General features: G+C 43.6%; 1 protein-coding gene across 8 annotated transcripts; it reads left to right on the top strand.

Moving 5' to 3' along the window:
* The first annotated feature begins 13,413 nt into the window (after positions 1–13,413).
* BCL2L11 (BCL2 like 11) lies at positions 13,414–59,979 on the top strand. Of its 8 annotated transcripts, none has more exons than XM_067533039.1 (4): positions 13,414–13,544; positions 14,860–15,279; positions 40,684–40,796; positions 54,744–59,979. In XM_067533039.1, exons 2-4 carry the CDS (start codon positions 14,874–14,876, stop codon positions 54,828–54,830), a joined length of 606 nt encoding a protein of 201 aa, XP_067389140.1. In that variant the 5' UTR covers positions 13,414–13,544; positions 14,860–14,873; the 3' UTR covers positions 54,831–59,979. The 8 variants fall into 8 exon arrangements, with proteins under 8 accessions (XP_067389140.1, XP_067389144.1, XP_067389143.1 ...); XM_067533043.1 differs by lacking the exon at positions 54,744–59,979 and having other exon boundaries at positions 14,860–15,006; positions 15,175–15,264; positions 40,684–41,144; XM_067533042.1 differs by lacking the exon at positions 54,744–59,979 and having other exon boundaries at positions 14,860–15,006; positions 15,175–15,279; positions 40,684–41,144.
* The last annotated feature ends 12,110 nt before the right edge of the window (positions 59,980–72,089 follow it).

Here is a 72,089-nt window from a genome sequence, read left to right as displayed (position 1 = left end):
TTGCCCCTGCCCTGATAGCTTGGAATGGAATATCCCATTGCCATTCAACTGGCTGTATTTTAAAGAAACCTTGTTGAGGGTGCAGGAACAAACCATCCCGATGTGCAGAAAGAATAGCAAATATGGCAGACAACCAGCTTGGCTTAACAAAGAAGTCTTCTGTGACCTTAAAAACAAAAAGGAAGATTACAAGAAGTGAAAGCTCGGTCAGATGACTAGGGGGGAGTATAAAAATACTGCTTGAGCATGCAGGAGAGAAATCAGGAAGGCCAAAACACAACTGGAGTTGCAGCTAGCAAGGGCTGTGAAGGGTAGCAAGAAGGGTTTCTACAGGTTTGTTAAACAAGAAGAAGGTCTGGGAAAGTATGGGCCTCTTATTGAATGGGGGAGGCAACCTAGTGATAGATGATGTGGAAAAAGCTGAAGTACTCAATGCTTTTTTTGCCTCTGTCTTAACAGACAAGGTCAGCTCCCAGACTACTGCACTGAGCAGCATAGAATGGGGAGGAGGTGTGCAGCCCTCAATGCTGAAAGAACAGATTCAGGACTATTTAGAAAGGCTGGACATACACAAGTCCATGGAGCCAGATGCAATGCATCCGAGGGTGCTGAGGGAGTTGGCTGATGTGATTGCAGAGCCATTGGCCATTACCTTTAAAAATTCGTGGTGATTAGGGAAGGTCCTGGATGATTGGAAAAAAGGAAAATATAGCATCCATCTTCAAAAAAGGGAAGAAGGAGGATCCAGGGAACTATAGACCAGTCAGCCTCACCTCAGTCCCCAGAAAATCCTGGAGCAGGTTTTCAATTAATCCATTTTGAGGCACTTGGAAGAGAGGAAGGTGTTCAGGAACAGTCAGCATGGATTCAGCAAGGGCAAGTCATGTCTGACGAACTTGATTGTCTTCTATGATGAGATGACTGGCTCTGTGGATGTGAAGAAAGTGGTGGACATGATATACCTTGACTTTAGCAAAGTTTTTAATACAGTCTCCCACAATATCCTTATTGGTAAGTTAAAAAAGTATGGGTTGGATGAATGGACTATAAGGTGGATAGAAAACTGGCTAGATCATTGGGCTCAATGGGTAGTGATCAATGGCTCAATGTCTAGTTGGCAGCCAGTAAAAAGTAGAGTGCCGCAAGGGTCAGTGTTGGGGCCGGTTTTGTTCAACATCTTCATTATTCTCTGGAGGATGGGGTGGATTGCACCCTCAGCAAGTTTGCAGATGACACTACGTTGGAGGAAGTGGAAGATACGCTGGAAGGCAGGGATAGGATACATAGTGACCTAGACCAGCGGTTCTCAACCGGTGGTATGCCGAAGAAGGCTGGGTGGTACGCGCGCCGCCGGCAGGGCCCTCCCACCCACCCTCGTGAAAGTGTGCCACCCAAAAGGGGAAACGGCGGAAGGGTTTCAGTGGAGGGAACTGTTCCTGCCATGGAGCCCGCTGCGAAACCCTGCTGCCGCCAAAAGTCTCGGTCCACCGCCGCTGCGAAACCCCGCCGCCGCTGCAAGCCCCTCCCCCTTTTTTTTCCCGAGTGGTACTCGGGTCAGGTATAGTCAAGTACCACTTGACCTGACTACCTGACCCGAGTGTACTCAGGAAAAAAAGGTTGAGAACCGCTGACCTAGACAAATTGGAGGATTGGGCCAAAAGAAATCTGATGAGGTTCAACAAGGACAAGTGCAGAGTCCTGCACTTAGGATGGAAGAATCCCATGCACTGCTATAGATTGGGGACCGACTGGCTAGGCAGCAGTTTGGCAGAAAAGGACCTGGGGGTTACAGTGGACAAGAATCTAGATATGAGTCAACAGTGTGCCCTTATTGCAAGAAGGCTAATGGCATATTGGGCTGCATTAGTAGGAGTATTGCCAGCAGATCAAGGAAAGTGATTATTCCCCTCTATTCAGCACTGGTGAGGCCTCATTTGGAGTACTGTGTCCAGTTTTGGGCCCCCCACTACAGAAAGAATGTGGACAAATTGGAAAGAGTCCAGCAGAGGGCAACAAAAATGATTAGGGGGCTGGAACACATGATTTATGAGGAGAGGCTGAGGGAACTAGACTTGTATAGCCTGCAGAAGAGAAGAATGAGGGGGGATTTGATAGCAGCCTTTAACTACCTGAAAGGAGATTCCAGGGACGACGGAGCTAGGCTGTTCTCAGTGGTAGCAGATGGCAGAACTAGGAGCAATGGTCTCAAGTTGCAGTGGGGAAGATTTAGGTTGGATATTAGGAAAAGCTTTTTCACTAGGAGGGTGGTGAAGCACAGGAATGGGTTACCTAGGGAGGTGGTGGAATTTCCATCCTTAGAGGTTTTTAAGGCCCATCTTGACAAAGCCCTGGCTGGGATAATTTAGAATCTTAGAAGATTAGGGTTGGAGGGGACCTCAGGAGGTTATCTAGTCCAACCCCTGCTCAAAGCAGGAGCAACCTCAACTAAATCATAAGGTTTCTAAGGCAGTCCATCAATACATGGCTGTCCTGACTCCACTCCGGACAAAACGGATCACCTTTGGCTTTACAAACATTGTGAAGAGTGCAGCAGGTCACAATAATGTGGGTAGCATTCCTAATGCTGGAATCCAAAGGGTTCTGAAACTTTCACAAGTGGGATTTCAATCTGCCTAACAGACATTAGATTATTATTCTACACCTACTGAGAGTGTATTTGAACCTTCTTTTGCCAGGGCTCTGTGAGCAGGGTACGGTTTCATAATGTAAGGCAAAAGGGGGTATGAGAGTGGAGACAGTTACTCCATTTATGAGATCCATTTAGTGAGAATAGTGTCCTGGCCTGTCCATGAAGGTAAACTCCTGACCTGGCGTCATGCACTCTTCCAGTACAGCCCAAACTGGCATCAGTCGTCCTCTCTGCTCAACAACGGCCTGCATGCCAATGGAGTAGTATCCTTTGTGGTCTATGTATTCTTGTGCTCCTTGAAGTGGGCAAACTATGGACATGAGTCCCATCAATGGCCCTGACGCCATTTGGAAAACCCATTCTCTCAAAAGTGGCAGTTATTTCTAGGACATTGTCAATGCCCATCACTTTTGGGTAAACCCATGACTGATTGCCTCGGAAGCATCCGTCACCACATCCCCCACCTTTGATTTGCCAACACCAAACTAGCGATCAACAGATCTGTAGCAGTCAGGAGTAGTCAGCTTCCAGATGGCTATAGCAACTACTTCTGAATCACCATGGCCTCGCTCATGTGTGTGTCCTGACGCCAAAAGGTTGAGGCAGGTTGCTCACAAAGCTCCAGGAACATGCACATCTTCCTGCAAAAATTGTAGCTAGGTCTGCATGACGATGTGATCCCACAGTCTGTGCTTGTGGCTCTGCTCCAGAAGCTCCTGTCTACATACTGAGCATTAGCAGCTATAGTGAAAATTGGGAGCTGGAGTCTGTCATGTCTGTGTCCTCCTCCTCTGCCAGGTGCCATAGGAAGGTCCAAAAATGCCGCCAAAGTGTTCACCCGTGTCTCTTGGATGCTCTGTCTGTTTCCTGAAACAGGAATGAGAATGCAAGCAGGACAAAATCATCAAATGATGCCTCATCCATGTTGCTGGCTCCAGTTTCTGGGAGTGTGCAGACCCAAAAGCTGGCTCAGCTGGATATGTTGGCAGGCTGAGACCATTGCCAGCAAAGTGCTGTGGGATGGACAGTCAAGTTTTACCACCATGCACTGTGAACCAAGGGTTAGCAGCTACAGCCAGGAAGGGTTCTAGGAAGCCTGGGGTAGGCTGGTTTGACATGCGTTTGTGTAGTGTAGTATGAGCAGGATGGGAGACCCGGGTCCAGAAACTGTAAATCCTGGGTCACTAATCAGTGTGGATGCTAAAGTGTGCGCTAATAAACACGGAGTCTGTGGACGCAAGTCCCACAAACCCTGGGTTTCCATTGTGGAGTAGACATACCCGGAGGCAACTGTCCATGCTGCTGTCCAAATTAACCCAGCACAGGTTGTCTGCATAGTGGGGAGATGCTACCCATAATAAACTCCAGATGCTTCCCCTCTGTAATATGCTCACTATCCATTAGCCAGGAAACAGGGGGTGTACCCCCAGGCTCAAGGCCGTTAGGCAATAAGGTAACCCAATAATAAAGCCAGCAACAGGTCATTCTGAAATGGTGCTTAAAATGGCTTGACTCACTTGAATGGCTGGGACTTTAGACTTTATGCTTGTTGGGGCAAAGACTGTCTTTCTGTGTGTTTGTACAGCACCTAGCACAATGTGGCTTTGATTTCATTGGAGCCTCTGGGGACCTAGGATCCCCGTAAATGCTGACTGGCAAAGGGTTCAGTGTTTGTCAGCAGCTCCTATCAGGCCTGATAATCTTATTACATTGTTTCCACAGTGTTTGCCCAAAAAATGAAAGCCAGGGCACATCGCCATTAATGTCATAGTGAAATGTATGTATCAGCACTGAACGAGGAGCTATGGGTACTCACTGATCTTATGCAGTAAAGACTGTAACAAGGCACAGTGGACAAACAGGTCTTCTGCTAGACAAAAAGCCCGTCTGTGCAACTGACCTTGTCTCTAATGGAAATTAGGCGTTGTGAAGCCAAATGGAACGGGGCCTCCATTTGCAAGTAGAGTAAAGAGAAAAAACAAGCTAAGAGGGGGATGTAAAAGCAGCATGACACCGGCACACTGGAGAGCTCGTGATGGAGAAGGAGAATCTTATCTGGGGGCACACTTCAAAAGGATACATTTCAAAGATTTGCTAGACCATAAGGAGATGGAAGAAGAACCCCTGGGTTGCCATTTAGCTGAGGAACACCTTGGCGGAGGGTGATGGGTCAGGAAATCTGTATCCTGATTTGACTGACAGTTAGCAAGCTTTGCAAGAGGACTTTGAGGGTGAGCAACTATTTTAAACGAAGTATTGCCTGTCAACATTCTCATCGGTCTCTCAGAAGCATGTTATGCTTTTGTTTTATTTGTAGCCATTTCTGCTTCCATCATTGTTACGCAGTACTCGCTTGGATCAAAGAATCTCTGTTCTTTGTTAATGAGCAGACATTTGTTTTCATTATGAACAGATCACAGTGCGATGTTATAAAGGACCTGACCTGCAACTGTCCAGCTATGTGTACACTGTCTCCTTTTAGACAGTGGGCTTGGTAATTACTATGAGTGTCCAATGACAGGTACTAGACACTACAGGGACACTACGTTTCAGAGGTATTGGGGGCTGGATTATAGCAAGTATTACCTGCAAGGTGATGTAAAGGCTGGCCTAGCGACTGGGGAGATTGTTGGGGGTGACAAGGAGCTGACACCCAGGTTAGCACCACTCTCTGAGAGAAGGGAGTAACATGGGAACCCACAGCCCTGAGTGCCCTGAGAAAGTGTCCTAGCATTAAATAAACCACTTTTAGCACTGTGGAGACTTAAGTCCGAAGGATGCTTTTTACAACAGGACTGTTTGGTCCCGTTAATGCTAGCAGCAGAATAATTTTCAGCCCTGAGTCGGTGGGACTCTTTGGGTCATTCATGTGGCACCTTGGCAGACAAACACCCAAAGAAGTCACAGTTTCAGTATCATGACAATTTTAACTCTTTAACACACTCAGAACTCTCTCATGTGTATATATTCGGGTGTGCATGTATTTAATCTGGTGCCTTCTTAATCCCTGTTTTTTCCTTAGTGGACTCTTAACATCAGTTAACTCTGTTTTCTATCCTCATGTTGCTGACATGCAGTTTTGCAGTGTATCACCCTTACTAAGTTGCTATGAAGCAGCACAGGATGAACTTAGTGGAAAGCCTCTCATTGACTTCTGTGACCTTTTGATTGGATGTAGGCCTTCTAATAAGCACAGGATCAGTAACTATCCAGTTACTATCAAGTGTAGCAGCTCAATATGTTGCCAACAGACCACAAGACTATTAGTTCTTGAGTGCTTGGTATGGTTTCTTCATTAGATGAAATTACTATACGGAGGGTTACAACTGGTTGAAAAACTGTACTCAAAGAGTAGTTGCCAATGATTCACTGTCAGACTGGGAGGCGTATCCAGTGGGGTCCTGAAACAGTCAGTCCTGGGTCCAGTACTAATCAGTATTTTTATTGGGTAATGGAGTGGAAACTATTCTCATAAAACTGCAGATGACACCAAGCTGGCAGGGGTTGCAAGCACTTTGGAGCACAGGATCAGTAATCGAAACTATCTTGTCAAATTGGAGAATTGGTCTGAATTCAACAAGCTGAAATTCAATAAAGACAACTGCAGGGTACTATGCTTAGGAAGGAAAACAAATCAAATGCACAGCTACAAAATGGGGAATAACTGGCTAGATGGTAGTACTGCCATAAAGGATCTGGGGGCTATAGTGGATCACAAATTGAATATGGGTCCATATGATGCAGCTGCAAAAAAGGCTAATATTCTGGAGTGTATTAACAGGAGCGTCATATGTAAGATGCAGGAAATAACTGTCCCACTCTACTCAGCACTGGGGAGGCCTCAGCTGGAATACTGTATCCAATGCTGGCCGCACGTTAGGAAAGATGTGGGCAATGGAAGAGAGTCAAATGGAGAGCAACAAAAATGATACAAGGTTTAGAAAACCTGACCTGAGAGGAACGGTTACAAAACCTGGGAAGGTTTAGTCATAAGGAAAGAAGACAGAGGGGGGACCTGACAACAGTCTCAAATATGTTAAGGGCTGCTATAAAGAGGATGGTGATCAATTGATCTCTGTATCCTCTGAAGGTAGGACAACACATAATGGGCTTAATCCACAGCAAAGGAGATTTAGATAAGATATTAGGAAAACTTCCTAACTCTAAGGATAATTAAGCTTTGGAATAGGCTTTAAAGGAGGTTGCAGAATCCCCACCATTGGATGCTTTTAAAAACAGGTTCAACACCTGGCAGGGATGGTCTAGGTTTATTTGGTCCTGCTACAGCGCAGGGGGCTGGATTTAATGAGTTCTTGAGGTCCCTTCCAGCCCTATATTTCTATGAATCTATTAATTAACATTTTAAAACACCATTATTAAAATTTCAATGTAGTATTTGATTGTACTTTCCTCAAACATTCTTAAATCCAAAACCAGAAAGAAAAGTATATATTACACGACTCTCTTTTTAACGTGCCTTGATCTTAACTGACTTAGAAGTCAGCTAATTCAATGAAGCTTTCTTTTTTCCCTCTCCCTGTTTTGCATAAGAAGCATCAATTTCTTTATTCTCACATTAAATAGTTTGTCAGCTATTGTTGCCTCATTGACAATACCTGACTTTATCCATAGGATCACTCTCAAAATGTGCTGACCTGAGGGTTGTTTGCTGGAACATAGTGGTACTGTCCCAGGAGACATGAAGAGAAATCTGCAAATCGAACAGAGCTTATGTAGCTGATACCTTGGAGGCTTGTTCTCATCTCATGAGCTCTCTTGGGGATTATGAAAACAAAGCAGTATGCAGAATAGGCATCTGTGTGTGAATTTTCTCAGTGTACCCACAGTCCATTGCTGTCACATTTCCATTGTTTAATGCCCATTTCTCTTTTCAGTTGTCAATATTAGCTCCAGAAGTGACTTCTGACCTCATGCAAACCAAGAAAGGAGCGGATGAGTCACCAGTTAAACCCGTAAGTGCTGTGATGACAGTGCTTTTAGAGTCAACACAGTGTTTCTGGGTTCAATCTTGCAAGGTACCACTCATCCTCGATTTCTGTTGACATCTGTAAGAGCTGAGAATTTAGCCATCTCAGGGGATGCTCAGTACATTGTAGGATCAGGGCCAGAGTAAAATGTTTGCCCAATTTGCAGATGAAAGAAATGCAAACCAGGAGTGAATTTACCCTAATGGTTTTGAGTCTCGGAAACTGGCTTGTTTTGATACATGCTTTTTAATTTCTAAAATACTTAATCTCCTTAGAGAATAATAGAATCATAGGGTTAGAAGGGACCACAAGGGTCATCTGGTCTAACCCCCTGCCAAGATTATCTGGCCACACAACTGGACTAGTGTCTGGTGTCCCTGGGCTACTTCCCACACTCCCCTCAGTGTGTATCAGTGTCCTGGGATTGTCCTCCATCTTCCCAGGGTACACTGCTGACCGCAATTCCAGTAGCACCTCAGCACGGTGGTCAACTGGCAGCTCTGGTGAGTCCTCAGTGCCATAGAGGTCCTCTTCAGGATCCTGCTCTCACAGCAGGTAGGAGACATTTGTCACCTTCAGTGGCTCCAGACAAACTGAGCTGCAGGAGTCGACCTGCCTTTTATACTTCCTGTCCCGCCCCTCTGCCTCCAGCGGGACTGGTGGGGCATCCTGTTTCTGCCCACCAGAGGGCAGGCGGTGGTCTCTCCTCATGGATCTGGGAGGGAGACCACACCCCTTGCTACATGGGGCAAGATACAGCTATACTTGAACTCTTAATTTGTACTGTAGATGTCCCTCCAATCCACCCTGAATGTCATGAGCCAGCAGTTCTGATTAAATCATTTATGATAACAAAAGTCATAACACCAGGTTTGTTTAAGACAGGAATAAATTATGGTCTAAAACAGTGTTTCTCAATTAAATTTGGCCACGGAACCCTTTTGAACTCGATAAATAATTGCGGAACCTCCCCAAACTCTTAACAGTATTTTTACATATGGGGCCAAAAAAAATGTCAAAATAAGCAAATTATATACAAACAACTAGGTCAGCGTTTCTCAATTAAATTTCCCCGCGGAACTCTTTAGGCTCCGCGGGGAAATTACACTCATACCCGATACTCTCCACCGAAAAATCTGGGACATCTTCCCTTTTTCGGCAGAATGGAGAACAGCTGCTCTCGGCGGCACGATGTCACTTTCTCGCGGAACCCTAACAGTGTTCCCGTGGAACCCCAGAGTTCTGCGGAACACCAATTGAGAAACGCCGGTCTAAAACAAGCACAGCTCATGCAGTGGGGGATGATTAGGAGATATGTATATAAGTGGGGGGGGGGGTTATGCTCTTGTAGCTGAGAGCAAAGGCTCAGCATCCAGCATGTGCTTGGAAGGCTTCCTTGTAGGGCTGAATTGCTCTCTTTCCCCCCCTTGTAGCCCCACTAAAGTGGCGCTAAGTGCAGATGAGCTATTTAATCTCAAGTATACAGTTGGTTTGATTATAAATCCCTTTCACTCAGGAAAACTCCTAGTTACTTGAAGTAACTGGTTGATTGCATAAAGAATGTTGAATATGGCGCAATATTCTTGAAAGCTTGGGGGAAACGTTCCAGTTTAGCATTTTCTAACAAGGAGATGACAAATAAATCAAGCTTCACAGCCCCTAAGTAAAGTGTAACTATTTATTAATAGGGAAGCAGTATGCATCATCTCGATTCTGCAAACTGAGGTATGGAGACGTGACTTACATAGTATGGTCACACAGGAAGTCTGTGGCAGAACTTGGAATAAAATTTTCGGGTGAAATACTTGGAAGTCAGTGGGAATTTTGCCACTGACTTTTATGTGGCAGGATTTCATCCAATTGTCCTGACCTCCATTCTTGTGCTTTAACCAAAATACTATCCTTCTCTTCTTTTTCTCCCCTCATCCCCCCAAATTTAATGTGATCATAAATAGTATAATCATGGAAAATTAGACAAAGCAATTGCATTTTTTTCTAAAATGTACACAGAACCACATGTAGGAGTCAACATCTGTAACATACACATTGTATCCCTATGCCTTGCAAATTAATGTTAACAATAATACTGAACACTTAATGCATTTGATTTACTGCTAAGAAATGATTGGCATTTAAAAAGTTGAATGCTATAAGTCTAGGGATAATAAGCAAAGGGATTTAATAATGATTTGATCTTTCACCACTCTGAATAATTTCGCTTTGCAATAAGTAATATATACAGCATCAAAAATATATATTCCTTTTTTAATTATTATTATTTTACATGTATTTTTCTCAAGTGAGATATTTTGATTTTTCTTTACCTTCGTGCTAGTGCATGAAAAACGTTTGGCAAAGGAAGCTGTGGTCTTCAGTCATCAGCTGAAAAAGTTCTGTTCTGAGATGCTTACCACAAAATAACATTATGATTGTACATGCAAATCATATTGTAAATGAAGATGTTTATGGTTAAATAAAAACTGTGTAAATCTGAAAGGTTTTTTTAAATTTTATTAATATTTGAGCTGTCAGATAAAACACTAACTCCAAAATTAAGTCTCATTAAAGACCACAGTGTGCACATTATTGTATCTGTGTGTGGGAGGCGGTTGGGGGGGGAAGGAATACTACAAAAAGGCTGAACAAATATTTAATTGTTTTCAAATATATAATATGCATCTGATAAGGTTTCTATAGGGGAAATCAAGAATCCCAGTGAAGTGAAATAGGGAATCTCTGCAGAAATTGTCAAGGTAGAAAGCAGCGTTAATAGGAGTCACTGGATTCCCAGTACTGAAATGTGTGTTATGACCACCCATCCGTTCTCTATATTCTCTCTGAGTATTGAGAAAGTGAAGCATTTGAGTGAATTGTGATTTACTCCAAACTTAAGTCACAAAGGGATTGTGGTAACGACTGAAAGCTGACAGAAGTCTGAATTCAAGCTTTCGATTTGATCTTCCTTTGCATTTAAACCGAAATATCTTTGGATCTTGTTTACAAAAGTGTTTGAAGTTTTGGGGCTTTTTAAAAAATGTATATTTTTAGAACTGCAATATGCAGAATAATCAAGCAAGGCAATTTACCATCATTCCCCCCGTCCCAGATAAGTTTCCTCAAATAAATATAGATCGCTGAATTTTTAAAGGCTGCTCCATACAGATCGATTTCTGGAGGTTTTTTAGTTAAAAAGAGTAACCTTATTTAAGAAGAAAATTTCATGGACAAAGCGAAAGTTCACTTAAACACACGTACACGCATCTTGTGGCTGCTGCGGTGCCTACAAACGTATTTTATTTAGTTAGGCACGCTAGATCCGCGGAAGGAATGACGCTGACTTGTAGCTAGATCGGCTTTTAGAAAAGACCGCACGCAGCGGCGGGGTTGGTGGGGCTCTGAAAGGAGAACGCTTGGCCGTAAGGTTTTGAGGGCGAGTTCGGCTGTTCACAGGTCCCACCGCTTTTCCCCGGCTCCCATGGCCGGGCGGCACCTGGATGCCGAAGGAGAGCGTAGAGGGGTCGCCAAATTCTAACCTTTGCTCTTGCCCATGATTCGTTGTGGGTTGAGGAAAACGTGCCCACGGGACTTGACTTGTGAAAAGGAATCCTTGCCCGTCAGAGGAGGAGCCGATCATCGCATCTTTCGGGCCACACGGGTCCCTGAAATGAGTCAGTCCCATGGTATCAGATCCTAGCCCTTTTCCGGAAGTGCGCTGAAGATGAAAGGCATCTGGAGTTTACTCAGCGAAGAACTCGCCAGCAGACACCAAGTCAACTCAGGAAACCTAGAGAGATCACGAGAGCCAACATCTGGGAGCGGCGGGGACGCGGCTGCGCTCCTAAGGTTGCAGGCTGCCTAGAGGTCAGCTCCTGTGGCAGGAGGTTTGTTACCGAAACACAGCGCGTAACTGGCCGCTGGTGTTTTTCCCCTGGCTCACATTTGTGGGAGGAGACATGAGGAGACGCAGCAATGCTGCCGAGGTGAGAAAAAAAACCAGTTTCAGCCCCTGAAACATACACACGTGAGAAGCCCGGGCGCGATCGCTGCATGGCAGAGTGAGCCGTGTGGCGCGTCTGCACCGTAACAAGGCAAGCCCTAGTGGATGCAACCGACACGTTGCGACTGGGTTTGGCCAGGGGCGGGAGCTCGGCTTGGTCGCTGTGCGGGTCTGGGCTCTCTGTGCACAGTGCCGGGATAAACAGACAGGCGCTGGCGCTCTGCTGCGGGCTGCCTGTGGCTAGCCTCCTCCCCCCACCCCGGGCCATTTTCTGGGCTGGCGGAGATTTCGAAGGCATGTGACGCCTGTCAGAGGGCAGGTGAGTGGCAGATTGCTCCGGCGGACCTGGAGGGCGCAGCGCTGGGCGGGAAGCGGGCGAGGCCGGCTGGGTCAGGTTAGTTCACGGCTTACGGTGTGTACGGCCCGCAGGGACGCCTCAGGTCCAACTGCACCTTCCGGAGCGAGCGGCCGGGAGCTCGCTAGCCACGGCGCTCAGCAATTCGGAGCAGCGGGGCCCTCCACCGGTTCTATACCGCACACTTCGGGGCGTGGGGGCTCCTTCCTTCCCTCCCCGGGCTCGCCTGTCTCGCGCGACCGGGGGCACGGCGATTTCTGACACGCACTCCGGGGAGCCCCGGCGCGCTGCTTTCGCCAGCTCCTGGCCCGGCTGTGCTCTGCGCTCGGGCAGGACGCAGTTGCCTCTGGGCCGGAGCGGTGTCACCGCGCCCCTTGGATTTGCCTCTTTCACGCCGCGCGCTGCCCGGCTCTCCGCGCCCGGCCAGCATTTCCCCGCGCCCGGCCCTAGATCGCTTCGCTTCACAGCGTCTGCCCGGATCTCCGGCGTTGTTATTAAGCCGAGCGCGCTCTCCGCGGTGCACGCCCGACGCCCTCCCTCTGGGGGCAGGCAGGGACGCGAGCGCTCCCTGCACCGAGGCAAGCCGGGGTCGCTGCCCGGGCTGCAGCTAGCCTGCCGGGCTCCCTCAGCGCGCTGATCCGCCCGGCCGCTCTCTGCAGCACCGGCTGGAGGCTGGTTCTGGACAGTCCGTGTGCACACGGCGGCGGCGACCTAGCCTGGCCGGGCGAGCAGCTCCCAGCCCGCAGGTCCCGCTCGCCTGTAGGGGGCTCGCCGGCTGCAGCCGGACTCCGCCATGCCGGCTGGGCAGCTCTGCGGGGCGCCGGGTCGGGCCGAGCCGGGCTCGCGTCCCAGCGGTCTGCCCCGCTCCCCAGGGCGGCTCCGGCTCTGAGCGGTCTCTGCTGCCCGCCGCCGAGCCGCCTGGGAGCGGTGCAGTGGCCGGACCGCTCTCGGAGGGAGCAGCGCGGTGGGTTCGGGCCCCGCCGGGCAAGTGGGTCCTGAGGGAGCCCGGCCCGGACAGGCCCCGGTGTCCGAGAGCGGCTCTGCCCGGCGGACACCCACGGTCACCCCCCAGCGGGGCCGGTGAGTGCGGCCGGGGGGCCGCGGGTCTCTGGGCGCGTGGGGGAGGGGGTCTCCCGGCGGGAGGCGCTGGCTGTGAGCGAGGGTCTCTGAGGGGACCCCGGGCGGCGCGGCTCGGGCCCGCCCCCGAGGGGAGGGGGCGCTGGCAGCGCGGGCCGGGCCTGGCTTGTAAACAGAGCCGTGCGCCGGGCTGGGCTGGGCTGGGCGGAGCTGGGCCGCGCGCGGATTGGAGGCCGCGGCGGCCGCGGGCCGTGCGTGTGGGGCGGGGCGGGGCGCGGCCTCCCCCCCCCCCGGCGGGCGGGCGGGGGCAGTGGCACGGGGCGGGCAGTCTGTTGTGGCGCGGAGCGGAGCCCGGCAGCGGGCGCACGGCCGGGGTCCCGCGGCGGCGGGGGCGTGTGTTGTGGCGGGCGGCCCCCGGGGCGCTGGTTCCGTTTCGTTTCGTTTCGTTTCTCGGGCGAGGAGGCAGGAGCCGCGAAGGTGAGCACGGCCGCCGGGCCGGGCCGGGCCGGGCCGGGGTCTCTGGAGCCGCCCCCTCTTTGTGCGGCTGCCGTGCCCCGGCTGCCTCGCTCGCCGCCTTTGTTGGGCCGTGCGGGGCACCCCGGCTCCGAGCGGGCGAGTGCGGGGACCCGGGGGCCGGCCGGCGTCCGGCCAGGGGCGGGACTGGCACGGCTCGGCTCGGCGTGGCTGTGTCAGGTCAGACGCTGCGAGCCGGTGGGGGCAGCGGTGGTAGTGGCCCGGGGTTCTGCTCTGCCCCGCCCCGGTTCGGTTCGGTTCCAGTTCGGGCTCGCTGGCGCGCGGCTCCGCTCCGCTTTGTCAGGAAGCGAAGTGGAGCGGAGCGGAGCGTTTTCCCTAGCCACGGTTGCGGGGCGATAATGTGCAGAGACCCCCCTCCCATCCCCCCAGATGAGTTTGGAGGCTCTTGTCGTAAGTGCGGCGCTGGGTTAATGTACAGATTGTGCACACACGGCTGTCGTTGTGGGTTTGGGCTGGGGGGGGCTGGTTTGGGCTATTTTTCACCAAACGACGCGTCTTTGTTTGTTTGGGTGGGGAAGTTGCACTGCTTCTGAAGCTGACGTTTTACTACTCTCCTCTCCCTCCAAGTGTGTAGTAGGAAGGAGGATTTGTTGAGTTAGCATTAAAAGGGCGAGGAGGGGGGTGAACCAGAGCCAGCCCCGTACAATCCACAAACTCTATTGTGACGCACTTACTACAACTGATTGCCGCTGCCAAACCTCCACCAGACTTGCTGTGATCAGCACATTAGGAAGAACAATGGGGCTGGAACAGGGAACAGGGCCAGGACCTGCACAATCACTGCAAATACTCCTTACTCCTGCATTTCAACACAGTGTCCTGTCCTTTGGTTTAATGACTTGGGGAAATCAGCGCTTATTGCTCCCTTTTTAAATTAACTAAATCAGAACTTCATATACCCCTAGATTTGGAGCATAACAGCCTTGCTAATAAGTTCCCCTTTAAAACTAAATTGCTTTTGTTTGGACAAAGGCTTTTCACTAGTGATACTTCTCATGCAGGTATCCTAGGAGGGGTGGAAACAGTGGACAGGAAACTATCTCTAGATCTGATAGCACTTGATTGTGTTTGGGGTGTGAGAAAAAGTGAATGCTCAAAAAGCTATTAAGAATATAAATTGAAAGTCATAAGTGGTGTTACTAGAATGTTAACAATACAAACAAAAACATTGCAAATTTATTGCAAAATATATTAGATCTTAAAGTATTGTAATAAAGCCTGGAGCACTTACTTATTATGTCTTCCTCTTTCTCTGCAGGAAAAAAAGACCAAATGGCAAAGCAACCTTCTGATCTAAATTCAGAGTGCGACAGAGAAGGGGGACAGTTTCAATCAGTTGAAAGGCCAAGTCAGCCTCAGCATCTTAGGCCTGGGGCCCCTACCTCTATACAAACACAGTATCAAGGTAATCATTCAGGTGAGGGGGACAGCTCTTCACCCAGCAGCCCTCAGGGACCATTTGCACCACCCACTAGCCCCAGTCCTTTTGCTACCAGATCCCCACTTTTCATCTTTGTAAGAAGATCCTCACTGCTGTCTAGATCCTCCAGTGGGTATTTCTCTTTCGACACAGACAGGAGTCCTGCACCCATGAGTTGTGACAAGTCCACGCAGACTCCAAGTCCCCCTTGTCAAGCCTTTAATCATTATCTAAGTGCAATGGGTAAGCAAGATCATGGTAAGAAACTTTTTAGCTCATGGTTTATATTTTCAGTAGGTTCTGAATACCCCTGTGGACATTGTATTTCTTTCAAAATCTCAATGTTAGTCTTGAGGCAGTCAACAAATGTTTCAATAAGAACAAAATTCTGTATATTATACAGTGACAACGGTCTGAGCTTTTGAACAACAAAAGACAAATTGAAGACTGCCTTATGTTTTATGAATAGCAGGAACTGATTGAGTGGGATTTAAATTTAGTAAACACTTTTCTAAAGAATTGGAAAGTGGTCCATGTATCCCACCTGCCTTTGGTTTTCACAGCACATGGAATGTGTTCTGGTGAACTAAGTATTTTGGATATTTTATGTCTGATACAAAGTCTATGAGGGGTTAGTTCTTATTTGTAATAATTTGTGAACTTACCATGGAGATTTGTCTGTCCAACTAAGGAAGTTGCAATGAGGGTAAGGGATAAAATGTAGAGGCCATATTGCTTAATATAATAAGCATAATCTTGATAGTAAACACAGTGCTAAGATTGGAGAGATGTTTTCATTACTACAGGTTCTTAGATATTTCCTGAAGATCCCACTAATCAGAATATTGGGGGGAAAAGATGTCTACAAACCAACTCTTTTCAGTTTCTATTCTCTTATTTTTTCTGGAGTTTTGAAGTTTTCTGTAGATACCTATTTTGGGCTGAAATTTGCTGGTCTGAACTGGCTTTTTTTTTTTTTTAACGTTATGGAGTGAATCTGTACAGATTTTAAAAATAGGAGGAAAATATATTGTAAGTTTTCTGATTTCAAACAAGTTTCTGAAATGTTATTTTGGTATACACTGAAACATCATGCTTAAGTAATACTTTGCTATACCCCCTCTTCCCAAAAACATGTAAAATTAGTAATTATGAAATATTTGACTAAAATTTTCAGATTTTTAATTGTAATGTACATGGATGCATCTGGAGGCTTAAAGGATCTTTGTGTAACCTGTTGGTAAGGTGCCTGTCAATATGACGTCTGAGCCTTGTGTCCCATTTGGCTGAGTTTTCTTAGAAGACACTTCGCTACATTTCCTGGGTAGATAGTGAATTTGACGTTGGCCACAGGGGTCTGAAAGGGGGGTGGGTAGGGTGTGAGACTCTGAGTTATCTATGGTTAGAGTGGAGAGAAGACTACTAGATGTGTGTGTTTTCCCAAGCGAGGGAATGCCTTTGTAGGAGTCCAGAGAACCATCTCTCTTCCCCCTCATCTTTTGAAGCTTATTTCTAGAGTCTTCTTTCTGGTTAGGAAAGAGTGGTTGGACTACTTTGGATCCTGTTGGTATTACTCCTTAATCCACTGCAGGGATTGGTCTTGACTGCCTGTTACTTATAATGGATCATATGGGGTGAGATTTTTTTTTTCAAAGCCAACTAGAGGATTTAGGTGCAAGCTTCCCATAAAAATTAATTGGAGTTTTGTAACTACATGTATTAGACAGTTTTGAAAATCTCACCTGTAGTGTGTTTGGTTTTGTTTTGTTTTTAAAAATGTATCCCAGCTTGAGATTGCTTAAAAAAACCCCAAAACCTCTTGTAACTTTAGATAAGGTTTGAATCCACATATCCAGGGATGGAAAAAAAAAGATTACTGTAGTAAGCCATTTGCAGCATCTGTCCCACTTTCCCGCTAAATTGAGTTAAGTTTTCTAAGGAACAAATACTAATGTTCAAATCACAGTGGAAAATGGGCAATGTCTAGTCATGACAATGGTTTAACCATATTCATATTGACAATGCTCTTTGGTGAATAACAAACACCAACTTAAGCTTTACATGATGAAAACATTTTGATAGGTAGTTGTGGTTAAAGCTACAAAGTATTTTCTGTTATGTTCTCTTAGGAAAGATTTTCTGGCATTATTGAAGTAACCGCAGCTTAATGCAAGTTTCACAGTCTTATTGAGAGAACATACATGGTATTGCTAGACAAAATATAGTGGGGTTCTTGAAATAAACATTGCTTATAGGCTAGCCACATGTAAAACTATAGTTTAGCAGTGAACAACATTTTTTGCGTTCAAGAAATAAACTCAAATCCTGTCTGTAATTTCAGAAAAGTAATTTTTTTCACCCATATAAAATGTGCTTTGAAATCTGTGTAAATGATTATTTTACTTAATTCTTTCTTCTACTATTGTTGCTATGGTCACTATCCTAAACATTAAATGGTCAGAAACTGAGTAGAAACTAGTAAGGGAATTTAAACATGACTAGAATAGAAATGTGAAGTAATAAAGACATTTTATTGTAGGCCAAGGACTGTGCTTTCCAAGGAGGTACTTACTGGTTGGTTTTACAGTTTGTAGTGAGACTTGTTAGAGAGAGAAGAGATCATCATTTCTGAAATGTTGTCATGAGGGCCTGAACCTGCAGTCCCTGTAAAGACAAAAATCCCATTGGACTCAATGGGAATTTTTCTGATCCAGGAACTATAGAATTGAGCCCTTAAAATATGGGTGCCTGACTTTTATGAAACTTTGAAAATGAACTGAAATTAATACAGCGGAATCCAGGGGAAAGTGGGGTGGAGTGATTTAAATCAAGGCAGTTTAAATCAATATTGAAATCATGATTTAATTCACCAAGTGGAAAGCCTCACTTTAAATCATCAATTTAATCAACTTTTCCATTTGTACTTCAGTTACCTCTAAAGAAAGGTGCATTTTAATTGGTTGATATAACCATTAAAACATGTTGATATACAACCAAGTAGAGCCTTTACGCTAGATTTGGTACAATATTTTAATTCATAGGAGAGTATGCTCCAACTCAACAACTATATATATATATATATAGATAGATAGATAGATATAATTGCATAGCTTAATAGTTTCAGATTCTTATTATTTGTACATTTTTAGTATATAAAATGGTGAATGATAGTGCTTATTTATTATGACATTGTGCCTTATTTATAAAGCTTGATCTCAGAAGTTGGAAGTTTTCCCCTTGATTTTAAAATGTTTTAAGAGATAACATTTTGTGTTAAATTCAGATTTCATTATAAACAAGTTTCTATTTAAAAAGAAAAAATTAATATAATTATATAACAACATCTTTAAAAATCTGGGTTTTTTAATACTCTCCTCCCTCCCCCCTCCCAATCATTGATTTTATCCATGCTGGAGGAAAATCGTTTAATAGATTCCAAGGCCAGAAGGGACTTGTAATTATCTATCCTGTATAACTCAGGCCATTGAACTTCTTCAAAATAATTCCTGGAGCAAATCTTTTAGAAAAACATCCAATCTTGATTTAAATATAGTCAGTGGTGGAGAATCCACCATGACCCTTGGTAAATTGTTCCAATGGTTAATTACTCAGTGTTATAAATCTTACAACTTATTTCTAGTCTGAATTTATGTAGCTTGAACTTCATTGGGTCATGATCTACCTTTCTTGGCTAGACTGAAATGTCTACTATTAAATATTTTTGTTCCCAGTGATTATCACCTCTTAAGCTTCTTTTTGTTAAACTAAATAGATTGAGCTCCTTGAATCTATAGTCTGTAAGGCATGTTTTATAATTCTTTAATCATTCTGATGGCTCTTTTCTGAACCCTCTCCAATTTATCAATCTCCTTCTTGAATTGAATATATACTTGAATATCAGGCCAGTGGCCAGAATCAGGAATACTTTATAAATGTAAAACTTTATTATAAACTATTTTTTTTATAAAGTAACTTCATATTTCTGTAATGTTATAAAATGGATTTTATGAAAGAGGAAATTAAATAATGGTTAAGGGTCCAACTGAACAGCTATAACAGTATGGATCAGACCTTGGTAATTTGTCCTATGTATATATTCACAAATAAAAAAACATTAAACTGGAAAGTGAGTTTCAGTGGAGTCTAGCTAGCACACCAAAACAGTACTTCTTTTTTTATATCAATTAGCTCCTTTTAAAAACAATCTCAAGGACTCCAAATGATAGGAATAGCTGTGAGCAGTTAAAGGAACCAGGCAGATAATCCTTCATTGCTCACTGTTGCTGCATACCTTCCTAACTTCAGCTTTGCTCTGTTGCCTTGGCAATGTGCTGTTGGATGTGTCTTGTTGGTTTTATATATTGTATGTAGTAAGGATTCTGAAAGGAATATTCAGGGTCCTTTAGGGTACATTACATGGTGTTAGCATTCTAGAAGTTCTCAGTGAAAAAATATTTGTATGAATGATCTTTTTTGGTGTTTATAAAATGTCCTGATTATATACTGCAGGTTTCTGTAAGTCATAAACTTTGTAAGGCACCAGTCCTGCAAAGACATAAACATGTGTTTTTAATTTTGAATTCAGTGGGATTACTCATTGTGAGTAAAATTGAGCATATGCATAAGTCTTGGAGGACTGTGACCTAAGATTATATTTTTCACTACAGTGCATATCACCAACGTTCTTATCTTTGTGAGCTGTGTTGTACATGTTGGTGTCAACAGCATGTTGGGCGTTGATCCCTGAAATAGGAAAGAGAATGTAACAACTCCTAGTAATTTGTTTTGAAGTTTTTGTATATTTTAGGGGACACCTTTAAGGTTAGGTATGCCTTTTTCCTGTATATTTCAATGTAGGGTTTATGTTATAAAGCTGTTTGTTGTGTAATTCTTCCACCAAAATATAAATACCCAAAACAGCAACAAATGAAATAGTACCACACTAGAAGGTGCTTCTACTCTTCAGCAAGGCCAATAAAACCAATTAGGAATTTTTAGGCTAACCCGGTTTGGAGATGTGCGTTGAAGGAAAGTAAGCTTTTCCTAACATTGACTTACTTAAGATATTTTCAACATCAAGGATGAGATGCTGAGGTATGTCTCTTAGAGGCACGATACAGATCTTGCATCCTGGGGGGAGTGTAGGGCTAAGGTGGCTTAGGGCCAATTCTATGCTTCTGTATGCTGGGCTTCTGCAGAGACTGCAATGACTTTGAGGGGCAGGTCTGAGAGTAGCTCTGATTTTCAGCGCACGCCGCACAGGCTACTAATGTTCTGCTCCACAGATCTTGACACCTGAAGGTCCCCATACTTATTGCAAGCTCCAGGGACTGTTCTCCCACTCCTAGTATGTCCCTTCCTGACCCAACGCACCTCCTGTGCTGGAGCTTGCTGGGGGTCCTCAGAAAACAATTTATAGCTGTCTTCCTCAGTTCATGCACCTGGGAAATTCTCCACCAGCCAGTTCTGGCACACCTGCAGAGCCCCTTTACCTGGTAAGCAGGGTCCGGAGCCCGGATGAGGTTCGCATCCTGTTTTATTTTTTTTTTCTGTTGATTTCACCTCTCCCCCCCCAGATGTTCTTACAGGTAGCTAAGAGACAATCATATAAGTAAGAATGACACATAGTGAATGGTTATGCTAGATACCTGCATTTCTCAGGTGGCTTTAGGCATTACGTTTTAAGCCCAGTGTGTCAGTAATTTATAAGGAAGAGCCATGTGTCTGACCGTAATAGATACTGTCTCACTTTTCATATTTTTTGTTCAGATCTTTTTTGAGGGATAATAAACTTACAGACAGGGTGTGATGTAGAAAGCCAACTAATTCAGAAGATGATTTCATGAGTAATATTGCTTTCAGTTCTTTTCATTGTTGGACATTCTCTATAATGGCAAACACTAAGTACAATTCTAATACAGACTGACAGTGTTCCAGTGATACAGACTGGGTCTGCTCCACCAGTTACAGCCAGAATGGGCTAAACATGTTGAAAGTCCTACACTTAGCCAATTACCCAGGCAATGAAACAAAATTTCATGATTCACAGTTGAAAGCTGCCGTTAAATCTAATAGCAGCAAGGTTGTGTTAAACAGATTTTTTTCATGCCTGCCAAGGGTGCAATTTGGTATAACACATACTTGTATCCACGCTGAATTATTACACAGCAGCAATCCCTGTTTGCTGCTACAATACTCTATTTTTACGATTGAAGAAATGTTTAGAAGTGGTATAGGGCAGTCTAAAATGTTCCTTACCTTGATTTGCTCTGAATGGTGAAAGGAGGCTAGACAGGCTGTTATTCCAAATGAACAGACCTTCCGAATCGTGGGTTAAGTGTAAACCAGGGCCTAAAGAGTATGATTGGAGCAGAGAAGCTGGGCATAAAATGCAAAGGGGATTTCAAATTCCCCACCCTCACAGGGAAGAAATTATGAGGGTTATGTCTGCAACCTTAAATGTAAGATGAGTAGAATTGCCATTAGGTCCTTGTATAAAGAGGAATATAAACCCTTAAAATTGTAAAACAGACCAAGAAATTATTTTGCATTTAAAATTTACAAAAATGTTTCTGAAACGAGATTTATAATGGCCTTTAGGCAGCAAAAGACTTTCCTGAGTGAAAATAGTTGTGAGGTTACAAGATGTAATCAAGTTGTGGCACAAGGATAGTTAATAAGGATTTTCTGCAAAAAGGTGGTGTATGCCAGAGAGCAAATAATGAAGATACAGCCATGACTTTAGCTGTGTCAGGACAATGAAAAAATTCTGTGAAGATGATCAAAGATTGGAGTGGGTGGGGAAAAGAATACTAGGAGCATAAAACTTAATAAGGCGTCTAAGTAATGGGGCAAGGAGGAAAACCAGGTTCTGTGTATTTGGACTTCACAGATGTGAAATTAAATCTTTTTTGTAAATTACTCATTCAGATGAAAGGAGTCATCCACTGTACTCTTCATTCCCTCTTAAACATCTGACATTGGCTGCTGTTGGAAAACAGAATATTGGGCTAGATGGACCATTGGTCTGACCCAGTATGGCCGTTCTTATGCTCACTATTTTGGGGCTATATTTTCCATGGTTCCATGCACTTTCTCTGACAAAATGGCACTCGTATGGATAGTACTGTCTTGACATGCTATCAGAGACCAGGGTTATTGTATAGGTAATCCTGTGGTAATATTCTGTACTTTAAATCTTAGAGACAGCTTTTGCTGTTTTACTTTTTATGTCCTCTTACAGCCTATGCTTTATGATACTTTTATTTTTCTCATGATGTGAATGCATTTTTTGCTTTTATGTAATTTAAACTGGACTGGGTTTTTGACTAAGATCTGGGAAAGGTTCCATGCTGGTGATCTTGAAGGAAGTGGCACTTTTGAAGTTGAAGTAAAGTAACTATGTACAGGGTCAAAAGCATGGAGAAGGCTGTGACCTTATTCCAAAATAAGGAAAGAGAAAGGCTAGTGGGTTCCATGTGAGAGAACACAGGATAAAATGACCTGAGAGAACAAAACATCACAAAAAGTTGTTGTGCTCACATGTATTTTAAACCAGTTTTCAGGTCATTAGTTCCTAATATGTGTAATCATTCTACTTATCTTTTAAATGAAGAATTATCTTGTTTTTGAAAAACAAATTACTGCATAAGCAAGGGAACCTTTGATTAGCTACAGGGTTTGTGGTGTGTTTTGTAAAAGCATATGGATTATGTAAATGTGAGTGTTGCGCATTGTCATTTGAAATTAGTTTCTCCTATGTTATTTCAAATTTGGCATGTTTTCCTCCCAACCAGAGGAGGATATAGAAGAGGTATAGAATTTTGATAACTTCTGAATTAAATAGTTCTGCTCACTCTCTAGCAAAGGAAGCTGCAATCTGTATGTGAAAATAAGAAAAACAGATACTGTAAACACTTGCATAACCACCAGATTTGTTTGTTGTTGGGAGGGGGAGGTGACAAGGAGTTATGTATAAAGGCCAACATGGGGGGCAGGGAGGACTCAAGCTGTTATAGAAAACTATTAAAGCAAAAAAGGCCAGTTTAATGGTGAAACAAACATCTGCTCCTTCCCTAATTAAATCAAAGGGTTGACGGTTGTGAAAAATATTTATGCATGGGAGGATTGAGATGTTTTCTGGGTATTTATCTCATTCTTTATGGTTGTATAGAGTGTGGGGTACTAAGTCATTGCAAAACAGCATAGTTATAGGGTGTTCTGATTCAGGGTATGTTTTCCAGTAGAGAGAGAGAGTAGAGAGGAGCAGTCCAGTTAGCATAAATAGTTGGGTTTAGTGGTTTATGGGGCTGGAGGAGGAATGCTGTGTGCTCCTGGCCTCCAGTGATCCACAATTCTCCCTCTTCTCCATCCTCTGAATCCCCCTCCTTGACTATGCCATCACACATGGCCTGGCTCCCTGCAACTCTCTCTTTCAGTATTTCACCTACTAGGCGCTCCCTTAGCTCACTCTCCATCTTTCTTTAAATACGTTGGGTTCCCCCCACATTTTTGTAAAACTGTGGCTGCTCTCCTCTGCATCAGCCTCTCCGCCCCATTATGGACTTTTGCATACTCCCCTCCCCAGCTCCTACCCACATTTCTCTCTTCTGCCTCCTTTTCCTATTTTTTCCCCAGCATCCCTCCTCCCCCCTGGTTCCTCATCCCTTTGCATTTGAGTCAGGCAGCTTCTTTTTTGCTGCTTGGGTACCAGCACCTTGGGGAGCATTACAAGTGTATGAGAGAGAGTCTACCTGCACTTAGTTCTAGTGCCACTGTGCACCCCAGCGGCCAGAAAAGTCCTGGTCAGCCCTTACATCCATGGCAAGGAGCATGCTTCGTTGTTCTGTGTGGGTGGCACACGGGCAGTCCATGTGCCTTATAGGAGCTGGGATGGGCTCAAGCATGCTCAGTGCAGATGGCATCTTTGGAGAATTTAGCTGCCAACTAACAAGTCTCTGCTAGGCATTGACAGAACTAGGAGCAACGGTCTCAAGTTGCAGTGGAGGAGGTCTAGGTTGGATATTAGGAAAACTTTTTCCCTAGGAGGGTGGTGAAGCACTGGAATGGGTTACCTAGGTAGGTGGTAGAATCTCCATCCTTAGAGTATTTAAGGCCCGGCTTGACAAAGCCCTGGTTGGGATGGTTTAGTTGGGGTTGGCCCTGCTTTGGGCAGGGGGTTGGACTAGTGACCTCCTGAGATCCCTTCCAATCCTAATTGAGATTTGTCAGAACTTTATTTTGGCCAAATTTGGGCTGTATTTCATGGGGCTGGCAGAAGGCCCCAGGGCACCCTTTCCGCATACCAAATGTAAATTCCCTCCTACAAAGTATCACAGTGCTAGAGTTTCTCAGCGAAAAAGTTGTAAGAATTATTTTAACATGAGCAAAATGGCATATATTTCCCTAATCTCATTCTTAGAATTAGCAGAGTCACTTAGCTGAAACTTTATTTTAAAAAAAATAAAGGTTGGCCGGGGCAGATGCAGCATGAAATATGTCAGCCTGATCAGTTAGACTAGCAAAGCTATAAGCAACTGAAAACAGGGTCCTATAATGGAAAGTGTTGGGCATCCTTAACTAAAGGCATTGTTACCTATGCTGCCTTATAATACATAATGGATGTGCTCTTCATAGAGCCCTTACGGTTCCCTTTATAATTGTGCTGTACAGAACCTAATGTTTCATGGGAATGAGCTGTTGCTGTGAAACTTTTTCTGTCTGTGTATATATATTTAGATTATTCAGAAGTAGTGGACAAAAGCTTCTGGAACGGCAAGCCATTCAAAAGACCCTCCTGGAAAATAGAAAAATGTTAATTTTTTATTCACTGCAAACATCGAAGTGCCATATTCTCTCAACTCAAAATTCAGGCATACAGTAGGTTGCTACTGGTTGCTTTTGACATTTAGAATTCATATTTTGGTTTTGAAATAAAAATTAACTATCTTTGATTAGACTGCATTTCCTCCAGCTTCATAGCAATTAAATGTTAAATTATGAAGCAGTTAGTTTGTGCTGAGTGCTTACCAGAGTTCCAGAGGTGAGGGGTAGATTTGGGTATCTGTCTACTTACAGAGTCTCTATTACCATAGTATCTGAGCACCTCCCAACTACCTAAAATTAGGAACACGATATCTCCTCTTTCCCGTCTGTAGGAGGAGTAGCTTGACTAGTTTTATAGGGTCTGTGTGTGTGTGTGTGTGTGAGTGACAGAGGGGGGGGGGGGAAGTCTGGCTGTGTTTGACTGACTATCTGAAGAAGTGACTGAGGAAAAGCAAGTTAAAAGTTAATTTTCTCATATATGATCAGTTCACTTGCCATAAGCAGGAATGGGCTATTGGACTGACTGGCAATTCAGGACTATGGAGGCAGCTGCTTGGTCATAATCGTTGGTGCTGGAAGAACCATGTACAAGTCTGTCGACTGCTTAACAGCTCCACCCTGCTGCTCTGTTACCAAGTAGCAGCATTTTATGAGCTCCCTATTCTGCAGCTGATCCTGGGTCAGTTTCTCACCCTTAGTCTTCATGGAGGTCACTCCAAAGACTCAGCACTGTCCTTAGAACTGAGCCTGTGGTACTCTCCTGTCAGTTCTGGAAGTAGAATTGTCATGGGTCTATTTTATAGTATAGCTTAAAACTTGACACCTCTTAAAGAGTGTCAGATTTTCATGTAATTCATGGCACTTGCTTTAATCTAATCTGTACATACAGAGCCACAGTGATTATCCTTTCACTTTAAAGGGCAATTGTTTCAATATGCGGTATGTTTTTAAACCAAGAAAAGAGCGTTCAGTACCCTGTGAAGTGTTGTAGATATGAATGATTAGATATGTAATGCTTTGATCAGCACCTTCTTGTTGCAGTAATAGTTTGTCAGCATTTCCTTGGCGTGAGCTCTCTTTCCAGAGTGGATCGTGTCGTATGCTATCCCTTTGTGAGAACAGCCTGTGTTTGGCTCATTAGTTCAGCTGGAATTCAGGGTTCCTTGGGGTTTAACGCATTCCCAAAGACGAGAGAGAGAGAGGAGTTCATGCACCTGTTTAAGGAAATCTAAGAGACACTTAAGCATTCCCACAGGGCATCCTTGGCTGTCTCAGATTCATAGCCAAGACCTGGCAAAGTCTTTCTCATTTTGGAGACATTCCTGTTTGTGTAACTCTAGTGTCTTGTTGGGGGATAGAACTATGGACCTGCCCTTTGAGATGTGTATCTCGGAGTTGCAGGCACTAATACCTTCTTTTTCTCTCTCCCCCCACCCCACCCCTAAAGACAAGAGGCTTTTTGGTTAAATCCCAGTTTTCTGACCAGTATTAATTTGGACCTTCGCTACTGTTTGTCTTTTTGTCTGCAGCTCTACTGGGGAACTTAAATTGTATGGCCCTGTATGTGGAAAGAGCTGTTCGTTACTAGTTAGGCTAAACTAGACCATTCAGAAAATCAAGCAAATTGGAGAGAGGAGAGTCATGCTACCTGGGCCACAGGCTATTCAGTCATTTTGGCTGGGAATCCAGTCTGGTTCTGAATATTAGCTAATTTGTAACATTTTAAGATTTGCCCTGCTACAGGATTTTCAGCCTCTATGGTTCATATCTGCAGTGTGGCACTATCAGAACTTTGTAGGGCTGTTATGGGATGACTGGTTCACATCCCATGAGTTGTTATTCACTTGAAATGGTATCAAGAGCAGTTGCGGGTTTCAGGAGGGCAGTGCTTTGCTCACTGTTTAACTAGCAGGGTTCTTTAGCTTGCAAGGACCTCATTATGAACTACTTTTCTACAGTGGGGACTTCAAGAATCGGATAAGGGGGTTACTTATCCCCCAGCCTCACTATCGCTTCCTACTGCCTACTGCTTTGGAGCCCAGTTGCATATTGGGCTCCTGGAGATAATGATCTGAAGGACAGTTAGATGCTGGGTGAATTATTTATCCCTTCAGTCTGTGGGATGTCTGGCTCTAAAGACTCTTGTGTAAGCCTGACCTGCCAGTTGTTGATTCAGAAAACTTTCCAATGCTGCATGGCTAAGAACACAACTCAAACACTGCTGTTTTGTGGAGGGAATGGGTTTGGGAAACAGGAGTTACTGAGGATAGGTAACTCCTTGTTAGCAGATTTAAAAACCCTTCTCGGTTCCACACTCATTTAACCATAGGCCAGGCTAACTCTCCATTCACTGCATATGCCCAAGTGGGAGGAGGACAGATGGGAGGGTGGGAGAAGTTTTACATGGGTGTTTGTGAATGCCCTTAATGGGGATGTGGTTCCTCTTTTTGTTTGTGTTTGTACATGCATCTCATGCTTCAGATTGATTCGTTTATTAAATGTGTTGAAATAAATACACTTCGGTTAACAAGCAGGGGGCCATACCTTTACAGGTTCAAAAGAGCTTCCTATTCTATAAATTGCATGTGTAACACAGGCTAGTGTCATACTGATATTTGTGTTTTGCAAACACCACTACAAGACCAAAACCAAAAACGAACAACAAAAAAAATAAGAGTAGGGACCCTGATGTTTCCTAGACTACAGATATGTTTTCTAAGTATTCGTTTATCTGTCTGAGAGTTTTCAAAGGGCTAAGTTAGCAAGTTGATGGAAGTAGTTTGTTATAGCTTTGTTGCCTGGCTTCTAATAAAATGCAAATGGACAATATACTCTGACAGCACAAAGCATCCAGGCACCAGCTGCATTTCATAAGATGCATTATTAGTGTTGTTATAGTCTCACAGCTGATTTTAAGCCCTGTCCCTAAATTAATGTGACTGCTTGGGATTGTCATACACACGTGGCATCAAGCAAAGGGAATCTTAACAGATTTCCCAAAATGTTTACGGCAAAACTTTTATCTCCTTTGCTCAGTAGCTTTCATTTCCTTTCCCAGAGGCTGGAGTAGTGGTATCAAACCTCTTCAGCCCGAAGGCCAAATACATTATTTCAAAACGGTCCAGGGGCCATAATTAATACGTTGTGGCATGTTCTTCTCCCTCTGTACTGCTCGTGCCCCTATACGTTCCCCTGCTGGGGATTATCTCCATCTGTGGAAAGTCTCCAGCGACGGTAGAGCTGGGATACCCGGTTCCTACGTCTCTCTTGGTGGGAGCACATTACATTCTAGCTGTCTGTATGTAGCTGGTGTCCATCCCTTAGTAGATCACTGAGCTGGCACCATTTAGAGCAGCCCTTAATTTGGGCTTGGGCAGAAATTGGGAACTGTCCCAGATCCACAGGATCTGGGCTGTGCCCTCGTCTGACCCCTTTCGTGTGCTGGACCCCAAGGAACCACACATTTCCATAGCTGCAGGCCAGTGGCCTGTCTGACCCCAAAACTGGGCGTTTGGGCCCAAGCTGTCCCTGTTTCTCTCTGTGACTCTCGGCAGCCTGCCTAGCCCAGCCAGACTCCTGCATGAGACTTGGTCTACCCCTTCAGGGCACAATGCTGCAGTAAGTATTTGCAGCCTTCTCAAACCAAGGTAATAATGTATTAGTCCCCTGGCATAGAGAATCAGAAAGTGCCTAGGCTAGCATAGAGACGCAAAGGCTAAGCCAGAGATCAGACTGGCTAAAGTCAGAGCTCCCTTAAGCCTTGCTGCTGTAGGAACCATCTTTGATTCCTTTCTCTGTCTCCATTTCTTTGTTTTAGTGCTGGGTGAGAGCCCCCCTCTGTTCTGAGAGCTCAGCTCTAAACACAGCCACACCACATGACACCTTTGTCCTTTGTTCTCCAGCTCAGGGCTTTCCTCTGTTCTGCCTTGGCCTTTGGGGTTTCCATTGCCTCGTCTGGATACTCCATTCACATATGTTGACTTTATTCAGTTTGGTTGGAGATGAGTTATTAACAGTCTTCTACGGGAGTCAAACACCCTCATCTCTTCCCTTTACACTTCGGGTATGTCTGCAGGCCGCTGTTGTATTTTAAGAGTATTCACTGTCTGTACCAGTGGGAGGGTTTCTCCCGTCAGTATAGTTAATCCACCTCCCCGAGAGGCGGTAGCTACATTGATGGAAGAATTCTTCTGTCAACATAGCACTGTCAACACTAGAGTAGGTCGGTGTAGCTATGTGTCTCGGGTGTGGATTTTTCACACCCCTGGGAAACATAGCTATACCGATGAAGTTCGTTTTTTGGAACAGCCCTCAGTACATAGTAATGCAAAGTCCTGAGGGAACCAGAGATGTGTGTTAAATCATAAAAATACCCAAATTCCCACATTCATTGCAATGATTTAGAGCTGTGAGGGCCACAAGTTGGACATCACTGGACAAGTAGCCTGCATTCATGGGCTGAAAGAGCGGCGGTTAGAAGAAAACCCTACTATGTGGTTTTTTTTTTTTTACTTAGCTGAGGTTCCTTCTTAACCTCAGTGCTTATTTAAAAACTGCAAAAATAAATATCTATAAAGTATGTTGGGTAATAAACTTTAACAGTTGCCCACTGAATTGAAAATAGACTGTATCTGTATAACTGCTTATGCGAGTTAAGTAAAAACAAAACAAAAACCCTAAGATTGAGGAAGAAGAGCCTGAAAACGGCATGCATTTCTTGGGGGAAGAACGGAAGGCAAACTGTAAACAAATGCGAGATGGTACAGGGCATATTGTTTCATCTGTGCCTTCTAAAAAAAGAAGCTGATGCCTTATGGAAAACTGAAAAACACTGTGTGTTTTGTGTCTCCTTTTGCTTAGGGACACTTCGTAATAAACAATGATGTTTCTCTCGGGTTGTGCTCGTGCTGCTTTTTCCTTCCCTGAAGTCATAGCCACTTTCTGATCTGATACCTTCTCATCACAGCAATGATTGTTCATGTCAGGAATCACTTAAGTGCTGAATAAGTGCAGAAGAAGCATATGAATTCTTAAGCGACTGTATTGTTTCCATACAGTTGTTTGCATTTGTCCTCATGAAGGTTGTTTGGTTTGGTTTTTTTTAAAAAAGGCACTAAAAAGAGAAGACATAAAAGTAAGCGTGAACAGTGTTCCTCAGAGTTTCTCCATAAGTTGTCTGTTGACTTTAGATCTGTTGGAAAACAAGGATTGTTATCCAAATCCTGGGTTAGTGTTTACATGGCAGTAACGGACCCAATAGCTTTACAGCTAAGGGCCGGCTATTGGCCTTAGGAACTGTCTAAGCAGGGAAGCTATCCCAGCATGAAGTAAGGTGTGAATTTAAATGATGTAGTTATACCGGTATAATTCCCCCGAGGACATTGTTGTTCCAGTATAACAGTGTCTGTCTTGGGGGGAGGGGGGTTATGTTGCTTTGGAAGCAGTTTCAGCTAAGCCAAAGGAGCTACTCTTACCCTGGAATAAGAGTACCCATACAATTGAGTTATATCAGTATAACTGGAAAAATCTCCTGTGTAGACAGGTGCTCAGAGTAGAAGTGCTCAATACCAGCTTTTGAAAGTTGCATAGGTCATGATTTAATTTGCAGAAAACAGAATATATTATACCTATCGGTGGGTGATCAGACAAAAAAGCAGTTTCTTGAGGAATAGGTTACTTTTTCTCCCCACCCCCCACAACAATAGATACACTCTGTGTTTTGAAGTGTGTCATGATATGACTCGTACAGCTCCTGTGCGATGATGGTGAAAGTTATTTGGTGGCTAGCAAGTGTTAAATTAATGTTGAGAGTTGATCTCTGCCTGCTTGCAGGGCTAATTATGACTTGACACTTCTGATTTTGTGATTTGGCAGCACCACAGAAAGTCCTTTCTGAAAACCTCAGTTTGATTTCACTCTCAGCCACCTAACCATGATACTAATTTCTTGAATTGCTGAGCTTTTATCATTGGAAGCCTATATAAATAAAGGCTCCCAACACATCCTCTGGGGGAAGGGTGTTGGAACAGAGAGATGTATATCCTCTTCTCCCATTAGGTTTTTTACTATCCCATTGATGTCCCTTTTAAAGTGGTCCTAGGAATACAGCATTTTTCTTGCTTTTTCTTTTCCTGAACCCTCCTTTCTCCCACCATAGTTTCTTTTAATGTGGTAGCTATGTAGCTGGTTAAAAACTGTTAAATTATGGTATCTGATCTGCATGTTTTAACATGGGGCTGAAAAGCTGATTTTTCTTTAGCATTGAGGAACTACATCTTCTGGGAAAGACAATTGCTTAGGTCAGTTGTGCTCATGTTGGTTGGTGTTTATTCTGCACATCCTCCCTTGAGTTGTTTTCCTGGTTCCAAAATGTTCCCAACAAACATCATGAGGACTTTGCTGAATGAAATTCAGCAGCTAACAAAATAAATAAAATTGGGCCTAATAAGACTTTCACAATGAAGGTTGATTGGTACTAGTCTTTCACTACTGCAACTCGAAAACAAAATATTTATCTGAGCCAAGCAAATACTAGATTGGCTCAAAAATAAATTTTCCAGCAAGACTGGAGCCAGATACTTACTTAGATTTTTTGTTTTTTTTGCTTTTACTGCCTTACTAATCCTTTGAATGTTTTGAGATTGGAAGCTATGTGTATTCCCTTGTGATTCCTTTTAGGTTTTTTAGCCAAGTTCGTGTAATGCTCTTTTAAAAAAGTTTTATCATGCTTGCTTAAATTCTGAGCGTATGTTTCCAGTTAATACATACTATCTCAGTGTGATGCTCTTCTCAGGGCACTCAAAACTCTCTCTGCCTCAGCAAGGGAGAGCTGTCCGGGAGTTTAGACTGTGTTCACTCCCTGCCATACCAGTCTGTCTGCCTCACCAGCCGCCTCAAGTGCCAGAGTTCCCCAGAGACGTCTCTGTGCAGCATCCAGTCCCTCTCACTGGACACTCACAGAAATTAAAAGCGTGCTGCCTTCAAAGAGAGAATGTACAGACCAGCCTGGCTCTCTGTGGGTACACTCTTCACCTTTAAACATAGCACTGAGGTAAAACTAAGAGTAAGTTTATTAATAAAGAACATATATTTAAGTGGTACTAAGCAGAAAGAATAGAAACAAAAAATGGTTAAAAATGAAACAAAATAAAACATGCTTTCTAGTGCCTAAAACTTAATTCCAGCAAGCTATTAGCACCTCCAGCCCTTCAGGAGGCTAGAGGATCCAGCACTCACAGAATCAAAGGTTGCTGAAGAACTAGAATGTCTTTTTGCTCCCCTTATATCTCGCAAAGTCCATTGTCTTTGTCTCAGGGGCCAGGAAAATCACGAGGGTTCAGATTCCAGAGTGCTCCCCAGTGAGCTCACCAAGCTGTTTCCTTCATTGCTTGATTGCTTCAGTTACCTCATATGTATATGGTGCTTTCTTTGACTCTGGCTTACAAAGCCCAGATAGGTAAATGCACAGTCCTTTGTCCAAGGCAGCCTTGTCTCCTCTCTGCCTCCAAAACATATTTTAAGAACATATTTCCAATATATATCATAACTCTTTACACACATCCCGTACGTGCATCACTCAGTGATATTCATGACCAGTGTCACCAGTTTTTGTATAATCTTACTCAATATGCTTTTATAGTACAATAATATAGTATACAATCAGTTGATTCAGATGCTTATTCTTTGGGGTTCAGATCCCCTGTTCTCTATCCTGGGGTGTCTAGACCCAGATTGTGACAGTCAGCATCAGTTATGTTGTCCAGTGTGACATGCACAGACTTGTCTATGTTAAAAGCTGTTACTTTCTCTCACTAAAGTGTTTCAGAATTGTGATGGTTTTATGTTCACATTAAATTGTTTCTTAAAATGAGTAACACAGTTGTCAATTAAATTTAAAAAAAAATATATATATATATATGTTATGTATTAGCATCCTTTTAGGGGCAGTGCTTTATTCTAGGATCTAGTTTTTATGTTAAAATGCTTGATAAAAGCAACACATTAAAATTCTGTAACTAAGAGGAATGAATAGTTCTTCAGTTTGTGAAATATTTATATATATGTCCAGATAGAAATAAATAACCCCTTCCCCCTCAAACCCCTCCCAACTTACTTTAACTTCTAGGTTGACAAAAATGAGACTTTTCTTTATTATCGGACATTTCAGTACTATTTGACCAAAGCTTTGTCTATACTACAGAGTTTTGTCGACAAAAGTCAGCTTTCATTGACAAAACTGGAGAGGTGTATATGCTACAATGCTCCTTCCACCAACAAAATTCTCCTTCTCCGCCAACAAAATAAAGCCACCTTGATGAGAGGCGTAGAGCTTTTTGCGGCAAAGTTATATCGACAAAGTGTCAGTGTAGACATTGTGCTCGGTTATGTCATCGTAAATGGCCTCCAACAGGTGTCTCTCAATGCCCATCCTGACCTCTCTGGTCAGCAGTTCAAACTCCGCTGCCCTGCACCCAGGTACACAGGCATCCACCCCATCCCCTTTAAGGCCTGGGAATTTTTGAAATTCCACTTTGTTTGCTCGGCACAGAGAGCTCACGTCACATCTTCCCAGCTGACCTGGGTGGCTCCACGCAGCAAACGCACTCTGGCTTGGAGCACACTGGATCTGTTGCATCTTCTGAGTATATGGGGGGTGGAGGCTGTGCAGTCTCAGCGCCGCTCCAGCCATAGGAACTTTGATACCTACGGTCAGATATTTTGTGGCATGTTGGAGAAGGAATATGAATGGGACACGCATCAGTGCCATGTGAAGATAAAGGAGCTGAGGCAGGTGTACCAGAAGGCAAGGGAGTCAAACCATTGCTCTGGCGCTGCGCTGAAGACCTGCTGCTTCTATAAGGAGCTGGACGCCATGCTTGGCGGTGATCCAAACTCCACCATCAAGAGCCCCATGGATAATTTGGCAGAGCTGGAGACAACAGACAGTGGGCCTAACCCTGAGGATAGAAGGCATGGATGAGGAGGTCGAGTTGGAGAACAAGATGGGATAGGCGACTTGGTTGTCTGGTACCGTGGGGAGCCAGGACCTCTTGAGCCCAGGGGGTTTGAGCCAGTCCCAGCACTCCGTCTCTGGCGCACCTGATGCAGGTGAGGAGAGCTCTGGTAAGTGATCTTGAGTTGATGCTGTTCAGTCGTATAAGGTAGAGCTGTTCTTTGCTTTGTTACATTCTAGAACTGGGTGAAGGGATAGAAATATACAAGACTAGCTGTGTTTGAGTATGCATCACGTTCCCCTGAGCAGCTAAGCAGTGTGGTAGAAAAGTGTGTTTAATGGACAACGAGATTTCATGGGAAGCCTTCAGAGAGACCTCTTGGAAACATTCCTGGAGGTATTCTCCAATTCTCTGCTGAAGGTTCTTTGGCAGAGCTGCTTTGTTCATTTCCCCTATTGTAGGAATCTTTCCAGAACCAATTAACAATCACCTGTGCAGGGACCAAAGCGGCACACAGATGGGCAGCATAGGAACCTGGCCTGAAGCCTCACACATGCAGGAAATGCATCCTTGCTTACCCAGTCAGGAGTGAGATATCGGCTATAATAACCCCTCTCTCCCCCCATGGAAAATGGTGACACAATTTACAATTTTGTCCCTAGTTGCCTGCAGTGACCCCTTAAAAAATCCACCTAGACCCTTTGCCCCCATCTTGAGCTGTATGCTCGCCAAGGGACAGTGAGAAACTGATTCGTATTTTAAAAGAGGTGTATTTTACTATAATGATTTGATGCTGTGAGTGCACCAACAATCATGCTTCTGTTTGTTTCTTTGATTCTGCAGATGTGATCTTCAGGAGAACCCCCTACACATAAGGAAGCAACCGAGGGAGGGGTAAGGAGGACACGTTTCGAGAGGTGCTCCAATCTGCAGAAGCCGAAAAGCAACACAAGACATGGAGAGAGATTTCAAATGAAAATTATAAAATTGGCAGGACAGAAGAGAGAGCCAGGAGTGAATTTTAATGGGCCAAGAGTGAATGATAAAAGTGATGGAGGACAAAACAGATGTTGAAGCCCCTAATCATGCTTCAGGCAGAATTCATGCATGCTTGCCACCACGTTGCAGCAGATACATAATTGGCCATGCCACCCCCAAACTCTTCCCACACATTGCTTCCAACCTCCTGGCCCGTCTCGGTACCCCATTCATTCCAGCCCTTCAGGCAGTTTCCAAAATATTAGCTGGACTTACACACAGCTAAAAGAGCTTACACTGCCCTTCATTGTTATTTCTCTTTCCAATAAGTGTTTTGTGTGTGGTGTTAATTGGTATTTAATAAAAACATACTTTATGAAAGGTACTCAATCTTTGTCTTGTACACACAGTGGTTGCTGCTGAAATTAATACACAGTGGCAATTGGATCATTTGAAGACTGCAAATCATGGTCCAGAATCATCGAAATTTTCATGCCAGGCGGCAAATTAACAATGCTTGGCAGAGTGCAGTATAGAAAGACACATTACTGGTGCTCATTGTCAAAATGGTGCCTCAAGGCCTACCTGATTCGATTAGCCCCCCATTGTGCCCTTCTAATAGCCCTGGCATCTGACTGCTCAAAATCAGCGACCAAGCGATCCACCTCAACATGCCAGTCTGGGGAAACTTTTCACCCTTAGCCTTGCAAATATTATGGAGCACACAGCAGGCTGCTATGATCATGGGAATATTTTCCTCATTTAGGTCTAACTTGCCATAAAGGCAGCGCCAGTGAGCTTTCAATCTGCCAAACGTACATTCTACGGTCATTCTGCACCTGCTAAGCTTATTGTTGAAGTGCTCCTTGCTGCTGTCCAGGTTTCCCATATAAGGCTTCATGAGTCATGGCAATAAGGGTAGACTGGGTCTCCCAGGATCACTCTGGGCATTTAAACTTCCCCCATTGGAATCTTTTGGTCTTGGAAAAAAAAAGTTCCTGCTTGCATCTTTCTATACAGGCCGGTATTCCTGAAGATGCATGCATCATGCACCTTCCCTGACCACCCCACGTTGATGTCAGTGATATGCCCACAGCGATCCACAAGCACGTGCAGTACCAAAGAAAAGTACTCCTTTCTATTGACGTACTCTGTCACAAGATGGTCCAGGGCCAAAATTGGGATGTGTGTGCCATCTATCGCTCTGCTGCAGTTAGGGAATCCCATTGCCGCAAAGCCATCCACCATCATGCACATTTCCAAGGGTCGCAGTCCTTTGTAGCAGAATGTGAGTAATGGCCCTTCACAGTTGTGTTAATGCAGCTCTAACAATGGACTTCCCGACTCCAAACCGATTCACCACTAACTGGTAGCAATCTGGAGTTGGCCAGCTTTCACTCGGCAATCATCAGGTGCTTCTCCACCAAGCTCTCATTTTGGTGTCCTTGAGCCACAGTGCTGGGGTGAGCTCCTCCCACAGTTCCAGGAAGGTGGCTTTCCACATCCAAAAATTCTGCAGTGCCTGCTTTTCATCCCAGACCTGCATAACCATGTGATCCCACCACAGTGCTTCTTTCTTGCTCCCAAAAGTGACGATCTACCTTGTGCAGCTGCTCTGTGAATGCCAAAAGTAATCTGGGGGTGTTCCTTTCCATGGTGCACAACAGGTCAGGCACCTCTGATTCCTGTTCAGCTTGGGAGTTCATGATATGCTGCATAACAATCTGTTGTGTTCACAACAGTGACCACAACATTGGAGAGCAGTGCATGATCCATCCTTTCAGACAGAGATGGCAGGTGCACAGTAAACAGGGGCGGTTGAAAAACGCTACAAATGCAGTCAGAGACCCAGGGAATGATGGGATGGAAAAAACTGCATCATAGGACGTTGAGCCTGCACCCATGATGCACTGCGATCCACTCCACCTTCCCACAACTCCAAGCTGCAGAATGAGGTGAGATGCACAGTTGGGATAGCTACCCACAATGCATTGCTCTCACTGTTGATGCTAGAGCACCAACTGTGGATGCATTCCGCCGACGGCAGGAGTGTTGTGTGAACACTCACAGGCGATGTAGTTATAGCGCTTTGTGATCTTCAGCATAACTTGCGTAGACAAAACTCTGTGGTACAGACAAAGCCTCAGAAACCTAAAAGCCTAAAACTGTTGTCTTGATGGAAAAGGTTGTAGTTGTGTCCTGACACAGGTAGAGAAACTAATTAAATGTGGTTCTACTCAAAGTGATGGGGAAAACTGGCACCTTAATCAGTAGGTCATCACCCTGCATGCATTGAGTTCCTAGTGCTTACTTGAGTGGTGCTATATGTTTTTGCTGCTTCATAGTATCGATTGGCTTTTGTAGAGAATAGAGCTTTGGGAGAGTGAGCTGGTTTTTGTTCTGGCTCCCACACCATCCACAGAACTGCTAGCAAATTGCAAGATCCAACTCTGCCCCTGGTACACCTTGATTCTGCTCCCAGAAAACAGGGTTGCATAGGTGTGTCAGAAAACAAAATTTGGCCTGTGCCATCTTTTACTAGTGTCTAATGGTTGAGCCAGAAATAACCCAACTTGACTTTGAGATTCCATTTAAATTTTTAGGACTCATCAGTAAGTGAAATGTTGGTTTTTTCCTTGTAAGCAAAGCACATTTGAATTGGGAATCATTAAAATACTAAAAATCATAATCCTGTGAGGCTGTTTTCACAGTATCCCTTTGTCAGATTTGAACTGCATTTTTAGTATTTAAGAGAAAAGTGCTCTCTGAGCAATGGAAGATTTTTCTTCATTGCTTACATATTTGGGCTGTTGGAAATAATTGGATTTTATTTGAGCAGACCTTCCCTATTATTGCATAACTGCTTATTTTGCTGAAGAGCCTTGGGTGAGGGACCTTGTCAAAGGCTTTTTGAAAGTCCAAGTACACTATATCCACTGGATCACCCTGGTCCACATGTTTATTGACCCCTTCAAAGAATTCAATAGATTAGTGAGGCAGATTTCCCTTTACACAAACCAGGTTGACTTTTTCCCAACATATTGTCTTTATCTAATAATTCTGTACTTTACTATAGTTTCAACCAGTTTGCTTGGTACTTCTGTAATTGCCAGGATCACCTCTGGAGCCTTTTTTAAAAATCTGCATCACATTAGCTATCTTCCAGTCATCTGGTACAGAGGTTCATTTAAGCAATAGGTTACATAGCACAGTTAGTAGTTCTGCAGTTTCATATGAGTTCCTTCAGAACTCTTGGGTGAAAACTTTGGTCCTGGTGACTTCTTACTGTTTAATTTATCAATTTGTTCCAAATCCTCATCTATTGACATTTCAATCTGGACAGTTCCTCAGATTTGTTCCCCAAAAGAATGGCTCAAGTGTGGGAATCTCCCTTGCATCTGCTGCAGTGAAGACTGATGAAAGAATTTATTTAGCTTATCTGTCTTCCTTGACTGCCCGTTAGCACCTCAGTCATCCAGTAGGCCCACTGATAATTTGGTGCACATCCTGCTTCCGATGTATTTAAAACATTTTACTCTTAGTTTTTGTTTCTCTTGCTAGTTGCTCTTCAAATTCTTTTTTTGATCTGCTTAATTATACTTTTACACTTGACTTGCCAGAGTTTGTTTCTGTTTTCCTCGGGAGGATTTGACTTCCAGATTTTAAAAGATGCCTTTTGGTCTCTACTAGCCTCTTTTACTCTGTTTAGCATATTATAGTCCTCTTACAGTTTTTGTTTTTTTGGGGGTGTGTGTGTATATATATATATATATATAGAGAGAGAGAGAGAGAGAGAGAGAGAGTTTGAGCCTCTGTTGGGGTGTTTTGAAATAGTTTACATGCACCTTGCAGACATTTCACTCTTGTTCCATGTAACTCGCCTCTTTGTTTTTGTGTAATTCCCCTTTTTGAAGTTAAATGCTACTGTGGTGGGTTATTGGTATTTTTCCCCAGTATAGGGAGGTTAAATGTAATTACATTATGTTCACTGTTACCAAGCGGTTCAGCTGTACTATCAGTTGAACCAGATCCTGTGCGCCACTTTTGACTAAATCAAGAATTGCCTCTCTCCTGTTGGGTTCCAGGATTAGCTGCTCCAAGAAGCAGTCATTAATGGTGTCCAGAAATTTTATCTCTTCATCCCATCCTGAGGTGACATGTTCCAGTCAATATGGGAATAGTTGAAAATCCTCTCATTATCGGATTTTCGGTTTTTTGTAGTTTCTTTAATCTCCCTGAGCTTTTCACAGTCTCTGTCACCATCCTGGTCAGGTGGTCAGTCAGTAGAATAGTCCTGTGTCAAGACTCTGTTTAATTCAAGGAATGGCTGGCATCGCTATCTGCAACATAGATGTGTGTAGTGCAAACTTCTGTACAGTAGCTATGTGGTCTTCTCTCCACACAATAACACACGTTCACTATGATTGGATTCGGCCTCCTGTAGAGGGTGCCATTTCTGACTCTCTCTCTCTCTCTCTCTGCTCCAGACTTGTCCCCAAATTTAAAAGATAAAGCCCTGAAAATCTGTAGATATTCTCTTTATATCTACAGACCATGTTTGCGGATCACGAATGGATGCAGATCCAAATTTTATATCTAGAGCCCTGCAGATCTGCAGATATCAGATGCAGATATCCACAGACCATATTTGCAGATTGCGGATTGGTTGCAGATACAAAATTTGTATCCACTCAAGGCTCTATTAATGGAAACCACCCTACTTCCTCCCAAGAGATTTTCATTTCTTGACCCTTCTTTTCAGTTGCTCTTTCTTCTTTGAAATCTTTTCTTGCTAATTCTATACTTTCTATTGTAGACATGAGTGTTGCTGGTCTGCCAGGACATTCAAGAAGGATGAAGACTTCATTTCTATTGAAATGGATACTTATTAAAATATTAGGAACAATAAATCTTTCTCTCTTCATTGACGCTAGCTTTGTTGCTGCTTGTCGCAAAGCTACTTGCTTTTTCTCTTGAGACATACTTCAGGCTGCTTACTCTCCAAGGGTGAGAATCTTGGCAGATGCTTATCTTTAGAGAAGGGAGTTACTTGCTTGTAATTCTGCTTCTCTGGAGATATCATTCCTCCAGTAGTCTCGCCCACTTCTCCTAAGTATTTGGTGATTATCTGTTAAATGTCCATGAGCTTACATCTAGCTTGTCTTTTTTCTTTCATTCTCTTTAATTGACTTAGTTTGTGGGCTTCACTTTCTGTTCAACTAAAGGAACTGACTGAAATGTTTTGAGGGCAGTAGTTACACCTTTGTAGGGGCAGGTCTACACAGCCGGCAAAATTTGGCGGCAGTCGAGGAGAGTTTTATGCAAGCTATGCAGAGTAGCTTGCATAACTCCCATCAAATTTTGTAACTTCCCTTTAGCGGGCCATCTCCACTGCACTGCGCCGATGGGAAATGCGTTCCCGTCGATGCAGCACTACGCTTTTTGGGGAGGTGGTTTTATTAGACCGACTTCCGGATCAATTGAGCATGTCTTCACTGCCACTCAGTTGAATCAGATAAATCGATCTGACATAGCCTGGGTGGGATGCAAGGGTTAGTATGAGTCTGGCTCATGCTCTACATTACTACTGCTGCCCTCAGATCAAAATAATAAGAACTGCGGCAGATCCAGCAATATCATGCTAGAAAGCTAAGACCCAAGAGTGAGAATTCTGATTGCCTGGTATCTTCAGAGAAGCAGAATTGCAGGTAAATAATTTTCCCTTGCCGCCTTATGCAGCTTCCAGTGATTGTACTCTTAAGTTGTTAAGAATTGACATTCACAAAAATTTAGTTCACAAACTTTTGACAGAATAAGTTTTTAATAGATTTTTTTTCCTGTTGTACTTTAATTTCAAAAGTAACTTTTGGAAATTTCAAAGTACTCTATTTTTGTTCTGATGCAGCTTCCAGGTGGGAGTCTCCCTCAATACGTGAAGACATGCAGCCAGAAATATGGATTGCACAGGAATTGCGGCGTATTGGAGATGAGTTTAATGCTTCCTATTGCCCAAGAAGGGTAACTTTATTTTATTTTATTTCATTTTCCATTTCCTTACATGCAAACTTTGAAAGGGAAAAGTTTATAATAATTTCTGAAAATGTTTTATTGCAAATGTTTCATGTATGTACCCAAATGCACAGAGATGTGCATAACATAAATGTTAGTGTATAGGTGTGTGATACTTACCTGAGGGAGCCAATGATTATGACTCCACAGTGAAGGTTATTTTGAGTGTTTCACTTAAAACTTCAATTCAGCCTCTTTTATGTGAAGTATATAGCATATCTTTGCCTAATTTAGAGTACCGAGATCCAACAAAATACTTTCAAACATACTTAAGTGCCTTGTAGGATCAAGGCCATAATCTGTGAAAAAAAAATCATGGTTTTTTTGAGACTTTTCAGGTAAAACTGTTAATTTAGTTTGAGTTAAAACTAATTAAAACTCGGCCTTTTAAGAAACTTGCTTTGGTGACCATTGCCTTTCTTGTACTCATTTATCTAAAATACCACTGCTCCCACAAACCCCAGACTATGCACACACCCACAGGCTGAGAAACTCTAAGACAGAGGCTGCTTTTCATATTTTTAAAATAAATAATTTAACAGTTTGTTTCTATGTTGTGATGTTGATCAACAGATATTTTAGATGCCGAATGGATGATGCAGCACCATCAGCTTAAATTTAAAAATATGTCTCGCTGCTTCTCTTGCATGTCCCCATCTCACAGCTAGTTGCCCCCAAGGTCGCCCCAAATGTGGCTTTTCATTCCTCAGACACGTTCCTGCTCTTCTTCTGATTTTATGAGGGTTGGGCAGCCATATGTGGGATGCCTGTGGGGCAAACAGCCAGGTTGTGTGGACACAAGCAGTGAGTGGAGATGTAGGGATGGTATAGTTTTGTAGAGTCCATTACCTCAATGTTGAGGTGACAGCCCTTGGCTTTCACCACTGCTCCCTTGGCCCTCCAGCACAGCCCTGCTTGACGGACATGTGCTTCCCTGCACACAGCTCTGCCCCCCTCCTGCAGTATGTTTGAAACTTTTTTTGTTCTCTTATTTTTCATTAAAGAATATACTGGTACCATTCTTAAAAATAGCACATACAACTGTAATGTTGTAAAATTCTGCCTTTCTGAATGTGAGGCAAAGCGGATAAAATTAGAATTACAAATCAACTCTAAAAATAAGGTAACAATTTTTTTTTAGAAGGCATTGTCAGTGATCTACATGACTACAATATTAATTCTATACTGCTTGCATGTTTATACGTGTGATTTCTAGTCATTAACTTGTCCTTTCACTCTCCTGAGGTGAGAACTACATTAAGCACAAATGTCACTAGACCATAATCATAGAGTTTAAGGCCAGAAGACACCAATAGATCTTTAGTCTGAACTTATTTCACAGGCCAGCTACTCCCACGCTAAACCCAACAGGCGTAGTTAGACCAAAGAGCCCTCGGCAGACTTACCTGCCGTACATCGCAGGCATCTTGTTATCTGGATGATCCTATTTCGATTGGGGAGGGAGGTTCCCTTCCCCAGGTCCATTTTACTCTGCCATGGCAACATAAAAGAGCTGGTAAAGTCATAGATCCACCCAGGGGAGAATTCTGCTTGGCGCATTTGCGCAAGGGATGTTACATATGATATTCTATGATGTGTTGTCTGGTATTCTCATTCCTTTGAGATTTTATGCACTGGTGGAATGTGTTTTGAAGTGATTGCTGTTGACTTCTTTTTACTGTCGGCTTCCTACATCTCACTGGGTATAGTGCTACATCATACAATAGTTCTCCTGTGATTGTGGTTAGAATCAGATCTCGTACAAGAACGTTCACAGATGCATTCATGCTATGTTGTTTGTCACCCTATCTTCTGTCTCCCCATAAAACCCATTCTGTAGTCTTTACAGTATGGATTCAACACTTGTTATGAAAATTCAGCCTAGACAGTTCAATAGAAATATTGTTCAAGGTTGATATCCTAATTATGCATGGTAAATACATTCTGTTCAGGGCCTACCAAATTCATGGTCCATTCTAGTCAATTTCATGGCCATAGAATTTGAAACTTAGTCATTTTCACATACTTAGATGTTTTCATCTGAAATTTCATAGTGGTGTAACCCTGGAGGTCCCCACCCAAAATTGGGTTGTGAGGGGATCGCAAACTAGAGGATTGCCACCCTCACTTCTGTGCTGCCTTCAAACCTAGCTGAAGCTAGCTGATTAAACTAAGTATTATCTGTGGTGAGTGAATTGAACTGATAGTTTCTGGTTACCACATCCTTTGAGGTTTTTAGAACTAGTAGATCTTACCCTCTCACATCTTGTTCTTACTCAGAGATTTGAAGAGGAAAATAAGCTTTCCTGGTTTTTCAATTCCAGTTGGCTTCTCAGTTTTGAACTAGTCATTGAACTGGTCATTGAACTGAAGTAGGAGAATAGAATGAAATGATGAAAATAGTCTCTGTCAAAAGTTAGTTTAACACTACAACAAACTCTGGCTTAGCACTTGAAACAAACTGCTTAGCCAGTGGTTTCTGCTAGTTCAGTAGTTTGACTTTCTTTAAAACTTTGGCAGATATGTAATGCTTGAATGTTACTTTAAAAGATATAGGTTGTCATCATTGCAAATTTAATTTGAAATAGTTTTCAAATGAAGAAAAAGGGGGGGGGGGAGGCAGTCTGCCACCTGCTTTTAATCATTATTAGATGGATTTCCATATGTATCAAGGAAGCATGAGTTGGGGAGTGTTTCATGCCCTATATTCATATAGACTTCGCTCCCTGTATTGTGAACATCACCTGAGCACAGAGAAAATCTGCCTCAGTAGAGAATGATCTTTTGGTGATGTATACAAATCTTCATAAGCCATTCTTGAGTGGATGTCAGAACGTCCTCAAATCCAACTCTCAAGCACAGGGTCTTGAGTGCTGTAGTACAGAGATCTTCTGTCTAGTCCTGTAATTAGCTTGGCCTTGGTGTTGGGTATTGCTAGGCAATATCTAGTTTTTAGATTGCTAAAGGTTTCCTGGGATCCTATTTTCTGCATTGTTCTCATTTTTGATGGATTAGGAGTTTGAGTCCTGCAAGGGAAGTTGACTGGTTAGCAAAGATGGGTTGCTAACTGAAGCGAGTGATGTAGAAGTCTGCTATGGCAGTGGAGGAGGAGAAACCCAGAATCAGAAGTGTTTGCAACCCTTCTTAGAAGGAAAATTTATAGGCAAGGCCAAAATTCCCATTTTATCAACCCTCACCACTGAACAGGAGTTTTCAGAGCATAGAAAAGACTAGTGTCTAGTTATTTTCACACTGCAGCTGTTGGTTCTCATGCATTTTTTTTTTCTATTAAAACTTTTAATATTTCTTTTAAAACTTCCGTGTTTTGGTTTTCCACCTTGTCAGAGTTGATTATAGTTGCCAGCTTTAATGCTTTATACAAGTTAAAGAAAATTTAAGACCTTGGGTGTAAACTTTGTGAGTATATGTGGGTAGAGCCCTGCAAATCTTGTGGATCACGGATGGATATGCATCCAAATTTTATATATAAAGCCCTGCAAATCTGCAGATATCCACTGCTCATTTTTGCGGTTCGGATGCGGATACAAATTTTGTATTCATGCAGGGCTCTGTGTGGATGTAAGCAGCGATGTATCATTCTGGTCTCAGGATTTTAGAGAAACAAGATGGGTAAGGTGTAGTATCTCTTATCGGACTGAACTTTTTTGTTGGTGAAAGAGGCAAGCTTTCAAACTACACAGGTTTTCAGGTTTGCGTGGATGTAGTCACTAGTAATTTTTCTTGGTCCATTTTTTAAATGGAGATGAGTAAAATTTGGTGCATGTTTTTCATTTCTTTAGTTTATTTAAAGTGTGGTCTGCATGTGCCTAGAATATGGCATGTAGTGCACTCTGCATAAACCCTAGTGCTATGTCTAATCAAATTTGGGGCTTTCAGAGCATGAATGTGTTTGCTCATAGTTCCCTAAATTTATTAGCCCTGACATCAGTGGATTATCTCCTCCTAAATATTGTCACGGTTGTTGTTTTGCATGTTGCAATCTTTTTTGTTACTGTAGGAAGAAATGTAATTGTTTTTCAGTGGTTGAGTCATTAAGCCCTTTGTTTTCTTTAAGGAGAAGTATCTGGAAAATTACAACTTAAACATGCAGTTTTATGCATAAAGTTATTGCTTAACTCAGTTTATATTGCCAATTGAAAGCAAGTGTAGAATGTTGTATAGATATCAAAGTTTATATATATTCTAATAACATAGCAAAAAATTGAGTCTGAAATTGAGAATAACCATTAAACAGTGCTGATTGCAATGTTGCCTTTCACATAAAAAAAAATCTGTGTGCTTTTTGTTGCTTCAGGGAGGGGGACAAAACCACCACCACCAGACATGGCAATACCACAGATTTCTACTGCAGTTTAATTTGTGGTTGAATGGTTTTGTGGGGGGTGATCAAATGTTTTTATTCTGCATAAAACTTGGAAGTCTATTGAGGGATATTAAAAATTCTTAAGGATACAAAAAAGTATGAAGCTATGTAGTAAGGTTAGAAACAGAGGACTGAGTGAACTATTAATGCACAAATAGCACTCGCTTGGACAAGTTTAAATTGTCAGACAGGCCAGTGCAGCAATGTGCAATGGCTCAGCACTTTATTTCTTGTATTTTCTGTAGGGCAGAATGCTGTTCACATTGTCTGTAGTCGTATAGTGGACAAAAGGAACTGACCCTGTGATTGACATCTGCCAGTATGCGGCAGGGAGTGGAGTAGGAAAGTACAGGACCCTCTTCCCCAGTTGTTGGGTGATGGGTGGGTGGGTGGGTGAGATTACTGTCCTGCATTGCTTGGTGGGGGAAGGGCAGCAAGAGTGAATGCCCCCTTCTGTGAGGATAGAGCAAAAGTTGGAGAGAGGAAGAGAAATGGGGAGTTCCCCTTCTAAGTAGTTATATTGTAGTGAAGCTTCAAAAGATACTAAAAATAAATATTTAACTATAACATTTTAGCTGCCATTTCTAGATAGCTATATAAGAAAGATATTAAATCTAACATTAGCAAGTTTTTACCAATTTGATCCAGCATTATTTTTATGCAGTTCCCCAGAAATTAATAATCTAGATCGTGCAATATTAAAATGATGGGACAGACTGCCATTTTATAACTTGTTATCCAAAAACTCTTGCTTCAGAGGCATCACATTTTGTAACAAAGGCCTCGTAATCTACCATTAGTAATTAGTAAGCAAAACCTACATAAAAAATTTAGTTTTCCCTTTCACACAAAATTATTTTAATATTAAAAATCAGATCCTGTGTAAAGAGAACAAGACCCCAAACAAGTGCCCTGATCTTGCAAACTAAAGATGTTTGGTGTTTTTTTTAAATGTAAAATATAGATATCCTAAAATACTGTATGCCCATGACTGATGTGAAGAAAGGTAGTGTGCACGACCCTTGTCACCTCTGGTCTTCACAGGCATGCCAGTTATCTGGGGGGGGGGGAAGCTGGAGCTTCAAATGTACCATGTAATCCATTTGTTTCCTTCTTATCTTCTGTCCGTAGCTTCATTTCAGGCTATTCTTTTATACTTTGTAGCTTGGGGTGGGGGTGGAAAGGGGACAGGATAACCAGGGATCTGCTAGCCAAGGTCATATGAAAGACTTCACCCTGATGGGAAACCCTGAACTTCTCTGGGTGGGGTCAAGTGGGATGTGTTTAGTATTTTGCTGCTAGCTAATAGTTTTCAGTTCTCTGGCAAGTGTTCAGAGTCATAGTCCAGGTCTCTTTTGGGTCTGACATGCTGCACTGAAAACCTAGCAGGTTTTTTGTTCTCTTTGGAACTTGCTCTTCCCAAACCTAAAACATTCTGGATGCGTTGACCATCAGTGTGCTCTGGGACACTTATCCATTTACTGGGGCTTGAATGGGACTGGGGCGTGGGGGCAAGGAGGAGTTGTGTTGCAGGTTAAGTGTTTTGTTGCGGACTGTTGGTGAGGTCTGTTCGTTTCAGGTGAAAGGTGATGACTGTGATGTGTGTTTTGTAATTGCTGTCAGCCACTCTGTGCTAAAGAGGCACCTTATTTTGTACTGCTGTAAATTAAAGTAATAATTTGTATTGTCTGGGGCCTTAGTCACTGCCAAGGACCCCATTGTGCTAAATGCTGTACAAACACAAGACACAAAGCTGGTCCCTGTCCCAAGGAGCTTAAAAAAAACAAAAGGGTTTTTTGGAATTTTTTTCAAGTTGAAAATTGTATTTTAAAACCACTCCTACCCATAACTACAGGTAATGCCTTAGAGGAGTAAAACTTTGGAAAAAATGCTAAGAATCCAGTTACCATTTCTGTTGTTCCCTATTTGCACTGGTCCGTTTCACTTTCTGCTGTCCAAGCACTAGCACAATAATGCAGCTTTCTGATGTCCCGCATTCTTATTTCTTTTAAACTTAAAATACCAAACCTAGATTTTGGCCCTACTTTTAGATGCTCTTTAAATCAGTGGTGATCAAACACTTAGACAATAAATGAGTAAAGAGCTGTACATCCCCACACAGGCCCAAAGGGCTCTAAGTGTCGGTGCTTGAGGATAACCTCCCTTCTTTGAATGGAGTTGGGATGGTGATTGCTGAGGCCAGGAGTACCAGTATTGGCAAACCCTGCTGATGCAGACAAAACCGTACTTTTTGATGGTATAGTTTATAATGATTTAGTGGGCAAAATAAGCTTTACCAGCAAAAGCATTTGTATGAATCTTGAATCTACACTAGGGCCATGTCTATACTGATGGCAGCAAATTCGCCGCTGCCAGATCGATCTTTCTGGATCGGTTGAGCAGTCAGTGTAGATCCGCTCGATCGATCAGGAAGTCAGCACTGGTAAACCACCCCCTCAAGTAGCGTAGCGCTGCGTCGACGGGAACAGCGCGCAGTGTAGACAGCACACAGAAGGGAAGCACAGCAGTCAACGTGAGTTACACAAGCTACTCTGCGTAGTTTGCGTAACTCCCGTCAACTGCTGCCGAATCTCCAGGTAAGTGTAGACCAGGGCTAGGACTTTGCCAGCACAGAAATGTTGTTTTGCGAGGGGGGGAACCCACCCTAACTAACACCATTTTATAGGCAAAAGTTTCTAATGTAGACATGATCTTGGTGGAATCCCATGGTAAATCTCTGCCAGTGACACTTCCTGTCTGACTGACAGGAGGTGCTATTTCTGGCACAACAGGTCTTTCCTGGTTTGTCTTCTCCCATGCACTCATACGGGTATTATAAATCTTTGCTTCTCTTTTCTTTTGTCTTGAACCTGTTTATCTGTCTGCCTGATTGGCTGCTTCACTGCTTGAAGTTGTTCAGCTAGAGGCTCAGGCAGCATTTCTTCTGACAGTGTAATTTGCTGGACATCTCAGGCAGAAAGTGGAAGAGAATAGAACTTGCAGGCAGGCTGGCTGCAGATACACAAACCCTGTTCTTCAGTGGGTTGCAATGGGCAGTCTTGTCTGGTTGCACTTCACCACCCGTGTTTTAAGTGAATGACCAAAGTTTTAAACATGCTAATCTTGTGACACAGGCATAAGTAGGTGGACTAGAGAGCCTGAGTATGTTATTTCTGTGTCAGTGGGGCAATTTAATTTAATGCCCATTCATTGTCATACTACTAGGAAGAGCCTTGAGAAAAACATCTCATCTTTGTGTCAAGGGCATATCTGCTATTCTCCAGGGCATGTACAGACATGAATTTCCTGTACTAAATATAGAGTGAATGTTATCATTTTACAAGAGTACCAACACAGAGAAAGAAAAGCATTTGAAGCTTACGTTTTTGTTCAGAATAAGTCAATTTTTTTTAGATGGTTGCCTGCCTATTAAGATTTGTTTTGGGTTTACATAGTCATTTTAGAACAAATAACTTCTTTCCTGAAGTAAATTGTGTGTCTTTTCACTGCTGTTGCCTTGCTCTTTTTTTTTTTTTTTTGTTAATGATGCAGTTGTTCTGCCTTCGGCAGTGTATGCAAAGAGACCAGCAGTCTAAACTAAAATTCACATTAATACTACAGCTGAGATCTGGCAAATAAAGTGATCTATTGCTCTCACACTTCTAGCTTGGCTTGCAGTAGAAGCTGTTCACAATTCCACGGAAAGAGGATAGTCTTAAACCCTAGTTGTTTAAAATAAATAGTTATGACTCACAAATGTTTTTGTTCATCTTTGTTAGGTCCTATACAGCTCATGAAATAAAGACATAAGGGTTCCCACAAATTGAGTCACATGAGCTTATGGTGCCAGATGGAACTTCAGTGACAATAAAAAGCAGATGTGAGCATCCAGTGTAGAATAAGATCAAAACAGAGCATAGCTATGCCAAGTGTATGCATTTCCTACAAATCTCTTAAAGGTGTCCTGGAATAGCCTTTTTTTAAAGTAGGCTTATGGTGCCCCCAACACCGCCTTTTTTACTTTATTTTGCCTGATTTTTTTTTTTTTACCTTTAGAAATATGCAAGTAGTTAGGACAGTGACTTCAACAGTTTCTGAAAAGATCAACCCAACAGACTCAAGCCCTAAGGTAGTCCAACAGAAGATATGAAAGGTAATCGTGCCATGTGTCAGTCCTCAGATCTGATACCTGGAGTAGTCACTTTCTGGTCCATTGCTCACCCAGGGGGCAATCAAGCCATGGCCTGCAGATTCCGCCAGCCAGAGTTCTGTCCTCTTCTCCATCGTCTCATTTGGGCCTGTCCACACTATCCTTTCTGCATGGGTAATTGTCCTGTGCCACTTCCTTGCAAACTGCTGCTCCACATCCTCAGCCAGCAACATGCTGCTTCCCTGTCTGTCCCAGCCTTTCAGTCTCAGCTCTCAGGCTGCCTGGCCTTGCCACCGCTTCCAGCCTGCGGCTCCTGCTCTCGCACAGCCTGGGGTGCTCCTGCAAGTCCGATTGCGTCTGACGTCAGGACTGTGCTTCCTTTTTCCTGGTCTCTCGATATTTTGCAGCTCTGCACTCACTGAGGTTGGACTGGGTAACACAGTGGCCTCTACTGGTTAGTTCCATTCCCACCATCTCATTTTGGGGTGGGAGGGATGAGCCAGCAAGTTCCCTTCAGTGTGCCCTGATCACTGCCGGTAATATGGCTTGACCAGACGGGAAGGCACCCCCTTCCACTGCCTCCTCTTGGCTACAAGCCTGTGCTTAAATTTCTGCCTTTTCATTCTCCTGATGGCTTTCCTTCTGTATCCTTAACTTCTCCGCCCTCCCCCAGTTCTTCCCCCCAGTAGTTGGATATCTGCCACCCTACACATTCTAGTGAATGAGCTCATGAACAAAGGCTGGGAATCCTGCAATGATGTCAGCTTCGGCGAGTTGTCCTGTTTGCCAGCATGTCACTTTGCTTAGCCTAGGAGAGCAATATATTGTGATTTGACCAGCTGTAAATGTCTGCAAGGATCTAAAGGCTTTTGGCTTTGGCATAATCACTTAAAACAGAAACAACAGGTTCCCTTCCCTCTTTAGGAATCCTCTTATGCCAGTTGCTGTGCCTGGGTGTAGGTATTGTTGCTCGTGTGGTATGTAATGTCACACTGTGCTTGTCGACCTGCTGAGAGAGTCTGCTATCTTAGCAGGGTCTGTGAAGAATTGAATGATGTCATTCAGAATTATATTCTGTACAATATTTGGGAAATGATGTGCATAGTTCCACAAAGAGTCAGTGTTTTGTAGTCTGGTGAGTTGTCCAGGTTGCCCTGAATGCATCTACTAGTGGTGGACGTGGAGATGGTTCATTTTATGCCATTTTGTGTCACTTCTGGAATTTTGGCTCATTCTACTTGGTCCTCACAATAGTGCCTGCCTAGCCTACTTCTGTGCGTCAAGGTTTGTTTGGCAATTTGATTTTCCTTTATTTTTAGCTCCCTTCTGTTTTCCAGACTTTATTTTGGACTGTTTCTGATGCAGCTGGCAGATTGTTGCACACACCTGATTAAGAGTACCAGCTTAGTGTGCAAAGTTTGTGAACTGTAGTAAACTGTTGTGATCAGGTACTTAGATAGCTGAATAAACCCTATTGTTAAACAATTTGACTTCATCATTCATACATGGAAACTGAGCAGAATGCATAGCTAAACATTGTAACAATGGGCACCCACAACGAGTCGTTAGCAGCTTGCTGTTCAGGTCTGTTTTTGTTTCCTACACACCTGCTTGCCTGGATTGAACTCCTGTGTATTGTTTCCATTTGGGTATTTTGGCATAAGTGGAATGAAATTCCAGACTCTTGACTGGATAATTACTTCATGTCAGTTAGATTAAGGCAGAGAAGCTAATCCTTGGAAACCTGGATTAATATTATCCTAGTTAATTATGCTAATAGGGAGTGCGTGCAGGGGAGTGGGATTGAACCCTTTCACTGCTAGGTTACTGGTCTGATCTCCTCTCACCCCTGTCCCTCACAGTCCCTCTGCCACTAGCCTCTCTTCTCCATCTTTCCTACTCCCCTCAACATGACAACTCCCCTGGCTCCCTTCCTTCTCATCCAGCCCCTGCCACCTTCTTTGGGACTATGATGTAGAGAGACAGTTCCCCCCCGCTTTGCACCCATCTAACTTTTAAGTCTGTAGAACCCCCTCCCCCACTGTCATTTCAACTTAGAACTTCGTTAGGTGATCTCCATGCCCTGAGAGAACCTTTCTGTCAAAAGTCTGCAGTTCGTCCATTCCGACTTGGGTTTAATGTTAGAAACCTTACCCTGTAGCAACGTCAGCCAAGTGTGAGAGAGTCATTGGGGCGAGTTTGTTCTGTCCTGAAACAGTTCACTGGTTGTGGCTTCCCTTGTTGACAGCTGACCAAAGCAGTGGTTCTCAACCTATTTACCATTGTGGGCTGAATATGCAGCTCACTTTGTGTAACGTGGGATGCATCCACACAGTATCTATACTACCTGGATGGGCCTGAGGATGTCGCATGGGCCGCAGCTGTGTGCTAACTGGGCCACAAGTGTTCTACGAGCCACTGGTTGAGAACCACTGATCCAAAATAAACTGGTTAAAGAGAGGAGGGTCACTGGTTTCTCCTGTCCATGGGACTTGGTCACAGTTAACAGGTGTGTTTCTTCCTCACTTACATGCATGCACTTGCATCCATTTCCCTTGACTGAATTGTAACTCACAATATTTTCGTTTTACTCAGTTTTTCTACTTGATACACTTAAATTATTCTTCAGTCCACTGAAATTTACTTATGTTCTGGGGGCGTCTTTATTTTTCTGCTGTTGTTGTTGGATTTTATTTCCTAATGTTGGCAGAAGGGGGCTTTACAGTACAGTTATTCTCCTGTGACAATATATATGGTAAAGAGCAGGTTGTCAGACACCTAGTCATATTTCCTCCTGTGTTCCTGCTTCCTTACTTTCTGATGCTTTTATTTTCCTTTTTAAGCCTTTCCACACTCTGGCTTTTAAAACCATTAATTCCACTGGCAAGGAGTGTTGAAACTCTTCCGCTCCCACTAACCAAATGAACCTGAATGCATCACCTCCATCTATCTACAGAGAGAGAGGCCTAAAAGTTTCTCATTTATCTGAGATTCCGCTGTTGCAGCACAACTGGGGCTGAATTATCCTTATGGCTTTATGTAATCTTGTCCTTATGGGTGGCCTGGAGAGAAGGATACAGAATAGGTTTGTGCCTTCTTAAAAATTTATTTTTTCATGCCACCTTTATGTGTTATAGACTTATTTAAAAAATGCTTTGTTTTATCTTTGAAATACTCAGAAAACTGGCTTTTGGCTTTCCTGCCTTGGCTCATGTCTTGAGGACCCAGAAATGTAGATTGTTAAAATAAGGGTTGAATAAGCTTTCAGATTCAACTTTTTGTTAAGTATTTGAGTTAAATAGGTATCAACAAAGAACAAAACTGGACAGTTTGAAGAAAACCAATTTCCTCTCCAAATTAATTAGGATTCACTAGCACCCTCCTTTATAAATCATAAGAAAAAAAGACACAGATCTAAGGTATTTTTCCTTTACGGATAAACAGCAAACAAACAATAGCCCTGTTTGGCATTTGCCATCCTAGTTAATGGTCCAGATATTCAATTTCCTATACCATAGGGCTCAGTTCACTTGGCAGCACTCTAGGAAACTTACTTTTTCTTTTGAACAGATGTGAAGGAACCAACTCATGTTTATTGCCCCAATTGAAAATAAAACCTAAGTTTATTTCAGTAAACTTATGACAAGCCAATACTGAAACTAGAGCAAAAGTAATTCTGTATGTAAAAGATTTTAAAAAATGCATGTGGCGGATAAGTGCCTCTGCAGACATTGCATACATAAAACTGATTTCCTCCCATCTTGTTATGGAGATACTGAGAGGAAATGCCTTGGCCTTATCGCAATCCCATTATGTCAAGCAACTTCTTGAGAGCCAGGGTGACAACTCAGAGAAAACTGCACCACCTGCTGTGGAGTTTCTTCTCTGTCTGGACAGGTGCTGACTACTTTGTATGAATAATTACAGTTCACCTCACTCAAACCAGTGCTGATCATAACTGGCTGGAAGCCTCCAGCCAAACCATTACTTGCCCTGACTGTCAGGTAGAGAGAGGGCAATGTTCATTTAAAAGTCGTGTCTGTGTCATTTCACAGAATTTTTGGCTTCGTGTGCAGATAATATTATTAAGGAAAAAAATTAGCACAGTTTTCAGATCCTAACAAGCAATTAATCTGATTTTATTGAGGGAGTTGATTTCTTTTTTTAATACATATGTAGTCACCCTGGAACTATGTCTTCCAAATTCTGGTCTTATGTAATAGAAGTGAAAAATCTGGCAATTTTTTGTGTGTGTGTTTTTACATGCCAGTTTCCAGCTATTTCATTTGTGTCCAATCAGCAGCTTAGTTTTCTGATTTTTCACATGTAAAACTTGCCAATAGTTCAGTATAATCAAAGCTTAGTATAACACTCGTACAGTTTTCATAAAAGTTTTTTTTTTTTTTTTTTACTATTTTACGTTTTTCATTTTTCAGTTGAAAAGAGCAAAGGTGTTTTCAGATGTCTCTACACATTATATAGATCAAAACTTTGACCAAACAATGTTTACACAGGTGGAGTCACTTGAGAACAATTAGAGGTTCACTAGTTCATTAGTTCTGGCATGGATTGCCCCTAGCTTTATTTAGCTTCTTAGCACAGATTAAACCAAATCACTGGTTTTCTTAAATAAATTACAGCTACCAGGTTTTACCCGTTGGGAGTCTGAAACATTGTCAGAGTCAACAATTTGGACTGTGGCACAATTATATTCTGAGAATACCAGGTTGTTGGCTTTCCCATTTTTCTTGGTTTTCAGCTATACCAAATCACATAAATGACATGCTATTTTTTTTGCTGCAGCCAATCTTAGAATCAACTCAATGTCAGTATATTAAACATGTAACAAGTTTAAATATAGAATAGTAACAGTTACTGTGGTTCTCAATGAATGTAAGCATTCTTACTGTGCTTCTGAAATAGTGAGGAGTCTTCCCTTTCATCTGGGAGGGGGGGGTGTGTGTGTGTGTGTGTGTGTGTGTGTGTGTGTGTGTGTAAATTATATATGTTCCGGTATATCTCACTTAGCAAAAGGAAGCTATGTCTGACCACATTTAAAACAAAACTAAGCCAGTTATCATGTGAACTCCTCAATATCATCTTTGAGTTCTCTGTTAAACAATGATTAACTCTTTTGAAATCCCTACAATGGTTTGGGAAGAATTATTGAATTACCAAAGAAAACAATGACCAATCAAATGACTAGCTTGCTCCTCTTAAAAAATTGTGCTCTGTAATCTTTACTGTTGGTATTATCCAGCATCATTCTGTTCATTCCAGAATGTCCTATCAAAATCAGTTAATGTGTAAGCTGGTAATAGTTACTTCAGGAATGAAAAAATAAACTTCTTTTCTTTTGCAGGGTTTCTTGGATAATCAAGCAGTAAACCACCAAATTGTTCTGCGCCTGTTGCGTTATATCATCCGCCTCATTTGGAGAATGCAGTAATTAGTACTTAGAGAGAGAGACATTCTGAGATTGTGCAGTTGTCACCAGAATCCAGCAAAAACAAGCAGCAATAGTATCCTTTCTATATCTTGTATATGCAATTAACAAATTCTCCTTTTCCTAAAGGACATCAGATACATTGGAAGGAGCAGTAGGACTCCATGTTTGTCAAAAATATGCACATAGACTGTCTCCTTTCATCTGCTATCAGAAGACAAAGGGTTTTTAAATGGAAATTCACTGTGAACGACACGTCATGATGGATTTTGGAAACGGATATATGAAAGCTTTGTGAAGCAGGATTTTATGTGAGAGTGGTTTTTACGCTGGTTTTTTTTTTTTTTTTTTAACTTTTAAGACTGATATGAAAAGAAAAGGATCAAACGTTATTGACTGATTTTCATACTCTATTTTCTGGAAACCGGTAGGCTAATCTCAGACATATCCTGCAGTGGAGTTAACTGAGCCAGCTCATTTGCAGAGCTGCCTTAGTTTGTTATAAATAACTGTACAGATTTTTTTTCTCCTCCTGGCAGAGAGGGGTTAGATTGAGAGAATGGGTGCTCTCCTTCCTTTGCTGGACCCTTTCATGCAAAAAAAGGGGCATAATCAGGAACGGAAGCTGATTGAAGAAGGGTGCAGGGATTTGCATCAAGACTTCAGTTACCCTGTAATCTCTAATACCACCCTAAATTCAATGGGGTGTGTGTGTGTCACACAAACAGAATGCTTCCTGCTGACTGATTTCAAATTGCAGCTAAGTGCAACTGGAGCTCTCTCACCTGAATTCTTCCACCTTAGCAGCAGGAATCTCAAAGGTGATCCGAAATTCGCAGCTTAACTGTGAAAGTGTTATACTTCAAAAACCATACCAAGTTGCCTTTCTAAAAGTTCTTTATTTCTAATGTCTGGGTGTGTGTGTGTGTGTGTGTGTGTGTGTGTGTGTTATATAATGTTGAAGACTGGGGACAATACAACAATAAAATATTTGTGTGTGGAATAAAACAGTTTCTGAGACACTGCAATCTTGCCCAAAGATGGAGGGTCCTATTGCGTAACTTTAGAAACTACTTTAAACTTCACTTAATATTTTACTGTAGCCCCAATACTACTGGGGTATTGCTGGGTTTTTTTAATGTTTTGTGTTTTTGCTAGAGCTGGCTTAAGACCTGTTCTGCGAGGTCTGAGGAACTAACAAATGTTAACAGGTGAACGTGTGGACTACTGACTGACTTGCGTCAGTTTTGAGGACAACAGCACAATATTTGAATTGGTTGTGGTGGTTAAAAAAAAAATCAATCAATAAATGTCCAGTGGGAGCAAAAGTTCTGCCATTTTGAAAGATGCTACAGTTCTAGCAAAACTTGCATATAATCTTTTAAAATAATACAATTTTTAAGGGCACTCACTGTATACATACACAGTGGGGAAGTGACTGTGTTCATACATCAGACATTCTGTGACTTGTTTAAAGATTAACCTAAAACAGAACTAAGTTAAATCAAGATTCCTATACTGAGTGACGTACTAACTAGGTTGGGGGAGGCATCCACCATAGAAAATGTTTTAACTTACCTTTTCTTTTAATTAGATATTCCTTCTACTAACTCCCATTGCCACTTCCTGGTTCTCTGACATTATTTCAGAGTGCATCATTCTGTGAAACCACAAATATCATGGATTTACATGACTTTTAAAAACTTCTGGTATTTGGAAAGTAGCAGGAATGATGCATTGTGTTACAAGGTCAGTGACCCAAGAAGTGCCATGAGGACTGCACAGAAAGAAAACCCTTTTTTATTTTATTTTTAAAATGTGTATATTGAATGCCTCCCAGAGCCTGTTGCGTGGGCACTGTCATCACAAATCTAAGCTTGAACTGAATTTTTATATATTTTTTTAGTTCACCTTTAACACCAATGGGAAACTTCATGACAGGTGCTTTGGGAGTACACAGTTCCTTGACATGGTGCTGTGTATTAATGTTGACTTTACCCCAATCTGGCTTTAGAATTGTCTTTTGAATCTGCCTTCCTTTTGTATGTGATGCAGAGAGCTTGCATGATTCAGTTTGTTTCTATTTGCTACAGTCCTCCTCAAAATGCCACAGTTATTTCTGGTTTCACCAGCACCATAGAAAAATATGGTAGCTTTTCTTCAAAAACATTGCAATATATTCATCAGCATATGCTGAGTGCCATTGTATTTTTTTGAGCTTTGACAAGTAAATGTGTATAATATGTACCCTATGCACTGACCACTGGTGCCTCTCTGGCAGGTGGAATGGCTCCTCTAGACATGGCTCTATTCCCCAGTTGCATTGGTCCACCCCAGAGAGCAGTGAATTAGGAGGATAAAAGCACACGCAGGTTCTGAAGGCTAAACACGTGTCCTGGGAGTTGCCCTCCATTATCAAAGCAGTGGGGTTTTTTACCTTTTTTGAGAAATTTTGGTGTCTTAAATTGTGTCTGGAGTTTCAAGCAGAAACTCACTAGTGCTAATGGCAGATTATCACCTAATTAACAGCATGTTACCAAACTACTAGGCGTAACTTGGAAGGGGGAGTGGGGAAATTCATAACATCCTACATATCATGAATTGAGCAGTATATGTTCAGTAAACAGTTTTCACTGCTACCAGATGCTAGAAGTGAAAATAAGAATGTACGGGCATATGAGACCATTACTCTTGTTCCGTTTTGGACATTCCTCACACAGCAGAGTCACACAGCCATTAAAAAGATCAGACAAAAATCAGATTTTCCAACACTAGAGGTTGCATTCATCTTTTGCACAAAATTGGAACCTAGCCACTTCTTGGGACAATGTTAGAGTTGATCACATGCTTTCAGGTATAATTATCCTGAAACATCCTCGGTAAGGCCACATTGTCCACTAGTTGTCATGATGGAGAGGCGTATAGCTAGTTCTGAAACTTGTCATTACAATCTGTACCTTTCTGAACACACCAAAGAAATTTCTATTTACAATACCCTCCCCCCCAACACACACACACGCACTTGTCTATAACTGGAACGCAGGTGCATACACACACTGCTTCTACAAGTGGAGCACTTTATTTCAGTTCTTTTAAATATAGTGCCCTCAGGAGAGTTGGCATCCATACTATATCTTCTCCCTCTCCCTCATTCTTGCACACACCTCTCAATAAGGCTCTGCTGGCCCAGTGCCTAGAGATTTGGGTGCTTTCTTTGTACATTACCTCTAGCATGGTAGTGCAGCAGGCTTGCCACCACACCATGGCTTCAGACTAGCTTACTATAAGCGTAATGAATGATTTATAAACAATTCTGTGAATTATATGAACATTTAAGAACAAGATATTGGCACCATGTGACTTGGACTTCTCTGCACTCTTGTTTATCAAGAAGTTTCCTGCAGATGTTTTTACAGTATGTATTTTAAAAAATAACTAACTAAAACTAGACCCATTGTTTTTTGACAATTTAAAACTGGTTTTGTGCCTTGGCAACCTCTCTGCCCAGGTTAGATTTGTGGGTGGTTATTGAGTTTGTTTCTTAAATCTCAACAACATGACATTAAAAACAGTTATACAATTTTTGCTGTATTGTTAGTTGAGGAATTTCTTTGAATTCCATGTAATTTACTGTACCCTGCCAAAACTACTTTATGAAGAATTTTCTTTGGTTGTGGAGAAACCAGATTCAGATTTTTCCTACAAAACTTGTATGATATGGTATTATGCTTGGTCTCCTTCAATAATTGTAAATATTTGAGTATTTATTAGATTAGGGCATCATATTATTCTTATAATCTGAGCCAAATGTCTGTGCAATGTTCCTTTTCTTTTTTTTTTTTTTTTTACTATGTCATGTAAAGTTTTGTACAGCATATAAATAAGTAAATTACTGTTTTTCTATCCCTTTTTTAGAATTGAACTTGGTAAATACTGTAGATTCTTTTTTCTGTGTAATGCACTCTACTGTTCCATAATGCTGTAACTTGTAGAAATGTTGTATATTTATTTTCTGCTTATTTAAGTTTCTGTAAAGTTTTTAATGAATTTTACTGGTATGTATGGAATTAGTGATTGATCAGTTTAGAGCACTGTCTTCTAATTCAGTGCAGTCAATTAAGGTTTAGTTACTGAGTAAAATGTTCAAAAGTGCCTAAGTGACTTAGGAGCCTAAGTCCAATTTTCAAAAGTGACTTAGGCACTTCAGCCTAAGTCTCACTGGAAACCAAGGGGACTTCGGTTTCTGTGTGCCTAAAGTTGCTCTTGAAAATTTTATCCACCGTTAACCCCCTATTTCTTTTCCTACAGTTTGGCCACTTTTCTTAACTTTCTGGACTCAACCATTCAGCACAGTATATGGAGGCAGAGATTTGAAGTAAAATGTGACGTGGAAGTGCAAGCTAGGTCAAACACCAAAGCTACATCCAGAATATCTCTTTGTAGTGAGTGTTAATTCATTCCAAAGAACTTTATCCTTCTAAGCAAAACGTTATCCCAAGGATCTAAGGGCAGTTTATTCAAACATATTACACTGAAGTGTAGTTCTGTGTTAATCAGTTTTTCAAGAACTATACAATGTGCAAATCCCTCCCTTCTCATCTCCACTGCCTTCAAATGTCACCATCCCATGTGCTCACAGTGAATCTGGCTGACAATTAAAAGTTATGCTATAGATTTCAGTTCAATGACTTGATAGTGCTTCCTGTTAACTCAATAATAACCATATTTTGGGATATTGAACACCTTGTCCTTCAACCTCAGTTTACATAGTGTGGGAGATGGCTGTTACCTCGTAAACACGAAGCTCCTGCAAGTTATTTATAGAACTACTTTCCACTTTGATGTTTAGGGTAAACTTTTGCATTCTGGTTTCAAGACCACTCATTCATTACTGTATCAAAGCTCCTTATCAGGTACAAACAAACATAGCACTGATTGTGTACTGATTAATCACTAACTTGTTTCATAGGACCCAGCATATGTAGCATTTTTATTGCAATTTCCCTGGCTTACTTGTGGTTTGCACTGATGAATTTTTGACAGGGTAATTGCCACTTTCCTCGTGCAATACTGCTGTACATAGCTACAGATCTTTTTTTAAGATGCAATCTTTTATGTTCTTAATAATGAATTTTATATAAATAAAACTTTCATCTATTTGTGGTGAGTATTATTTTGCTCAAATTCAAAATTCTGTGCTCTTAGATAAGCTGTATGGAATTGTAGGTGGGTTTTAATTATCTGTCTCATACTCGCACGTGCCCTGGACCTGTGCAAGTATCTCTCACTTTTCCAGGCATGTCTAACCTTGCTTAATTAAGCATTTTCCATGTCCTTATTCAGGATGGAGTTTGGAAGAGCAAACCTGTTCATACATATTTCAAACATACACTTGGAATGTCTTTTTTAAAAGTTTCAAGGTGTGCACTGAATTTCCACAGTCTTCTCTGTACACAAACTGCTACCATCATTATGGACAAGAATGTCACTTTAGGAATCAGTAGTGCTTTCTCAAAGTCAAGTTCTGGTTTGTATTCAGCCATGAATGTCTCACAAGTAACACTGGGCCTGGCTGGAAAACAATCGTTCTGTTTTGTGAAAAATTAAGGGTTTTGAAATGATTTTGTTCTAATGTGGAATGAAATGGAGACCTTTCAAAAACTGTTGTAGAAAAAATGAGACATTCCAGAATATCCAGGAGCCCAGGGGTTAGGGCTAACAGCTGGGATGTATGAGATCCAATGACCAGGCTGTTTGGGTATTCTAGGGTGAGGTGAGAGATGTCTTTCTTCCATGCTGGCCCTGAAGCCTTCCCAATGAAAGCTTCATCAAAGTCAGTCCATTTCCATGAAAAGTTGCACTTTTGACACTGTTTCCAGCCAGGTATATCAGTAACTGCTTTTCCACCCCCATGCCCTGCATATCAAACACTCTCAAGCTACGTCATGTGGACTGGCATGGAATTAAGTAGCTGCTTGGAAGGGTGAGATGTCTAACGATAATGGAGGGACTACAGCCAAGATCCCTGCAGAGAGAAGTGTGAGGGCTCCGGGCTCCACCCAGTTGCTTCTTGTTGCCAAGCCAAGACTTGAATTAGCTCAAGGAGTAATAGAAGATCATATCTGCTGGATGGTGGGAAGATGAAAATGAATAAAGGAAAGGGCTGCACTATTGTGGGTCTCAGTATCCCGCAGAGAGGCAGCACTAGAGTCTCAAATTGACAGGGATTTTATAACAAACGAAGAGTCCTGGTTAGGTTTTCAGTAGTGAAGTGTAAGGAGAAAGAGCACTGTCAGACGAGGCCCTTAGGGAGTCAGGTATAAGGGGCATCATAGATGAAAGCACAAACCCAGAAGGAAACTGGTTATGTGGGAGCCTTTGAAGTGAAATGCATAAGGGACTAGATGGATGCGAGGCCTGGGTTCTACATGAGAGTCATAGAAGGTCTTGAAAGGATGAGGCTCAGCTTGACCTTGATGGGGAATGTGAAGTAGTCCGTGAAAAGCTTCAGAAAGTGGAATGGTGGAATTAGAGGGACGGGAGGGCAGCAAAGTGAGGAAGCAATGGTGCAGAGAGGATGAAGATGGGGCAAAAAAGGGTTCCAGCAACAGGAAGAGCAGAGCCTGGAGTAGACATGGAAGATGTTGCACAGGAAGAACTGAGGCTTTGGTAACAGCCAGTGTGTGGGGTCCTATTGTGTACTGGGATGCAGTGGGCTTGTGCCTGACTGTGGCTAAAAGCCCCTCCCCCATCCTAAGGGGAGGAGCTACCGAGCCTGCGACTCAACTAAATACAGGGGGTAACAAATGAGAAAAACAGGAACAGGCATGAAGATCAAAAGGTCAAACGGAGGGAACGTGAGGGGGAAACCGAGTAGAGAACCCCGGACAGTGCCCACTGTTCCTCAAAGGTGGATACAGAGCCAGCAGACATGGCCCAGAGGAACTCTGCCCAGATCCGTGATCGGACGGAGGAACGGAAATAGGCCTCACCGGTGGGCCTCCTCAGCCAGCATCCTCTCCCTGGTGTTGTAGATGGCCACCTTGGCCAATGCAAGGAGGAGGTCCTGCAACTTTGTGGGGCCAGGATAGGGTGTGCGTACAGGAAGAAGTGTGGGGAGAAGAGCAGCCAGAACCCCAGGAGGTGGTTTTCTGGAGGAGGGGCTGCAACCTGGCGCACTCTAAATAAATGTGCTTGGGGGGTCTTGTGCCGCAGAAAGGGCAGATGTCAAACTGGGGAGTGTCCTGCACCAGGTACACACCTGCACTCATAGCTCCAGGAAGGAGCTGCCAGGTACCATCACCACCAGGCTGTGGAACCAAGGTGGAATACAGACTGGCCCACTGTGGGTCCTCATCCTCCACCGGTGGCAAAAATGTCCCGCCAATTGGTATCAGGGCAGGACAGGAGGGCGAGGAAATAGCGAGCATGGAGCACAAGCGTTTACAGAGGTCCCTGGGGCTGTAAATCCTGCCAGCAGGGGAGGTAACAGGAAGGCTTGCAAGCCTGGTGGAAGAGGAAGGGCAGGGCTGATTAGGGTGGAAAAATGCAAATTTAGCCGGGTCAGCAAGGCTGAGAGCAGAGAGAAGCAAGCATGCACGGGTGGGTTTGAGGTCAGGCGTGAGCGGGTAGATTTGGATGATATTCGCATAGAAGCAGTAACAAGACAGACACAAAGGTATAGTCAGCCGGAGCTACCGTGTAAAGGGGGAGGCCTATGAAGAGATGGTGCAGAGCAGGGAAGAGGAGCTGAAGTCACAGGAGAATCAGGAGAGCAAAAACCATGAAAGGACAGCTTTGAGCCCAACTAAATGGTTTCTGTGAAGGCCTCCAAGTTGGTGGAGACTGGTTTTTGGTTAGCCGTACCCTGCCATTGGGTGGGTCGGACTCAAGAGAACTAGCGGGATGATTTTTTGGACTGCAGTAATCAAGAGCCTGTGCCTGAAAGCTGGGTAGGTGGCAGGCTGACACGCCCAGACCTGTGCGTGGTACGTGAAGGGAGGCCCCACAACAGAGTTAGTGGCCAAAAGCAGATTCTCTGTTGGGCCGCGTTGAGGCTGCAGTGTCTCAGAGACACGTAGCAAAGCCTGAAGGGAAAAGGACGCCTTTCTGTGCAGTCAGTCAGAACATAGGCCAAACGGCCTTGGAGACCAGGCAGTCTTCACTTAGTCAGGTAAAATGTCAGGGTTATACCAACCTGAGGAATGTCATGCTATTACATTATCTGAGGGCAAATGGACAGGCGATTACTAGCCAAAGTCCTGTCAAATTAATCTTGGGGTTCAAGCTAGAAAGGGGGATGGTGGGAGAGAGCCACTCGCTGGCTCATTCGCCACAGAGAAGGAATGTTCCCTGCAAACTAAGGATACCGCTGCCAGCAGCTTTATAAGCTAAATGGCTGATGCAGCATCTCAGTGAGGGTCCAAGGAGGGCTCAACCAGGGAGATTTTGCCATAGTTGGTTCTAATGCCGGCATAGTGTGGTGACCACCCTCTCCCCGCCAAGACCTGCCCTAAGCTGTCATTGCTGAGCCAGGCCTTCTCCGTGTCCAGAACCGCTTACCTAGCACGCGCTGAAGAAGCTGCAAGGCCTCATGAAAAAAAAAAGCCAGATTTGCCCTTGTACGCCAGTGCATTCCCCAAAGCTGACAAGCTAGCTCAGTAGTACATGCCCTGGAGGCAGATTGCTGTCTGCCCCTGAGCAGAGTCAGCCACCTGCAAAGCACCCTAGTTATTTCAAGGCTGGCGCCTCACAAACCTGGCCTTCAGTTGTAATTTATCTAGCGTACTGGGATAACTGGCCCCTGAGGAAACAGTGAGGCCTCATGGGAGCGGGGAAGGCTGGAAAAATGCACTCACTGTCCAGGCAGGGACGTGTCTGGGGCAGAACGCAGAGAGCGAGGCACTCCCAGATCCTGTTCCCTGCCCCTAGATTGAGCGATGGCTGTCCTGTTCACAGCCTGTGATGAAAAGAGGCAGGAAAGCTCATGGGAGAGGTCTGGAGCCCCTTCCACCATCTGGCAACAGTTGTCAGGGAGGTCATGGCATCCAGTGGCTGGAACAGTTGTCCAGCTGATGGGACCGTGTCTCCTTGAGCAGCATCACAAGAGCTAAAGGCCTTTTCCCCTCTCCTGCCATGGGGTGACAGCCCTAATAGCGGGGCCTAGGTGAGCTAGCCCCATAATTCACTGAGGTGGACCAAGCTTGTTTTGGGTGATGAGCAGGCTTTGGTGAGAAACAAAATACACAGAGCTGCTAATGAGGCTGCAATCATCCAGATAAGGCTACATGTGACACTTTTAATCACACTCACCCACACACCCCCGCCTCGCCTTACTGGAAAGTCCAGTGCAAAGTGTTTAAGAGGAGCGGACACGAAGGAGGGAACTGGAGGTGCTTGGCTAGTCATGTCGCTAAAGAAATAACAGTAAGAGTATGAGTAATGGGCTGAATGTAACACAGCAGCCCCGAGGTAGCAGCTCAGAAATCCCACGTGGTCACGACTCAGGGAAACAGCACCAGCGCTGTGCAAATGTGGTGCTAAAAGGTGCTTGGGCTATGAGCTATATGGTGCAGCTTCTAAGGCAGATCCATGGGCGTTAGACACCGGAATGCCTCAGAGGCGCTGTTCCTTCGTGTTTAAATATCTCGGAACAAAGCATGTAGGCCACACCTTTAGGCTGGGGGACTCTATCCTTGGAAGCAAGGATTCAGAACAGGCCTTGGGGGGCATGGTGGATAAGCAGCGAAACATGAGCACCCAGTGCAATGCTGTGGCCCAAAGGGGGTAACATGGATCTGGGATGCATAACGGGAACCTTGAGTAGGCGCAGAGAAGTTATTTTTGCCTCTGTATTTGGCACTGGTGCGACGGCTGCTGGCATGCTGCGTCCAGTTCTGGTGTCCGCAATTCAGGAGGGCTACTGATAAATTGGAGGGGGGGGCGGGGATCAAAGGAAAAAAAACCACACGTGATTAGAAAACATGCCGTAGCGTGATTGAACTCCCTGAGGCTGTCTATTCAAAGAGCAGGTTAAGGGCTGACTTGACCACAGGCTGTAAATGCCTACATGAGGACCAGCAGTTTGATAATAAATGGCGCCGCAGTCTAGCAGACAAAGGTGCAATACGAGCCCAAGGCTGGTAGTGGAAGACAAATTCAAACTGGAAATAAAGCACACCTGTTTAGCAGTGGGGGTAAGCGTCCTTTGTAAATTGTTCCAAAGGTTGGGGGGGGGGGGGGGTCTCTTTTTTAAAACCACATGTTGATGTTTTTCTTATGACCTGTGTTATGCAGGAGGTCAGGTGAGATTATTACAATGGGACCTGCTGGGCTCAAAATTATTAATCTGTGAAGGCCCACAGGTGGCCAAGCCAAATTAATGCTGGGGCTGGGGTGTCATTTGAAACCTGGCCACAACTGTGCTACTCGAGGGCATGGCAAAGCGAACCACACAATGCGAGACAGGCTCTGACCTGAGGGTAGCTTGTGCTGGCTGCTAAGCTGTGGAAAGCTATGTCACAGAACAGAACACCCTCGAGTGTGACCTCTGGCACAGTCCGGTGCGACACGTACCCTCCTGCCAACACCAGGCCACAATAAAGGAACCACAAGACTTTCATAAAAGGAAGCGTAAGCTGCCAGAAAGCGAAGAACAGAGTTCAGTGCTGTTTTAAATGTTGTCACCGCTCTGGTCCGGTGCTCCCGTCTGGCCATTCACTGATGTGCTGTGAGGAGACGCCAAGCCCCAAATCTGAGCAGAGTCCAACCATTGTCCCAATCTTGGGGTGCAGCAGACCTGCCATCCAATGCTCCCTCCTGAACGTGGAACTCACCTGCCAGCTGCTGAGCCTCTGGGCCTGGCCGCTCAGACGCCCCAACACACTCGCCTAGCCCTCCACCTCAGGGGTACGCCTGCTGGGTGACCAGAGCACACAGTAGTTGTGTAGCATTTAAATAAAGAGACACTGCCCAGAATTTAATACAATTGCTCTTTTACTTGGTAATATAATACACAAGAGAGTTCAAATCATTTGAAAACCAATCAACATCCAAGCTGCAGTGCCCCTCGGGGGTGGGAGCTGGTGGGCAGGGTTTTCCCACCTCTTGCAGGCTGTTACATAGCTGGATGTCTTCCTCACCCAGCTCTTTTGACCATCTTCTCTCCTTCCCAATGGTTCCTCTTCCTGTGTGGATCTCTTTACACGTTCCCCTTGCAATACCTCACGACCTTTGGGCTGTTTCTTTGGTAACGTTCCAGTGCTCCAAAAAAGCTTTCTCCCCCAAGAGGATGGGTAAGACTGGTTTGCCCCTCGAATTCAGTCACTCTTTAACCTAACTTTTGTGTGGTCAAAGCACCATCATGAACATGAAGCATTCCCCACTGTCCTGTCTCTGATGTATACCGGCTGCAATCATGTCAGCAATGGGGATCCATAATATATATGTACAAGCTTTCCATGCCACGGTAACTTCATGATACATTTGGCACAGTTTTGGGGTAACTGCACCCATATTCCCTTGCTGTGGTCCCTGCAGGGCTCCCGCTTCAGGTTTCCAGCTCCCAGTTGTCACCTCACTTGGGCAGAGACCCACATCTCTCTCCCTTCTGACCGGGGGTTTTAAGGCTGCCCAGCTCTGTCTTCCACTGTGATATGCCCAGCAAGCCAGTTTGCATAAAAGCCAGTGCCTATGCTCTGCTTTCTCTCTGAGGGACCAGTGTATTGCCAGCAGTTATAAGTTACCACCCAGCTCTTTTTAAGCAAACACATTTATTCTTCAGCAAAAAGCAGTACAGAGAAAACATAAAAACCAGTACAAGTTCACAGGCCAAAAGCTTACCTTACTTTACAGTGTCCTCTAGGTCAAAGTCTTTTCAGCCCCCCTCCCTTGGACAGAAGGTTCTGTCCAACTGCTGGATCAAAAGGCTCAGTGTCTATTCAGCTCATCCTTTTATATCAAAAGCCCTTTCTTCTATTCGCTGGGAAACCCAGATTGAATCAGGATCTGCAAACCACTGCAGGACGTGGTGCCTCACCAGCGCTGTTTGCTCCCAACGCCTCGCCTTAATCAGTCCCCATTTTTAGTGCCTGTAGGAGCTGTGGTAACTCTCCCTCATGTCCCTGTCCCCCAGTGGTACATAAACGTAATACAATATAGTCCCCAAAGCTACTGTATGTGGTTGTCGGATCTGACACAACAATTGCATAATAGCATCCAGAATTCGTGAGTTGTACTGACAGAGCCCCAACCATGTCCCCCTATTTCACCACGTTCAGTACCTAGCTTTTACAGCGACTGGTTCTCTCTTATTTTACTAAATTAACATTCTAGTATGACGACACAGTGCTTCTCTATCTATCAATCAATCATCTATCTATCTATCAACCATGGTTAGCTGGGCCCATTACCAAAGGGTTTGAACACCTGACTGTCTTTAATATATTTATCCTCACACTCTCGCTGTGAGGCAGGGCAGTGCTGGTAACTTCATTTCACACATGGGGAGCTGAGGCACCAAGAAACTAAGTGACATGCCCGGGGTCACACAGGGAGTCTGTGATGGAGCAGGGAATTGAACCCAGGTGGCCCAAGTCTTCGGTTACGTCTACACTTTAAACTAGCTGTGCTGCTGTAGTGTGTCAGTGTGGCTGCTTGCTACAGCGACGGGGGAGGGGGGTCCTCCGTCAATGTAGGCGATTCACCTCTCTGATAGGAGGTAGCCAGGTCAACGGAAGAATTCAGTCATCAACCGCGTGCTGTTCACACTGAGGGTTAGTTCAGCGTAACGCTGTCCCATGGGGTGTGGATTTTTCACACCTCTGCACAATGTACCTAGCTCAACCTAAGGTTTTGAGTGTAAACGTGGCTCGGGCCAGCACCTTACCCACCAGACCCACTTCCTCTCTCCCCAGATATCCCAGTGCTTCCCCAAAATATGATTCAGGGATTTGGAAAGGCTATTCTCAAAACTGCTAAAAATTGCACTGTACCCACAGCAACTGACGGGGGGGGGAGGCGGGGGGGAAGAAAGCCATAACTCACCATTTTGTTACCTATTCTGCATGAGATTTAAGCTCCAGTTACAAACTGCTTCAGGCATGTCCCATCTGTTTAGTTCTGGTCAGGGCTGCTTTGAAGTCCCTAGACTGTTAAAATGTGTCTATTAAAAGGAGCTAATTTACAAGATGTTTTTGAGCACTTCCTTGAGCATTTTAAAACAAAACCCGTCCCTCCCAACAAATCAAATCCAGCAGCACAAGGCTCCTTTTTTATAAATGAGAAATAAAGTCCAGTGTTTCCCAGATTCAGACCTCGTTTATGTAAATGGACATATTCATAACACACAATTACCTTGTCCATACCCCGGGCTCCCTTGCAGGACAATGCAACCAACGCTCATGCTCCAGGTCACTGATTCTGAAATTGGGAGGCTGTAAAACGAAGGGCCCCTATTACACCACTGGGCGGAAGGCTTCCAAAGTGCTGCAGCCTGTGGAAAATAATAACCTTCAAGTTAGTTTTATTGTCACCCTCTTCAAAACCACAGTGAATTGGAAAGCTGAGCCACTGACTTTCCTGCCCACATCAAAATCGAAGTGACTCTGAATGTTCATGGCCAAAGGAAGCGCCGATCTAATCTGAGGGCTGAGCACTAAAAAATGTGAAGTGGGAGTGTAGGCAACAACCCACGGAGGGTGCCGGACTCACGGTGCAGAGTAATGCAGTGATCTGTTCTGCACACTCTGCTGTCCTTTGAGGAACTTCACCTGTTCTAAGGAGACATGTCTGGGTAGCGTGCACCGTTCATACACTGGGGGGGACAGACGGACAGACAGGCAAAGTCACCACAGTGGAGTTTATTGAACTGACTTTCTTCACTTTGAAAGCAAGGCCAAACTCTTCCTCGGAGAAGGCCAGGCCATTCTTCTGCAGAAGCAACCCAGGTGTTGTGCTCTGATGCAGAGAGGACACAGCAAGTCATCCAGAGACAGAACAGTCCATGGAGGGGGCTGTGGCGGGTGAAGTCACACCAGGATCTGCATCTCTCTCAGGCCCCTCCCAGAGGGCTCAGCTGCAGGAGAACTTGTTGCGAACACTTATCAAGCTGCTCAAAGAAGCCGCACATGCATCCACTCACCCATCCCCCTTTCCCCTGCTTGCTCACCTCCTGGGAGTGTTAGCGACAAAGCTGATTGGGGCATCCTGATGCTGCCGTTGCTGCAAGCTGAACCATTCAGCTGGATTCAGCACATGTGCATGACCACACCGTCACCAGGCTCATCCCTGCTATAACTCCACTGAGGCCAAAGGAGCTACAATGCTGGCCAAGTCATGCTGCCTTTCCTGCATGCCCAGCCTCCTCCTTCTAGCCACCGTCTGATCGCTCCCTGCTCAGGGATTCCACGTCCCCCAGCCTGCTGCCCTCTGTTGTGGGCCCTCTCTTCCGGCAGGCCTCTCCTGTGACATGGGCTTCTCTTGTACCGACCGGTCTGACAAGCCGTCCAACCTGCCCCTCCAGCCTTTGCCCTCCTGTCTCAGTTCAGGTTGCCAACTTTGTCCACTGCTTTTCTAATGTCTCCTCCCATGTGCGCCACCCAAGCTCCGACCCGACATGCTGAAAACTGCACCCCACTGCCTTTCCAAGTGCTGCCCTGCCTGTCGCCATCACACATTTCATCATCGCCCTTGTCCCACCGTAGCCCGGGTCAGTGTTGGATTCTTCCCTGTCTCCAAGTCCGGCTGACACTAAGAGCTGATGTTCCAAGTCCATCTACCCACATCCGTCTCCATTCTCTCCTCTCCCAACTACTGCAGCTGCCTGCTCTGTTACCTTCCAGGCACTAACCTGGTTCCTTTCAATCTGTTCAAAATGCTGCCACCAGAAGCACCTTCCTTGTTCATGGCTCTGAGCACATCCAGTCTGTCCTCCAAGCCCAACTTCTCCTTGCCTTGAATCCTTTAAAGCCCTTTTGCCTACCCATGTGTGTCTGTAAAAGTCTTGAACTGGAATTTTCCCCTTCCCCCACTTACAGTGCTTCCCTCCCCGCTGTCACGCTTTGCTACCGAGCTGTCTTCTCTAAAGGGAAACTCCAGCCTAAGATCAAAAAGATTCTACCCCACTGTGGGAGGGACTTGATCCTCTTCTGCAAGTGATGTTTCCGATATGGCTGACCTGAACCGCCCTTTCAATAGGGTTGCCAATAGAAGTTCCGATTCTTCTCTGGCCTCAGGGACTTTCTTTTGCCTGACTCACTCAGCACAGGATTATAATTTTGGCCTTCACAACATCCCCTGGCAACGAGCTTCACAGGTTGACTGTGCATTGGGTGAAGAAGTGCTTCCTTTTGTTTGTTTTAAACCTACTGCCTATTGATTTCATTGGGTGACCCCTAGTTCTTGTGTTATGGAAAGGGGTAAAAAAGCATTTCCCTATTCACTTTCTCCGCACCAGTCATGATCGTATAGAGCTCTATCATAACCCCCCTTAGTCATCTCTTTTCTAACCTCATGAGCAGCCCCAGTCTTTTTAATTCTCCTCATAGGAAAACTGTTCCATACCCCTCATCATTTTTGTTGGCTCTCTCTGTACCTTTTCCATTTTTAATATATCTTTTCTGAGGTGGGGCAAGCAGAACTGCACCCAGTATTTAATGTGTGGGCATACCAGGGATTTATATAGTGGCAATATATTTTCTGTATTATTATCTATCCCTTGCCTAATGGTTCCTAACATTCTGTTAGTTTTTTTGACTGCTGCTGCACATTGAGCAGATGTTTTCAGAGAACTATCCACGACTCCAAGATCTCTGTCTTGAGTGGTAACAGCTAGTTTAGACCCCATCATTTTGTATGTATAGTTGGGATTCTGTTTTCCAATGTGAATTCCTTTGCATCTATAACATTAACTTACATTTGCCAATCACCCAGTTTAGTGAGATCCCTTTGTAACGCTGCACAGTCGGCTTTGGACTTAACTATCTTGAGTAATTTTGTATCATCTGGAAATTTTGCCACCTCACCGTTTACTTCTTTTCCAAGATCATTTCTGAATATGTTGACCAGCACTGGTCTCAGTACAGATCCCTGGGAGATCCCACTATTTACCGCTCTCCATTCTGAAAACTGACCATTTATTCCTACCCTTTGTTTCCAGTCTTTTTAACCAGTTACTGATCCAGGAAAGGACGGACCCTCTTATCTTGAGGAAAAAAAGCTGCTTCCCCTCTGGAATTTGCCCCTTTCTCTGTTTGCAATATTTTGAGGGTAAAGCATGTCTTTCCCTTTCTGTGCTCCTGCCCATCTGCCTCATGTTACCTCCATCATTATATTTTCTTTCAAATACACATTTCTTTACAAGAATTGGTATTATGTTCACACTGGCCTCCAGAACTCTCTTGTAAAATCCACACAATACCTCTGTTACTTATTTTCTTTATACTAAAATACTAGCATAGGGTAACATTTTCAAAAGCGCTGAAGTGTTTTAGGAACCTAACTACTATTAAAGTGATGAAGTCTCCCAAGGGGCAGAATTTTCAGTGGTATTTAGTCCCCTAGAGATGCAGACAGACACCTAGTGGAAGCAACAGAAGCACCTGAGCAGGGTGGATGTTTACTTAGTGCGACCCAGGTGCCTCTCCTGCTTAGGTTCTTTCAAAAATTCCACTAGGTGCCCATCCGCCTCTTGGGGTGCCTAAATACCACTTTTGCCACTTTTGGAAATAGAATTTAAGATGCTTTTGAAAATTTTACTCCAAAACAAAATCATCCCAGCAAAGTTTTCGACAGTGGTTCTGTGGTACATACCTGAATTGCCATCAAATGAATACCAATGATTTAATAATTAAATCTGGTCAAAATGACTAACGTTTGCCTGATCTGTTGGCGAGAATGACTGCGGTGGGTGCAGTGCTGTATCCCTGAGACAGTCAAATGTTAGCTACCCGCTATTTTCTCAACCCCGTTGGGGTTGGACCATCCGAGGAGCTCAGCTTTGCCCTGACTCTGCTCCCACTGAAACCAATGGCTGTTTTACAATTGACATTCAGGGAGCACAAACAGATTGGTACTAAAGTGTCTGTTTCCAAGAAGTGGGAAATTACTTTTACACGTTGAAAATGTTACATATCAAAACTAGCCCATTTCATTAGTCCTTTGAGCCCAGCCTTGCTCTCTCATTTTCAAAGGGTAGATGCCAAATGCAGAGGCAAAGTGAATAGTCCTGGCTCTGGTGAGCATTTTGTACCAATTCTCACAGAA

This window comes from Emydura macquarii, unplaced genomic scaffold (assembly GCF_026122565.2).
Source record: "Emydura macquarii macquarii isolate MOO-44397 ecotype Brisbane River unplaced genomic scaffold, CSIRO-AGI_Emac_v2 contig_3305, whole genome shotgun sequence".
Classification (NCBI taxonomy): domain Eukaryota; kingdom Metazoa; phylum Chordata; order Testudines; family Chelidae; genus Emydura; species Emydura macquarii.
Note: the sequence above shows the minus strand (reverse complement) of the source record. Positions and strands in the feature narration are given on the sequence as shown.

What these genes read in the sequence shown, in the direction of transcription:
- BCL2L11 (XM_067533045.1), top strand. Translation starts at nt 14,838, where the DNA reads ATGTCTTCCTCTTTCTCTGCAGGAAAAAAAGACCAAATGGCAAAGCAA. An exon ending in AATGGGTAAGCAAGATCATG is followed by an intron (nt 15,280 to 40,683) that starts GTAAGAAACTTT and finishes GTTCTGATGCAG; the next exon opens with CTTCCAGGTGGGAGTCTCCC.